Here is a 72089-nt window from a genome sequence, read left to right as displayed (position 1 = left end):
AGGAAACAGAGAATGAAGATTAACGGGTCCCTTTCAGAATGACAGGCAGTGACTAGTGGGGTACCACAAGGCACGGTGCTAGGATTGCAGCTATTTACAATATACAATGATTTGGATGAAGGGGTTCAAAGTAACATGAGCAAATTTGCAGATGACACATAGCTGGGTGGCAGTGTGAACTGTGAGGAGGATGCTATGAGAATGCAGGGTGACTTGGACAGGTTGTGGGAGTGGGCAGATGCATGGCAGATGAAGTTTAATGTGGAGAAATGTGAGGTTATCCACTTTGGTCGCAAAAACAGGAAGGCAGATTACTATACTAAATGAGTTTGGAAAAAAGTGAACTGTGATGGTCTCAAGTAAGCATAGGTACTTAGAAAGCGAATGGCAGGTTGGACTTGGAAAGCAGGTCCTCTTGTCTAGTGAGACCACAGAGATTGTGTGCAGTCCCCTAATTTGAGGAAGGAATTCTGCAGAGCTTAGAGAATGGAACAGCTGGGTATGTCTCAGGTGTTTAAAAAGGATGAGAGTGGGGTTCTCATTGAAACATATAAGGCTTTTTATGGGTTTGGACATGCTAGAGGCAGAAAGCGTGTTCCCGATGTTGGGGGAGTCCAGAACCAGGGGAGAGAGTTTAAGAATAAGGGGTAAGCTATTTAGAACGGAGACGAGGAAACACTTTTTCTCACAGAGAGTTGTGAGTCTGTGGAATTCTCTGCCTCAGAGGGCAGTGGAGGCCGGTTCTCTGGATGCTTTCAAGAGAGAGCTGGATAGAGATCTTAAAGATAGCAGAGTTTGGGGATATGGGGAAAAGGCCTATCCATGTACCTGTCTAACTGTTAAACAATGGAATTGTTCCATACACCCACCACCCTTTGTCTGAAAAAGTTACCCCTCGGATTCCTATAAATCTTCACGTTGAACCTATGTCCTCTGGTCATCGATTCCCCTACTCTGGGCAAAAGACTGCATCTAACCGATCTATTCCTCTCATGATTTTGCATACTTCTATAAGATCTCCCCTCATCCTCCTGCGCTTCATGGAATAGAGACCCAGCCTACTCAATCTCTCCCTATAACTCACACCCTCTAGTCCTGGCAACATCCTTGCAAATCTTTTCTGAACCCTTTCCAGCTTGACAATATCTTTCCTATAACATGGTGCCCAGAACTGAACACAATATTCTTATTGCTATCTCACCAACGTCTTATACAACTGCAACATGATCTCCCAACTTCCATACACAATACTCTGACTGATGAAGGCCAAAAAGCCAAAATCCTTATTGACCACTACCTACGCCTCGACCTTCAAGGTACCATGCACCTGTACTCCTAGATCCCTCTGCTCTGTAACACTACCCAGAGGCCTACCATTTATTATGTTGGTCCTGCCCTTGTTTGGCGTCCCAAAATGCAACACCTCACAACGGTCTGTATTAGATTCCATTAACCATTCCTCCGCCCACCTGGTCAATCGATCCAGATTGTATTACAATTGTTCACAACCATCTTCACAATCTGCAAAACCACTAACTTTTGTATCATCAGCAAGCTTGCTAATCTTGCCCTGTATGTTCTCATCAAAATCATTGATGTAGGTGACTAACAGTAATGGGCCCAGCACCGAACCCTGAGGCACAACACGAGTCACAGGCATTTCGTCCGGTATCTGTTATACCATTGTTATGACTCTGGAATGACCACAAGTACACGTATTTAGGGGGTTGAAGCTGAGCATAAATCAAGGCTATGTTTATTTCACGACCGACGGGAAACAAAGTGCCCTGCCCATATTATGTCATTCCCACATATACATGTTGCTACGCGGGCAAACAAAGTAGTCCTTGTGATATAACGAAGTAGTCCTTGCAATATCACAACAGCATCCAGTCCGAGAAGCAACCTTCCGCCATTACTCTCTGCTTCCTTCCATGGAGCCAATTTGCTATCCATTCAGCTATCTCACCTTCGATCCTATGCGATCACACCTTCCAGAGCAGCCTAGCATGCAGAACCTTTTTGAATGCCTTATTGAAGTCCATGTACACAACATCTACAGCTCTGCCCTCATCAGCTTTTCTGGTCACGTCTTCAAAAAAATCAATCAGATTTGTGAAACATGACCTCCCACGTACAAAACCATGCTGACTATCACTAATCAGCCCTTGCCAATCCAAATACCTCTATATCCTATCCCTCAGAATACTCTCCAGCAACTTACCAACTTCAGATGTTAAGCTCACCGGCCTATAGTTTCCAGCATTTTCCCTGCAGCCCTTCTTGAAAAGAGGTTCAACATTTGTCACCCTCCAGCCTTCCGGCACCTCTCCTGTATTTAAGGACGACTCGTAAATTGCCATGTTGCCAATCCCTGGTGTCCAAGGTCCCCCGCCCCAGCTTTGACCACAGCACACAGTCCAGCCCCCAACCCAGCCACATTCTGGATCCTGGTGTGGCTACACACTCCTCTGACCCTCTGGAACCCGCGTCACCTTTGTATCTTATGATTTAACCAGATGTGGGACCCACAGGATATCTCAACAATTCAATGTCAGATGATCAAAAATTGACTATCGTTGTTGTCATGAATCTGCAGACAAGTGACCTCGTGCTCTTGCACAATACACAATCAGAAACCAAAATCTCTCCATGAACGTCATAACAAGTTGCACAACTCTTGAAATTACGTTGTTTCATCTCCCCAAAAACCACCTGACCACAGCTTGTGCACAAACCACTACTCGATGAACAGTTGTTCTCTTGGTTGTAAATCATGGAACATCAACAGGATCTTGCTTTCTGTAAACCATTCACAATGGCCTCTCAATCCTGGGCACATTGTGTCATCTTGATTACAAGTTGTCTTCCAGCATCTACAGTATTTTCCCAATTGTCAAGTCTCAGTGTCTCCTCAATGCCACCCACTGACATCTGCCTTTATTGTTTTGATGTGAACCATGCAGTGCACTTGTGGAATGATAGCTGTTGTCATCCAGTTCAAATGTAATATATTTGTCGCTCTGTCTTGAGATCCTGTGCACAGATATTTCTTGTCAGGCTAAAACACATGTCCTCCTGTGGTACAGATTGTACCCCTGTGGTACAGATTGAACAGTTGGAAACTCATTCCCAACCTGGGCTTCCTCCCTCTTGTCCTTTGACATTTCTCATTGAACACCTTGTTCATCTTGCTCGTCTGTGGGAAAAGAGGTAGGAGATACGGAGCCGTGAGGTGACGTACATTTCTGCCACTGCTCATAGTTTGTGGCACTCATTGATGACGGGGTTTGATCTTGTGAATCTGTGCTGACCCCTTGTATTACACACAGCTGTGGAATCATATATCCTACTGGAGTTTGGCTTCAGTGGAAATCAGGAGTTTGTGGTGATTACTACCAACAATGATTTACTGGGCAACCGTCACAGCTGGAATTGTGAGGACAAGACAGTGATTAAGTGATGCAAATGACCTGGCATTGAAACCTTCTCCAAAGATGCACAGAGATATGATGATGCAGTGCTGTGCATCACAAAATCCTTTATTTATCAAGTCCAAGTTGTACAAAGTTAAAAACCGAGGGTTAGTTGTGAAATGTCTGCCACAGGCATTTCCTTTCAGTAACAATATGTAAAATTGTAAATGCTGGCAACATCCAGCAAGGTAGGCAGTATCATCAGAGAACAAAATGGAGCAATGTTTCAAACCAGTGACCTTTCATCAGAACTGGAAATAATTGAAGAGAAAGCAGGTAAAGAGCAAGAGGGAAAATAGAAGCACTGAGAGACTGTAACTCCCAGGTTTCTGTACAATAGCTTTGTGTTTTATTGCTGTGGCCATCACTACACCAGATTTAGCAGCATATCCTGAAATGTTTAAGCAGTTCATTGCTTGTTGGTTGGCAATCTGAATGGGCGTAATTTCAAGAAGCCTGCACGTTGGGAAAAATGGTTTGGCTGCTGCCTCACCCAGGCACTCCTGAAATGAATCTTTATTTGTATCTGAAGGAACTTCCAGAATGTGCACGTTGACAAAAACAATGAGGCAAACTGCTGGAGGAACTCAGCAGGCGAGGTAGCGTCTGGAGATGGATTGTACAGACTGGGTTAGGATCCTCTTTCAAACCATCAGTCTGAATTCTCATTAGTCCCCCCTACACAAGAAAGCAAGAGAGGTGGGAGTAGGACAAAGCCAGGCAAATGATAGGTGGATACCTGTGAAGGGAGGGTTGATTGGAAGATGGATGGAGTAAGAGACCATGGATAGAGGTGAAATGAGACAAAGGGGTGTCAGATAAAGAGAAGATTAGTGAAATGCTAAGCTGGAAGGAGAGGTGTAGGTGGAAGAGTGCGAGGAAAAGAGGGGGGAGGTGAAAGGGAAATGTGGGACAGGGATGAGAGCTGAGTATGTGAAGAGGAGCAAGAAGTAGTGTGAGTGGGAGGGGCGGGAACTGATGGGAGAAATAGGAGCCTGCCAGGATAGTGAGGGGACGGGGGGGGGGGGGGTGCATATCCTTTATACAAGTGCATGGACAATCCCTGTTGAATGATTGCTCAGGAGAGTATGAATGGTTGGTTACTTCTGCAGCTCTTTGTGGAAATACATTCGCTGCTCTATCCCATACTGCCACCTGCCCAGAAAAGGTGCGGATTGGCATGGATCATTGAAAGCATGGTGATGCCCAGCTCCTTCAGGTGCCTTTGGACATGCCAGTTGGACAAAACATCCCAATTTTTAGGAAGGAAATAGCTTCCACTTCGACAGTCCAAATGTGGGCTCATGAAGCCAATGGTATATTTTCCTTTATGTTCATTGAAATGTGATTACTTGATATGATGACGATATCTGTGAGAAAAATGTTGTAAATGCAAGAAATAGTATTTCACTCAAGGAAATAAAATATTTTAAACAGGGTGTTATCTATGTGAATTGATTTGGTTTGAAAAAATACTATTTATTTAAAAATTGTTCATCGGAAGAGTAAATTAATAATATTTTCCTGTGATTTAGCACCTTGTATTTTGACACAAGAAGATTTTGACAAGAATTCGTTATCCTTGAAGTGGAAAATTAAGAAAAGAATATATATAAAACATGGTGATGCCATAGAATTTAAGTGCCCTCGGGGTTTTCAAGTGGAACCTCCTGGAAAACAAGTTTGCCAGAATGGAAAAATGGAAATTCCCAAATGTATCAGTGGTAAGTTAAACTAAGTAAATCTGAATGCTTTCTCGTTTTATTTAACCTCTATCTTGATTTGAAAAACAGTTTAATCTATTGTGTAACATTTGCTAAAATACAAGACAATTACAGCAGGAGTAAGTGTGCGGTAATGTCTCAGGGAATAATTTGCTGTCTTTGAGTAACACTTGAAGGAATGGGCAAAGAAGCTACTATCCAATCTTCCATATGGTTGCATTTCCATTTCAGTGGTAGATTGTATTTGGCAGAACGTACATTGGAACTAGTGCTCATTTTCAATAGTGGTCTGACATGTGTAATAATTTTTTTAAATTATTTTCCCAAAGGCTCTTCATTTGTGTATTGATTCTGAATCCATTATAGACTTGGATAATGAAGTATGTTTAAAGATCATACTTTTAAAATCTTTTTATAATATCTCAATTGACCTGTTTCCTGCAGATGACAGCATATCGTGCATTGCTTTTGACTATTTTGACTGCCCAACCTGCGCAAGAGATGAAATCTGTATTCATTATAATATTCGAAACATATCAATGACAAGACCAGGTAAAATTATTTACCAGGAAACAAAGCTTGCAAATGATTCAGATGTACGGTATTAACACATGATAACTGAATGTCTGCTATAATTCAATTTCTATGCCTCGTTTGGAGTGACCTGGCAGACAGCAAGGCAGGACAAGCAAGACACCCACTCTTCAGAACTGAGGGCATCTCCCATCTTAACCTTCAGTTGTGAATCTATGTGTCTGTAGCCATAGGTAAAACAGATGTAAAACTTGCTCTGCCTCAATGTTATAAATCAGTGTGTCTCAGTGACTTCAGCTAATTCAGCAAGGAAATCTCTACGATCTGTGCATGCTTCCAAGTATGTAGGAATCCAGAAAAAATGACTTTCAGTTATAACATCCCAGTGAGAACATATTTCAATCACATTAATCACAAGAAGTCATCTTCCTAGGATATACAGGGAAGATCCATCAACTTCAGGCATTTGCTTGTCATGGTTTGAAATTCTGCCCAGGTTACTGAGAGCTTTGTAATTGTACAGGTATTGATTAAATTAAAGATACAGCATGGAAACGGGACCTTCTTCCCACCGAATGCATTCTGACCATCAATTAGCCATTCACACAAGTTCTATCTAATCCCACTCTCTCGTCCACTACCTACACCTTAGGAGCAATTTAGAGTACAATTAAACTACAAATCCACATGTCTGGCATGTTGGAGGAGATCTGGAGCATCCTGAAGAAACACACGCGATCACAGGGAGAATGAGCAAACCACACAAGGTCCGAGGTCAGGATCAAACTGGGTGTCTGGCACTGAGAGGCAGCAGCTCTACCACCTGCTCCACTGTGCCACCCTATTTTTTACTTTATGCAAGGGTTGTGTTCTGGAACAAATGTTACATTAGATAAAATTATGCAACTCAAAACGGTGAAATGTATCGTAGCTACTTCAACACAAAGTTTTCTATGGGCACAACAAGTGTTATTTGTTATTGGCTGGTCATATGATAAACTTCCCTTCGTCCTGGCAACCAGCTCTCAGTTTAGTTTAGTCGCATGTACCGAGGTACAATGAAAAATCTTTTTGTTGCGTGCTATCCAGCCAGTGGAAAGACTATGCATGATTACAATCAAGTCGTCCACAAAGTGCAGGTACAGGATAAGGGGAATATTAGTACTTGCAAGGTATTAATTGCAAACTTTTGGTGAAAATAAAGTTTTGTTTTTGTTGATTTTTTTTGGTTTCTCTGATTTAATCTGTAAACATTTTTTGAAACAGATCAAAGCACATTGTCGTTAGTTGCTCACCATGGAGAGAGCGATGCATCATTCTCACTGAAAAGTAACAGGGTAAGATACACAAATACTTTAAAGATCTTTGTCAAAGTATCCAACCATGCAATCATGAATGTAAGATTTGGCACGGGACCGCAGGTATACAAAATGTTTTGTAAGTTTAAGTGGAGCATTTTACATTCTCCATGATTAAGGCTGTAAATATACAGATCTGCGCAACTAACTTTAGACTTGGGCCCTCCGAGTCCACGCTGACCATTGACTACTTGTTCACACTTGTTCTATGTTATCCACACACTCAATTTTACAGAAGCCAATTAATCTACAAACATGCACATCTTTGTGATGTGGAAAGAAACTGGAGGATCCGGCGGAAACGCTTGTGGTCACATGGAGAGCAAGCAAACTTCACACACAGAGCAACCATAGTCAGAATTGAACATGGGTCATGGGCGCTGTGAGGCAGCAGCTCTGCCAGCTGTGCTGCTATGCCGCCCTTCTCTCTATTTAACATTGCAGTCTTTTGGAACATAATACATTGAGAATACCGAAAATAATTACAATGTTTTCTAATATGTCGTTTCAATGACAGTGAGTTTATTTTAGTTACAAACCATATCTCCCTCTTGTCTCGTATATGTTTAGGAGGAGTCTGTTTTCTATATATTTATATGTCTCTCATAGATCACATTCAACGTTACATTCAGTGGAAATTTCAACATTCGGTTTGGAAAGACAACTTAAATCCAGGCTAAGAGTTTAGAAGCTCGAATGGTAAGTGAGCATATTGGCTACAGCATATTTTCTGATATTTTCTTTATTGATAAAGATTAAACTGGATGCAAAGTGGGCCAAGGCAGGACATTCACAGTGACTGGAAGGGCCCTGGAGAGTGTTACATAGGAGAGGGATGTAGGAGTGCAGGTATCTAGTTCCCTGAAAGTGGAGCACTGTTGCTTTGGGTGGTCAAGAAGGCTTTTGTTATATTGACCTTCATTTGTATTGAATGGGATGTCATTTTGCAGTTGTACAAGATGTTGGTGAAGATGCACTTGGAGTATTGTGTTCAGTTATGGTCACCCTGCTACAGGAACTATGTTGTTAAGCTGGAGAGAATGCAGAGAACATTTACGAGAATGTTGCCAGGCCTTGAGGGCCTGAGATATAGGGAGAGATTGGGCAGGTTAGGACTTTATTCCTCAGAGCACTGCAGGCTGAGGGATGATCTTATAGTATAAAATCATGAGGGAAATAGTGAATAAAAGTTCATGTTAGAGGAGCAGAATTAAACCATTCGCCCATCAAACCTACTATACCATTCAATCGTGGCTGATGTATATTTCCCTCTCAACCCCATTCTCCTGCCTTCTCCTCCATAGCCCCTGACATCTAAACTAATCAAGAATCCATCAATCTCCACCTTAATACTATCCATTGACTTAATATTAATTGACAGCCTTCTGTGGCAATGAATTGCACAGATTCACCACACTCTGACTAAAGAAACTCCTTCTTATCATCTTTCTAAAGGTACATCCTTTTACTCTGAGGCTGTGGTCTCCGATCCTAGACTCTCCCATTAGTGGAAACTTCCTCTCCACATCCACTCGATCCAGGCCTTTCACTATTCGGTAAGTTTCAATGAGGTTTCCCCCTCATCCTTCTAAACTCCAGAGAGTACAGGCCTAGTGCCGTCAAACACTCATCATTTGTTAACCCAATAATTCCTGGGATCATTCTTGTAAACCTCTCATGGACCCTTTCCATTGCCAGTATAGCCTCAGATATGGTGCCCAAAATTGCTCACAATATTCCAAATGGAGTCTGACCAGCACCTTATAAAGCCTCAGCATTATACCCCTGTTGTTATATTCTGGTCCTCTTGGAATAAATGCTAGCATTGCATTTGCCTTCCTTACTACCGATTGGACTTGCAAATTAACTTTTTGGGAATCCTGCACCAGCACTCCCAAGTCCCTTTGCACCTCCATTTTCTGAATTCTCGCCACATTTAAAAAATAGTCTACGCCTTCATTCCTACCATCAAAATATGTGACTCCACACTTTGATATGCTGTATCCTATCTGCCACTTCTTTGCCCACTCTCCCAACATGTCCGTCCATCTGCAGAGCCCCTGCTTTCTCTACACAACCTGCCCCAATTTTCGTATCATCTGCACACTTGGGCACAAAGCCTTCAATTCCCTCATCTTAATAACCACTGAAGTCAGGCTATTGGGCCTAAAGTTTCCACTTTTTTGCTTTGCTCCTTGGAGCGCAGGAGGTTAATGGGTGATCATGTATAAGATCATGAAGGGATAGATAGGGTGAATAGGGTTTTTTACCCAGAGTTGGGGAATCAGAAGTTGTGGGTTTAACGCTAGAGGGAAAAGATTGAATTGGAACTTTAGGGAAAACCTTTTCACACACGGGTGGTGGGTTTATGGAATGAGCTGTCAGAAGTAGTTCGGCCAGGTGCTATAACAACATTTTAAAGACATTTAAACAGGTACATGGACAGGAGAGATATGGGGCAATAGCAAGCAAGTGGAACTAGCATAGATGGGCTTTTTGTTGACAAGGGCAATTTAGGCTGAAGGGCCTGTTTCTGTGCTGTGTGACTATTTTGCAGCCAAGACCAGCTATAGCCACCATATTCTGCTGCTGAGGAGGTAGATGTTTTAGTAAATGGGTGGAGTGTCAGTGTTCTGGAGCTACTGAGGTTTTTGGGTACACTTGGAGCTCCACTGTGCAGCCCAAATTGTTCAAGGAGGCTTGAACTAGTAACTGCAGCCTTAGTTTTTGGTTTAGAGATACTAAAAAGGCCCTTTGGCCCACCAGGTCCGCACCGACCAGCGATCCCCGCACATTGACACCATAGTACATTTACTAGGGACAATATTTACATTTACACCAAGCCAATTAACCTACAAACCAGTACATCTTTGGAGTATGAGAAGAACCTGAAGATCTCGGAGAAAACCCATGCGTGTCAAGGGGGAACATACAAACTCCGTACAGACAGCACCCGTAGTCAGGATCAAACCCGGGTATCCGGCACTGCATTAGCTGTAAGGCAGCAACTCTACCGCTGTGCCATCGCCTCCATCCTGCAAAGTGGGCCACAGCATTTATGCACCTGGTCCATGGGTTTCTGGTCAATGGCGAGCACACTCACTGTCTGACCCCCAGGATATTGATGAAGAGAGTCATTGTTGGGAATTCCAATGAGTGTGAAGGGAGATATTAATTCCCCCTCTCATTAATGATGGATGATGCTCAACTAAAGCAGGTGTGGGGAGGCTGACTGCGACTGATGCAGAAATAGTTATTGTTCAATCAGTGCAGGTGATTAAAAAAGTTATGATTGCTTTGTTTACATGATAAAGTTGCTGCCCATGTCTTTGAAAGAACTGAGGTCATGTTTTTGTTCATAGGTGTTACTTTTATGTTTACACGGTTCATTACTGTAAAAATACAAATTAAAAAAACTTAAACAAACATCCAACTGGCAGAATAACTGGATTGCCCTTTCCCCTTCCAAATACATTACAGCTGCTGAAACTCCAGTTCAACGTGTTTATTTCTTTGTTGTGTGTGGCATTTCCCACACTTGCTCATAAATACCATGATGGTCACCGAGTCCAGAAGCCTTTTCCTGTCTGTTGTCCTCCTATTGCAGCCACCCGGGATCTCTTGCCCAAACCTAGCTGTGGTCAGGACAGGGGTGGGAATGGTCCATGTTCAGTGAAGTGAAGGAGTGGGTCAAGTGAAGGATACATTGTCCTGTACTTGGCACACACTTAATGGCTATAATCTCCAATCAAACAATATCTGGTATTGTCTTTAATTCAACTAAGTATTTCCCACAATTGCACCTAAATGCCAGTGGTGATGACTGAGTGAATACACTGTGTACGCTATGCTGTCCTCCTTCTCCTCTTTCATCTTCATTAACTTCAGCTGTTGTTCCCATTCACACGAAAAGCATCCTGTCACAAATGTAAAAACATCCAAGGCTAATGACTTGGCGTTGTGTTTTGTCACAGTTGCAAACAGAGGCTCTGCCACACAACAATTCCGAAATCAAAGAATCCTGCACTTCAAATTCCCATGTGATTCAGTGAGCACCGATTGAGATAATTCACTCATTGGATATGTATTAAAAGTCAAATGTGAATTTTAAATTAAAGTACTGCAACACCACACAAATTGTAATCATTCTCTCTTTTCTCGATCATTCTCAATTTGGGTACTGAATGAGGGATAGTTATAGTTCCTCCTACAGCAATTAATTGGAAGGTATGAATTGTGATGGAATATTTTGAGCATTTCTGAAAACTGAATCTGCATATTGTGTCCTGTATCCATTACATTTCTGAATGTTTAGTTGATTTTATGGATTGCTTTATTGTTAATAATGGAAACATCATTATTCAAAGCATGAGGAAACGCTTCAATTGATCAAGATGCTTTTAAGGCCACCTTTCTCTGTTGATGTTGCAGAACCATGCAGAAGCAGGTAGTGTACATTGTGCCTTTATTTTTGATCAACAATGGATGTACAGGTTCATTTCATATCCATTGAAACTTCAGTTATAATGTGTGAATATATGGGTGACATTCACAGGAGTAGATCTAATTCCAAACTTGTTCACATTTAATAGATGCAATTTATTTCATGCTGCTGCTGCTTTGCTACATTTCAGTTCATTGTAATGAAACTTCTGAATACTTTGGTTGTACTGCAACAACTAAATAAACAAATATTGCAAAATTCAGCGATGCATGTTTTAACACACACTATAATCTCAACAAATTTGGAGCCATGTATTTTGCAATTGCTATCTTGAAGTGTATGGCTTTGAAATGTTTCTGAAGAGATGTTATGGGTATAAACATTTACTAAAATTCACGTAAGTGGTGACTATTATATACATGAACCTTCATATGAACAGGAGCATGATTAAAATCAAATAAAATTAAACCACATTTACTAGAGGTTGCTGAGGGCTATGTAAAATTGGAAGATTTTAGGAACATCACAGGAGAGGAGAGAATGTTACCATGGTGGAGAAATTTTGAGAGAGTTTAATTTAATGAGATTGAGGAACTTTGTGTCCGAAGGTTTAGGTTTATTACTATCACGTGTGCAAAGGTACAGTGGAAAGCTTTGTTTTGCGTGCAATCCGATCAGATCAGACATACTATACATACATACAATCAAGTCAAACTGAAATACAATAGATAAAGCAAAGGGGAAGATACAGAATGCAGAACATAGTTCTTTTGCAGTGCATCAGTTCGAGAGACAAAATCCAATGTCAAGAATGTGGTAGAGGTGAATCGGATTGAATGCTAGTTTATGGAAGGTCCATTCAGAACCCTGATAACAGAGGGGAAGAAACTGTTCCTGAGTCTGGTGGTGCGTGCTTTCAAGCTTCTGTACCTTCTGCCCAACAGGAACAGGGGATAAGTCTTTGATTAAGCTGGCTGTTTTTCCAAGGCAGCATGAAGTACTGATGGAATCAGTAGTGGGGAGTCTGGTCTGTCTGATGGACTATGCTAAATCTCCAATTCTCTGCAATTTCTTGCTGCCAAACCAATCTGTGATACAACCCAACTTTGTCTGTGCTTTCTATGGCGCATCTGTAGAAGTTAGTAAGAATCATTGGAGACATGCAGAATTTCCACAGTCTCAGGACATAAGGGCATTGTGGGGAATATAGACAATATACAATAACAATCTAAGCTGAGCACACAACCGGAATTAATGCGAGGCATAAAACCCAGAGAGCTGTAAATGGGAAGGTCACAGACACGAACGGATGAATGCACAGAGGGATTTGAAAACAGTAGGAGAATTTAAAAACTGATGCGTTAACAAACCAAATCTGATCATAGGTCAAATCTCGTCGTGGCGATGGGTGAATTGGATTTGATTCAAGTCATGAGGACCAGCATGGTTTTGTCTGAGTTCAGGTTTAGGAGAGCAATAGATGGAAGATCAACCAAGAGTTTGTGAAACAGTCAAAGTTTGAATTGTTTCATGAATAGGTAATGGATTTCCTCTTCACTCACCATTGACACATGCACTGCAAGGCTCCATGCTTACCCCCATGCTCTACTCCCTTTACACCCCTGATAGTGTGGCTAAACACATCTCCAATGCTGTCTATAAAATTGCCGAAGACACCACTGTTGTAGGCTGAATCATGGGTGGTGATGAGTTGGCATACAGGAGAGAGACAGAACATCTTGTTGCACGGTGCTGTAAAAGCAACCTCTTGTTCAACACCAACAAGACCAAGGAAATAATAATTGACTTCAAAAAGGGAAGTCAGGTGACCACACACCAATTTCCACCAATGGTTCAGTGGTAGACAGAGTTAGCAGCTGCAACTACCTTGGCCTTAACATCTCTGATGACCTGTCGTGGGCTCAGCACCCCGATGTTATCACACGCAAGGCGGTCCAGGGCCCCAACTTTCTCAGAGGTTTTAGGAGATTCAGTATGTCTTCCAGAGAAGTACTGTAGAATCTATCCAATCTGGTTGTATCATGGCCTTGACATATCAATTCCAATTCAAGATGCAGAGATTACATTTACACAAAATGCTGGAGTAACTCAGCAGGTCAGGAAATATCTCTGGAGAATATGGGAAAGTGATGTTTCAGGTTGGGATCTTTCTTTAGACTAATTGCACAAGGGAAGAGAGGTGGTGGGACTTAGCCCAGTCCATCACAGGCACAGCTTTCCCCTACATTGTAAGTATGAAGAGCTGCCTCAAGCAGGTGGCATCTATCATCAAGGATCCCCACCATCTGGGCAATGGCTCCTTCTCACTGCTGCCACAGGCAGGAGGTATCTAAGCCCAAAAACCACACCATAACGTTCAGGAACAGCTTTCCTACAACCATAAGTGAATACAAATGATAAATGACAAACGCAAAAAGACAAATGACAAACGCAAAAAGACAAAAAGACAAACGACAAACGCAAAAAGACAAACGACAAACGCAAAAAGACAAACGAAATACTCAAAAAGACAAACGACAAACGCAAAAAGACAACGACAAACGCAAAAAGACAAACGACAAAAAACGCAAAAAGACAAACGACAAACGCAAAAAAGACAAACGACAAACGCAAAAAGACAAACGACAAACGCAAAAAGACAAACGACAAACGCAAAAAGACAAACGACAAACGCAAAAAGACAAAGACAAACGCAAGACAAACAAACGACAGAGCAAAAAGACAAACGCACAAACGAAGACAAAGAAAAACAACAAACGCAAAAAAAAAAACGCAAAAAGAAAAACAAAAACGCAAAAGGAAAAAAGACAAACGAAAACGAAAAAAGACAAACGACAAACGCAAAAAGACAAACGACAAACGCAAAAAGACAAACGAAAAAGACAAACGACAAACGCAAAAAGACAAACGACAAACGCAAAAAGACAAACGACAAACGCAAAAAGACAAACGACAAACGCAGAAAGACAAACGCAAAAACATAAATTAGCAAGTGGGAAAAATGTTGGTTTAGTATGTTTTGTTTCCCCTATATTTGTGTTTCAACATTAAATAAAACATGATTATTGTTACAATTGAAGGGGAGGCCAGTTGTGCTCTTGGTCTTTAACTGTTGAATAGTACGCATGCATCTTGGAACAAAGGAAATTTGCTGCTTCCCTATTCAGCCTTTGAATACTTTTCTGAAAACTGTTCCCAGAAACAGTGCAAGGAATTCTCCTTGGCTGATATGGCAAAAAGAGTGATCATAAATGACTTTGAGAAGTGGGGTTTTTTCCCCCACATGAATGCCATCTCAATGTTTCTCACTGCATGGTGAACAAAGTGTACAACAAAGAGTGCAACTTTAGTTTCTCATCATGATGGCGACCAGTATACAATCCGATCAGCACTGGTAGCATTTTGGTAATCAGCATGAGAGTCGATGATAAATGTTGGCAAGATATCTCGTAGTAAATAATGAAGCTAGGTGAACTTACCCCTGGCCCACGGTTTAAATCTCGTGTTTGCATACTACCTGTCCACTCTTCCCATTAGAATTTCCTATGTCTATAATTGTAATGGGTTCAATGTATATTATGGCATTGCAATTACATTTGACTGCCAATGGAGATGCTGCAGCATTACCAGATTATCATTAAGTATGGATCATTTACATGTGGCACTCATTATTCCTACAGCGAGAACAATTTTAAATAAAGCTTTTTAAAATGAGGATGTTATTACTTGTGAATACTCTGATCTTTAATATTTCTGTCCTCTTACAATAACCAAGTTCAAGTCCTTGGGGTTGATGCACACCCGTATCTCATTCTTTCCTTTCTTCATTGTGGCGACCATGGTGGAGACCCACTCGGTGGGCTCGCTGACTGACGCCAGAACACCCATATCGACCATGTCCTTTAGCATAGCCTCCACCTTGTCTTTCATGGCGAATGACACTCTGTGCGGCGGGCGAATTACAGGCATCACGGAGGGGTCAGTTGCAAACTTGTACACTAGCGGCAGCTTCCCCAGCTTACCGTCAAAAAGGTCTGGATACTCGGATAGCGGATCCATCACAGCTTGAACCTCGTGAACTGTCCGGTCGAAAGACACCAGACCGAGATCCTGGCAGGTCTGGTTGCTCAGCAAGGTGACACAGTCGCAATCCAGAATAAAGAATGACAGGTCACAGGATGATTTCTGCAGCACACAGTGGAAAGTAGCCCTCCCCACAGGTGTTAGTTCCTCTCCCCCATAGGCACGCAAAACAGAGCGATCGGCAGTCAACAGCTCATTATTTCTTATCTTGTTGAACAGTCATGTTGACATAACATTCACTTTTGCACCCGTATCCAGCTTCGCAGAGAATGACTTGTTATTCACTGTAATGAGCACAGAAGGATCAGGGAGGCGAGAGTGGCTGTGAAGGAGAGTGTAAACACTTGACTCTCCCATGGAATATTCGATCGCAGAGTCGTGGGCAGTGTCTGCAGTAGACTGAGAGTCCATCTCACTATCAAGTTGCTGAAGGTTGTTTAGGATTTGCCTAGTAGCTGGTGGAACTTTCCCATGGGAACGGCATGCGGCGGCAAAATGATTCATTTTCTTACAGAAATTGCAGGATTTTCCGAAAGCCGGGCACTGAGACTGCACGGGGTGGGCATAGTTACAATTGGGACACTTAGGTGCCCGCGGATCCCGAGATGGACGGGCGGGCCGCGGCGTAGGGCGGGAACTGTCCTGCAAACGTCGTGGGCCCCGTAACACCAGTCAGATTGACAGCGCGGCTGTCAGATCCCCTCACCCCATCTGTAGGGGCTACCACCTCGGCGATGCGACACGCATGCATTGCCTGAGTCAGGGTCAGGTCAGGTCGTTGCAGCAAATCAGCACGTAACTTCTGGTCTAACATGCCAGTAACTAGAATGTCCCTGGTGAGCTGGTCACACATATTTTCGAAACGGCACCGCTGAGCAAGATAGCGCAGGTCAGCAATGAAACACTCGACAGGTTCTTCTGGCTGTTGCTTCCGCGAGAAAAACCTAGCCCGCTTCAATATGCGGTTGGAGGGCAGGTCGCAAATCTCGGCAAATTTACGTAAAAGACATACCGGGTCGGCGGCAGATACAGCTGGCACGGCGATCTGGCCGTTGACATCCAGGACCTCTGGATCATAAACGAAAGCCCGAGCTCTCTTCATGGCATCGGGACCTGCTAGGTTAAGCAGGAGGGACGCACGGACCGCAGCTGGGTCATTTCTGTGCGCAATATTGACGAAGTGAGTGTAGTCCATCACAAAAGTAGCCCATCGCTCCGCAATGTCCGCATCAAAGACAAGGGGAGAGGGTTTCCTGCACAAGGAGGCCATCAAACTGATAGGGAATACCGGGCAAAATATAAAACAAAACCGGTAAACGGGAGGCGCGAGTCTAACTAACTATCTGACACCATGTAAAGGAGTCTAGTCTGACACACTGTAACCTTTACTATAGTCTTTAATATAGCACATGGCACACACGTCCCAGTACTGGCTGCACCCAGCCTTCAGGCGTACCAGGACACAATGGGAGGAGGAGAAGGGAGGAGATCATAGTTATACCAATATGAGAGGGTGTGTTAATGGTGATGAGGTAGCTACATTATAGGTTGCATGCATAAACCATCCACAGGTCAGATTTAACAGATCAAACCATTCTAGCTTGGTGGAATTAGTGTTTTAAATGTTTTGGCATTCAGCTTTTTTCAGTCCATATTAACTCAAATTTTGTGGAAAGACTTCTGTTTTGTGCTAATTTTGGGAGGGTCCCTTCCATTATTAACTGGGAGGTTTTGTGAGATCTAGAATTTCTTGGTTGAGCATTGATGGGTGTATGTGTGTTTGCAGCAAAAACAGTTGTGTTACAATAGTTCCTGCAAACAAATTGTGATGTTTATTTGAGCTTCTGTGCAGTGTAAAGCTAGCTTGAGTATTTTGACTGGGAGGATATATTTCAGGTAATGGAGAAATTATCATATAAGTTGTAGAATATAGTGAAATGTTACAGAAAATCTGAAGGGAAACAAAAATTACTATTTGAACACGTTCTTCAGGTCAGATTTAATAGATCAAACCATTCTAGCTTGGTGGAATTAGTATTTTAAATGTTTTGGCATTCAGCTTTTTTCAGTCCATATTAACTCAAATTTTGTGGAAAGACTTCTGTTTTGTGCTAATTTTGGCAGGGTCCCTTCCATTATTATACTGGGGTTGACAAGGTTGGCTTTCTCGCAACTGTAGTTTTGAAAAAAAGAGCTGGCTTGGTGAATTAATGGATTGTCTCTTGTGTTGCTGAGGCAGACATGTCAAGATTATGGCTTATTCTGTCCAAAGTTTGTTTGTTTCCCAGTATTAGACCTCAACTGAAACATAATTTCAATGTTACACTGCAGCAGGGATGAGGATGGATTGTAGGTAAAATAACAAAATAAAATCAGGACTTTTGTGGAATGCAGGAAGTCCAGATGGGACTAACGGACGAGACAGTGCAGAGTTTTGTTGTTATGCCTCTTTAATAGTAAGATTAAACGAGTACTTACCAGTACGAAGTTTGATCTGTATTTTATGAGGAGTTACGATGAGGGATTACGTGAAGAACCCACCCAGTGCGCAGGCGCGGCATACTTCCAAGCAGCGGTGTGGAATCACAGGTAGACACAATATTTGAAGTGAAGATAGTAAAGATTAAGGAGACATCAGTTTACTAGTTTGATCCATAAAATGAGGGTGGGAGCGGAGGGCACGTAATCCCTCATCGTAACTCCTCATAAAATACAGATCAAACTTCGTACTGGTAAGTACTCGTTTAATCTTACTATTTTACTTCGGAGTCACGTGAGTGACTACGTGAAGATTTCAAAGGTCTGTGATTTCAAACCGTGTAACAGCTATATCACTCGCTGCCGAAGTTCTTGAGGGAGGAAGTGGTATCTAATGACCAACGAATCTGTTTGTTTTTTCAAAAATGCTCCCCCGGGCTTAAATTAAAGATTTGCAGTTTGTAAGATTTTCTCTGCAAATAGGTCTGGTTTCATCAGCGGTTTATTGTAAAATTTGCGGAATGTCGACTCCCTTGACCATCCTGCCGTATTTAGGATGTGGTCTATTGGGACATCCATGCGTTCCGCCGCTGATGTTGATGCTGCCCTGGTGGAATGGGATTTAAAAACGTTAGTATCAATTCCCGCAGCTTTCAGGACCTGCTTTAGCCACCTTGAAATGGTTTGGCTAGTTACCCGTCCAAAAGGTTTTCTGTGGCTGACCCATAAGGCTTTCTCACTCCCTCTGAGTTTTTGGGTTGTGTCTACATAGTTCTGGAGATGGGTCACAACACATAGCCTTGGTTCTGGTGGGTAGGCCCGGAATATAATCGGTGAGTTGGGCATACCTGGCCTACTTTGTTTTACTAGATCTGGAATGACAAACGTGATGCAGTCTGGGGTAGTTACCATGTTGTCCAGTCGTAGCTTGTGTAACGACTGGACCCTTTGAGCAGATACGAGAGCCATGAGCATAAGTGTTTTTAGAGTAGATTCCTCTAGACTGAGGGATCCCGCTGGTGGCCATCCTCTGAGATGTGATAATACCACACTAATATCCCATACATGGGTATACCTGGGTGTTGGGGGTTTGTTGTTATAAATACCCTTTAGGAGCTTTATCACTAGCGGATGGGACCCTATGCTCTGGTGTCCTGCTGGTTTAAGATAAGCAGACAGGGCGCTTCGTGCTGCATTCACGGCACTGTAGCTCATCTTCTGATCATGGTATAAGTGGGCCAGGAACTCCAACACGTCGGTGATTGAGGCTGTGTCATACGATGTCCCTGCGTCCAAGCAGTATTTCTCCCATTTTTTGACGTACGTCAGGTACTGCTTCTTTGTTGAATCCCGCAGGGCTGCCGACATGGTGGTGATTGTTCTTTCTGATAGCCCCAGTCCCTGGTAAGGTCTGGTTAGAACCTACAAACCAGGAGTTTAATATTTTGATGGCATGGGTGACTCATGCCCGATACTGGGTGAGTCAGCAGTTGTGGGTTACTATGGAAAACCATTGGTGACTCGACCACCATGTCGTGAAGGACTGGGAACCATGGTTGGGTAGGCCAGTCGGGTACGACCAAAATTCCAGAAGCAGAGTCAGTCTGAATTTTCCGGAGTACCCGACTGATGAGGCAGAAGGGAGGGAAAGTATAGAAGAAGAAATTTCCCCAATCCAGCGTGAAAGCATCTACCGCTGCTGCCTCTGGGTCTGGTTCCCAAGCCACATACATAGGTAACTGGTGATTCAAGCTAGATGCAAACAAATCGATATCTGGCATTCCATATTGCTTAATAATTTTCGCAAAACTTTTTGGATCTAACATCCATTCGATGTTATCATTGAATTTTCGTGACCTGGTGTCTGCCACTGTATTTAGCTTACCTGGTAGATAGGCAGCTGATAACCAAATACGTCTTTTGACACACCATAGCCAGATTGCATTGACCAATTTGTCGCATGATAATGATTTTATGCCACCCATGTGGTTAACGTAAGCCACCACCGTAGTATTGTCGATCTGTAACCTAACATGCACGTGCTGCATTTTAGATGCATATGCTTTTAGCCCATAGTAGGCGGCCAGCATTTCCAAATAGTTGATGCCCAGTGAGTGTAGTAACGATGACTCAGAATTAGTCCATCTGCCACCTGTGCTGGATATAGAGTTAGTTGCTCCCCAGCCTAAAGCACTGGCATCTGTTCTGATAACTAAGTTAGGCTTAGTGATGATAATGGGACTGAAACTGTGCCAAACATTGTCTGCCCACCACTGTAGTTCTGATATAGCTTCAGTGGGTAAATACATATTTCGGTCATAATGACCCGAACATCGATGCAGTGCATGTACCTTTGCTCTTTGTAGATTTTGATAGTGCAAAGGTCCGAATTGTGTAGCTGGAATTGCTGCTACAATAATTCCAATTACTCTGGCAACTTCTCGGATTGTTGGTCATTTATTGACTATTAAATTGTTGCATGACTGTGCTAATGCAACCATTTTATCCCTTGGCAGAGTAACAGTCATATGGATTGAATTAATAGTGAAGCCTAAATAATCCATGTTAGTTGATGGCTTCAATTTTGATTTATCTGGGTGTAGGACAAATCCCAACGTTTCAAGGAGCTGTTTAGTAGCTGAAACTGCTGCCACAGCTAATTCCTTGGTTCTTCCCAATACGAGAATATCGTCCAGATATGCCATGACTATATGTTTTTGTTCTCTTAATATTTTCATGGCTACTTTTAGAATTTTGGTAAATAATCTGGGGGCTGAGGTTAGGCCATTGGGCAATGCTTTATACTGCCATAGTTGCCCCATCCAGATAAATTTCAGGTATCTATAATGATCCTTATGTATGGGTACTAAATAGTAAGCATCTTTGATATCAATGCTTGCCATGAAGTATCCTTTTGAGATCAGTTGTCTGGCAGTGACAAATGTCTCCATTTTAAAGTGGATATACTCAACAGATTTATTTAGTGATGTTAGATCAATGATGATGCGACATCCACCATCTTTTTTGGTTTTGGTAAATATGTTTGATACAAATTCCAATGGTTCATGTCTGGTCTTTTCAATGACTCCTTTTGACATGAGCCTTTCTAGTTCAGCTTGTCCTTCCCGTTTCTCTTTCTCAGAGGGGAGAAATACCCTTTGGGGTATATGCTGAACCGGCGGTATTATGCCTGTTTTAAATTCAAATTTGTATCCACTAATACTGCTGAGTATGTATTTGTTGTTTGTGACATTACCCCAACCTTTTTTGCACAAGTGTAGTCGCCCTCCTGTTAGTAGAGCACCCTTGTTCAGCGTATGTTGACAGGAACCAGACCCACCTACCTCCAAGTTCATTCTCGTTTTTGGGGTTGTCTTCTTTTGTAGGCGCGGTTCTGTAGTACTGTTAACGGTGCTGTCGTAGGGCGGCGCATCTTCCCACGGCTCCGCTCTGGGCCCCTGTCTAAAAAAGACCTTTGGGGGTAATGTGAAGCGGTCGCCGGGCTTTCACCAGTCCTTGTTCGATATTTGCTGGTGGATGCCGAGGGGTGCTGCCAACTGGGTGTTTGAGTCCTGCTCGGTCCTAGGCCTGCCCTCATGAGGCCCACAGGTTTGGCTGCCTCTTCTAGTTCTTTTAGCCTTTTGGCTAGGTCGGCCCCAAACAGCAGTGCCTCGTTTTCTGGTGCAGGGGCTTTGCATAGCCCCGCATATTTGGGGTTGAGGGCAGGTCTGATGTTATCCCGCCTCAGGTTGTTTATCTCGTACTGAGTGTTGCACATAAGTGCTAGTACGTCCTGTTGGCAGGTGGTGAGGTCGGTGTTTTCTGTGGACCGAGCGAAGGCGGTGATAGCCGCTGTGTGGAGCTTTAAGATGCGCTGCATTTTCAGCTCTTGTCCACGGATATGTTGTCCCAGCTGGCTCCAAATTTGTCCGTTGACTGTTTTTACTCTCAGCGCCTCGCAGTTTTCAGGTGCTGTGTAGGTCTCTAGAGCCTCTAGGATTACCTTTTCCTGCAGGGCTTTGTTTGAGAGTTTGTTAATACTGGCTGCCATCCTCGGTTCCAGTATTCTGCCAGCTCGTGGAGGTGCCGCGTAGCGGCCAACAACACCCAGCAGCTCTTCGTGCTCCTGCTCCCCTGGCATGCTAGCGCAGTCGTCCGCCTGCCCATGGGTTAAGCCAGCCCAGCCCTGGCCTCCCTTGCTAACCTCGAATAAAGAGGGAGCAGAGGGGTGCGGTGACAGTTTAGAGGAGGCATAAGCCCGTCCTCCATAGGGATGCTTATCTTGCATCTCCTGATCGAGCATCTGCTCGAGGAGCTGTCTCATGCAGCTCAGGCGGCTGTCTCTCCGCTTCCTAGGGGGAGACTCATCCTGTTCCTCCGATGAGTCGGAGACCACCGGCCGGTCCGTTTTTCGAGTGGACTTCCTCCCTGTGCGCGGTATAGAAGTCGGCGGCACAGGGAGCGGCTCGGGTTCAGGTGTTGGGGAGCGCTCGAACAGCTGTCCCGCCGCCAGTGGCTGCCGCCCAGATATCGAACCCTCCTCGGGGGGAGTCGGGCAGGCAGTTCTTTTTGCGAGTCGTTTTCTGGAAGCCATACTCACGACTGCTTTCTCCTATTCAACGAAAAAACACTTACCTGAAGGTCTTGTTTTATCCTGCAGCTGGAGAGCCTGACTCCAGCTGCCGCCGCTGTTGCGCTGCTGGCGTAATGCCGCGCCTGCGCACTGGGTGGGTTCTTCACGTAGTCACTCACGTGACTCCGAAGTAAAATTGAATACCATGTCCGGCTTGAGAAGTCCTATTGGTGCTTAATCCAACTGCATTCCCAGGAAAAGCTGAAGCCTTCAGGGGAAGAGGAGGAGATTCCTTCCTCAGGGTGGTTAATTATCAGAGTGTTTCTGACTAATGAAATGATGAGATGTAAATTCTGTAGTGTGTTCTGTTCTCACCAACACAAAAGAACTACAGGTGCAAATGCATTCCAGCTTCATTAACTTCCACTCCCTTTTAATTTGCGTAATTTCATTTTCTCTCTTGCTCGTTGCTGTTAATTAGGGCACCCTCTAATCAGTACTATTTATCACAGTGGTACTCATGTTTGGTAAAGCTGCTTTGCAGAATTGCTAAATGACTAATTAATGTCTGTTAATTAAGAAAATTGCTCGTGGTAACAATGACATTGTTGCTGGCAGCAGCCTAGAGACTATAACACTTGTTGAAAGCACAAACATGGCAGGTCTGCAACAGCTGTGATACTTACTCTACAATTCTCCGAGCCTCCTGCAACTTGATGCACTGACGCTGTAACCCCCCTCCTCTGCTCTCTAACCTCTCGCAGGGACCCACAGCTTCTCAACCCTCGCCACATACACAGCCGCCTCCTCACAATCCTAACAAAATGATGGGACCTCACAATCAGGTAAAGAGCGGATGCAGTCGCTTGGGTTCTTCAATTCAAAAAGGGGCAAGAATTTCTACATTTGACTAATTAATGATTTGACTTTGCTTGTTTTTCTTTTATGTACAAAACTCCAGGTTGTCCCTGGCAGTGAAGCTTCCGTCTAGGCCTTTATTCAATTTTTAATAGATTTGGTTTTGGCTTCTGTTCAGTACACGATTACTTATTAAAATTATTTTTCTTTTCCTAGCGCTCTTCTGACCTCTCCCAAAGATGGGCTGTGGTCCGGCTGCCCTCTTGGGCCATGGCCACGGTGATCCTTGTCAGTGAATACAAGGAGACTTTCGGCACGCAAGCCATCACAGCCAAGCCCAGCCCAGTCTTGTCCTGCCATTCACACAGACACATGTGCATTTGTCCATAGGAGTCGATGGATGGTGAACAGGAAGAGGAACCCAAGTTGATTGTTTCCTTGCCCCATTCCTTGAAACCACCGCCCATCCCACAGCATTTACCTTTCAAGTCCAGATCTACTGAAGTCAATAGCACCTTGGGCTTTGCCCTGACTTGGGACAATTTGGCATTGAACCGAAGCTGAACCTTGTACCTCCTGGTTCACATGGTTCAATTCCAACCCATATAGAGCATGCATCCACTTGGTGAGGTGAAAAACCCTTGTCTGAAACTCAATGTCATAAATTAATTTAATTGACATTCTAGCATTTTTGGAATATGTGCAATTTCAGATGGCAGGACTAATTAGTTTTTATTTGGAAACTTAGTAAGGTAGTTTGGTGGCTTGATATTCAAACGTACATGATCCATGGGGATTAAGACGGTTCACTCAAGGGATAACCAGATTAGCCTTTTCATAATATGTCTTTCCTTGATTGTAAATACTTCTAAACCTACTTGGCTTAGTGCATAGTTCACTGCCCTGATACTGGGTCTGTGAGCATTTTCATTTATTTCAGTGTGTGGTTCAAAATTGGACGTGCTGGTTATGTTTTTGGTAATTTTGTTTTGTCTGTACTGTATTTGTCTGTGTCTCTCCATGTATTAAATGTACAGTACCCTGTTTGCATGATTATTATACCACGTTATCTGCAGTGTTGAGTCCCATTGAATGTTGCCATTGAGTTCTCAATCACTGAGATTCTTGGCAGTAACAAGATCACTGTCTACAAATGTTGCATTTTACTCGTGTTTTGAATTGTTTAAACACAAGTCAGATGAGAAACTATTTAAAAAACGATGATACCTCCAGCAACATGTATGTGATTCCAGTTTGTTTTGTTAAGGTTCCTATTTAATGTCTTATAAAGTGTACATACAATTTTATTCTAAAATAACAGCTTTACATATTAATAAATTTCCTCTCAACCCACATTGCATTGGGTTCGTGCTGCTCCATAAGGCATTCAGTGATACCCAAACAAAAGCAGAAGAATTATTTTAGATTGTCCTTCCCTTTCCACTTGTGCATTTAAAGAAAAAAAACAAAATTGGCAAATATTGTAAATCGTGATCCCACATAACCTTTACCTGTTATGTGGATGCCTCAAATGTTTCAATGAGTGCATGGAAGATGCTGTCATTATTTTTCAATTTCCAGCATCCACTGCATTTTTGCTTTAGTGTCATTTTTTTATGGCTTTGTTTGTTGGGAGGAAATAATTTGAGGAAATTTGTAAGATTGTTTAGTATTGACCAGTTTGTTTACAAAGTGAAAGGCGTTCTTGAAACTACGCAGAAATTGAGTTGCATTCCGTCAGTTTTTCTTTGCAACTTTTAGAGTCTCTTTCCTTTAAACTTTAACTGTAAAGTGCAGCACCACTGTGAAGAGAAACTTGGCAAGATCAGATTCCTTTTAGCTTCAAATCAGTGCATGACCCTTTAGTATTTCTCACTACACTGTAAAGTGGAATATGTTGCTTAATTACTCCAGACAGGTTGTTTTGTGAAGGAAATTATTCCATTTTAAAGCGATAAAGGCTGCTCATGGAAGTTGAGTTGTCAAGGAAGTTGAGTTACAATAGATGGTATTCAATTTTTGTTTAACTATATTTTTATATGCTGGTGTTCATTGGGATATTTGAAAATAAATTACCTTTTTTTAAAAGTGAGTTATGATTTTCATTGTCACCTCAAAGTCCTCCTTATTGTGATCCAGATCCAGTAATCAAGACATGGCCATGGTAAGTGATTTATTGCCATGCGTGAAAATACTCGGAATCTACCATTTTCAATTCCTCCTGGACCTTGCATGTAAAATAGCATGGATTATGAATTGTACTGTGCACACTGGGTGCAGAAATTCTTCATAATTGTTAAGTTACTGCATTGCACATCACCAAATCACTTGCCTTGGCTACGGTAATTTTTTTTTTTTAATGGCATGGAGTTACAGGTTTTCCACATGTATAAAAATGTTTTAATTGTGTGAAATAAAATTGTTATTTTAGCAGATTGTAGATTTAACTAATTCTATGCGATTGCAGCCTTTTATGTCACCGCGATACGCAGGAGGTCCAAGACCCCCAATCAGAATGGGAAGCCAGGTACTGTACCCATTGTGCTTCTATCACACTGCCACAATTAGCAGTCCCATCCTCCACCAATATGGCTGAGACTGAGATCATTTTAATTACGCCAGAATCACAGGAACAGATTATGATGTCCAGCCCCTCGACCTTGTTTTGATGATTGGTGGGGTTGTGGCTGACCTGAATTCCACCCCTCTCCACTCACTTGCTTCATATCTCCTTTATGACCTTGACTGGCTAAACATAATCTTTCTTGTATTCAAAGTTATTAATTGAGCTAGCCTCTTGGGAGACATTTTGTGTGAGACATTTCTGTTTCTGTCACACTGCAGACGTCTTTTGCAGGAAGGAATTTCGCTTGAATGGCCTGGCACATATTTTAAAATCTGTCTTTGTCTTAAACTTTCCCACTGGCATAAAAAAAAAGTGGTATATCTAACATACCTTCCCTTTGTATGATCCTAGGGACGTTCAAACAGCTCATCCCTTAACCCATCTTCAAGGGAAGACCAGCCTCATTTATGCCATCTCTCTTCTAACTCTAATCTTCAGTGTGCAAATAACATTCCTGTAAATCTTTCAACATTTTGTGAATTTAAAATATACCCACCTACATTTTGTTGTGAACAAAACTGACTGTCCTTATGGTTTATCACGTCCAATGTTAAGCCATCTTGTGAGTGATGTTGCACCACCTGTGGATTTTTAATCTCTTGTGTAAATATGCTCAGTTGGTTTGAATGTCAGGTCCGCGATGGTATTTGTATCCACTCATGCATGAGGTTTTCACCAGTAAACATAGAAACATAGAAAATAGGTGCAGGAGTAGGCCATTCGGCCCTTTGAGCCTGCACCGCCATTCAATATGATCATGGCTGATCATCCAACTCAGTATCCTGTACCTGCCTTCTCTCCATACCCCCTGATCCCTTTAACCACAAGGGCCACATCTAACTCCCTCTTAAATATAGCCAATGAACTGGCCTCAACTACCTTCTGCGGGAGAGAATTCCAGAGATTCACCACTCTCTGTGTAAAAAAAGTTTTCCTCATCTCAGTCCTAAAAGATTTCCCCTTTATCCTTAAACTGTGACCCCTTGTTCTGGACTTCCCCAACATCGGGAACAATCTTCCTGCATCTAGCCTGTCCAACCCCTTAAGAATTTTGTAAGTTTCTATAAGATCCCCCCTCAATCTTCTAAATTCTAGCGAGTACAAACCGAGTCTATCCAGTCTTTCTTCATATGAAAGTCCTGACATCCCAGGAATCAGTCTGGTGAACCTTCTCTGTACTCCCTCTATGGCAAGAATGTCTTTCCTCCGATTAGGAGACCAAAACTGTACGCAATACTCCAGGTGTGGTCTCACCAAGACCCTGTACAACTGCAGTAGAACCTCCCTGCTCCTATACTCAAATCCTTGTGCTATGAAGTTTAATGGCTTGACTGAGAAACTTAATGGCTATTACTGCTATTCATTGAAATGTCTGCAACACCTTGGCACGTGGGATGGTTTCAATGATGGTTCTTTGTTTTGGTCGTATAATGTATCCATCCTGTTGGGACATGGGACAGCTATTAGAACATACTTGCCTCATCAATTTATCTTGAAAGCACTATTTCATGGTAACCATCAAAATGATCATGGTCCTGAAACTGGACATGAAGCATCATTTTGGATTGCAAGTACACCTTCGATTGAAATGTGTGTGTTTGTTTCTTCTAGTTTTCAGTTTGTTGAATCTTTCCATTGTTTCCATTCCCTCCCAACTTCACATCCTTCCAATTCCAATGCATTAACCATCCTCTATTGTTCATGAGATGAACTGAGCTCAGGAGGTATGACTAGAACTGCCTCTAATCCTACTCTCTATTCCCACACTTTGAATGTGGCTGCATCAGTAGCAGGAAATTTCACTGCCCTCTTCCTCTCTCGCTCACCTACTCTTTATAGATGGTGGCATATTAAGAGCAGTTTTAATACTCATGTCACCACCAGTTCAACATTTACCATCAGGACTTTAGCATGCCAGTCTGTTACAATTTGAACTGATTAATTTCCTCTTCCTGATCTCTCTTTCCCCTCCTGGCACCATTAGCAAATACTAATAAATAAATTCATTTCTTAGTAGGTACGTTTTGCACCACATAAATTAGGTTAATCTTGACGCATTTGTTTTAATTGCTAGACTGAATCATTATCTTCTTAAAGAAAGATATACACAGTAATAGTGGGTTTTTTTCAACAAACTGAAGGATTTTTGTGTAAATATGAAGCTGCAGCTTATGCAGAGCTTCGGTACAGTCTTTACAAAGTATTCATGTTCCTAACACCCAATTGCATCATGATAGATGCTTCCATTCCCTTTTATGGGGCGCTGAACTTGCATGTTATTGTTAGAGTCGGCTCCAGACTCCAGTGCGGAGACGCCACATTCGAGGATGGATTAAATAACTTTTAGAACACACCCTTCCTTCCTAAAATGTATCTGATGTCATCGGAATTCCTGAACAGTACCCAAAGGCTACCAGGAAACTGAAGAGATTTCTGTCCATTTCTGTCCATTCAGGCAATCTTAAATCTCCAGCATTAATATCCTCATCAATATTTCTCCTGAGGATCGTTCTGAATTGTTGTAACTTGCAGTGTTATAGATTGGTGGAGTACAAGATAGAAATTTGTGTTGTAATGATGAACCAAGATAGTAATTCAGTTAGACTGGAGTGGAGTTATTGTTCAGGTTCAGTTTAAAAGAAAACATTTCTCCTTTTGGAGAAGCTGCATCAATCCATGCAATTTTCTTTTGCTGGAATGCACGAAAATGGCTTTAATTTTCCATTGACTACTGTCCATAACCAGTCAGGCCATGAATAGGTGAGAAGATACTTTACAGACACAAGAAAGAAGATGAGGTGAGCCTTCAGTAAGCCCAGGCTGCTGAACCCATTCAGAGTCTTTGTGACTCTCTATTTTATTGAACTGGACTGACCCCAAGGCCAGTGTAATGTGGATCTTGTGCAATGAGCTAATTGGGTGGATCATTTTCATGAGATATAAAATGATAATGAGAAAGTCACCCCCCCCCCCCCTTAAATTTAGGGGGAATCCTAATTGTAAGATTTCTGTCTTTTTGGTGGAGTACACTGGACCCGAATTATTGCTGTTTTTAAACCTTTGGTAAAGCGTTATTTGTGGCCAAAAATTGTTTAATTACATTTTTTAAATATTTGCTTCAGCTGTTTTGTTAAATTCTATTCACAAATTAGTTATTTTATTGAGCGTTCTCACACATTTCCTTTTTACAGCACAGATTAAAACGCGTCCTTTAACCCACTGTCTATGTAAACTTTTATGCCTCTCTATGTGAATACCATGCCTGTTAATTTTATATCCCTCTATAACGTACTTATTCATGTACCTGTTAAAAAGGGTCTTGAATGTTGTTGTTCCTGTCTCCAGCACCATCTTTGGCAGCTCATTCGAAATGTCATCTACCTCTCGTGAAAAATATACATACATCTCTCTCTCTTTCATCCTCCAGTTTTAGACACAAACACTGGCTATCTACCCTATATATGCCTCTCATAATTTTATATACCGGTATTGTGTAACTCTCAGCCACCTCCACACCATGGGAAAGAAGACCTAGCCTTTACAAACTCTCCAGATAACTCCAGCCTCAATACTGGCAATATCCTTGTGAATCATAATCACCTCCCTCTGATAGTGTGAAACCAGGACTACACCCAATACCCTGCATGTGGCCTGACCAATCTTTTGTACAGATTTAACATGATGTCCCAACTCTTATACTCAATGCATTATCCAGGAGGTGCAGGATCATTTCATTCCAAAGGGGAAGAAAGATTCTAAGGGGGGTAAGAAGCAACCGTGGCTGACAAGGGACATTAGGAATGGTATAAAACTAAAAGAAAAGGTGTATAACATGGCAAAGAGTGGCGGGAAGCCAGAGGATTGGGAAACCTTCAAAGGACATACAAAGGTAACAAAAAGGCCAATACGGGGTGAAAAAATGAAGTTCAAAGCTAAGGTAGACAAAAATGCTGGATAAACTCAGCGGGTGAGGCAGCATCTAGGTAGCGAAGGAAATAGACAACGTTTCGGGTTGGGACCCTTCATCGGCCTGATGTGGGGGGGGGGGGGGGGGAAGCGCTGGGAAGGGGAGGGGGGAAAGGAGAAAGCAGGGACTACCTGATATTGGAGAAGTCAATGTTCACACCACTGGGGTGCAAACTGCCCAAGCAAAATATGAGGTGCTGCTCCTCCAATTTACGTTGATCCTCACTCTGGCCATGGAGGAAGCCCAGGACAGAAAGGTCGATTGGGAATGGGAGGGGAAGTTGAAGTGCTGAGCCACCGGGAGATCAGGTTGGTTAATGCGAACCGAGCGGAGGTGTTGGGCGAAGCGATCGCCAAGCCTGCGCTTGGTCTCATCGATGTAAAGCAGCTGACACCTAGAGCAGTGGATGCAATAGATGAGGTTGGATGAGGTGCAGGTGAAACTCTGCCGCTCCTGGAAAGACTGGTTGGGTCCTTGAATGGAGACTTGGGGGGAGGTAAAGCGACAAGTGTAACATTTACAAAGTACAAGTACATAGGTAAGCTGGCCAAGAATATAAAGGATAGCAAAAGCTTGTTTAGGTATGTTAAGAGAAAAAGATTAGTAAAGCCAAACGTGGGTCCCTTGAAGGCAGAAGCAGGTGAAATTATTATGGGGAACAAGGCAGAAGAGTTGAACGTACTTTGGTCTGTCTTCAGGAAGACACAAACAATCTTCCAGATGTATTAGAGGACAGAGGATCTAGGGAGACAGAGGAACTGAAATAAATTTGCGTTAGGCGAGAAATAGTATTGGGTAGACTGATGGGACTGAAGGCTGATAAATCCCCAGGGCCTGATGGTCTGCATCCCAGGGTACTCAAGGAGGTGGCTGTAGAAATCATAGACGCATTAGTGATCATTTTCCAATGTTCTATAGTTTCATGATCAGTTCCTGTGGACTGGAGGATAGCTAATGTTATCCCACTTTTCAAGAAAGGAGCGAGAGAGAAAACAGGGAATTATAGACCAGTTAGCCTGACATCGGTGGTGGGGAAGATGCTGGAGTCAATTATTAAAGAGGTACTAACGGCACATTTGGATAGCAGTAAAAGGATTGGCCCAAGTCAGCATGGATTTATGAAGGGGAAATCATGCTAGACTAATCTTCTGGAATGTGAGGATTTTGAGGATGTGTCAAGTAAAATGGATGAAGAAGAGCCATTGGATGTAGTGTATCTGGACTTTCAGAAAGCTGATAAGCGAAGACGAGGCTAGGAGTTTGTAGGGTGACTTGGACAGGTTGGGCAGATCCTTGGCAGATGCGGTACAGTGTAGATAAATGTGAGGCTATCCACGTTGCGGCAAGAACAAGGAAGGCAGATTATTAAGTCAATGGTGTCAGATTAGGAAAAAGGAAAGTGTAATGGGACCCGGGTGTCTTTGTACACTAGTCACTGAAAGTAAACATGCAGGTACAGCAGGCAGTGAGGAAAGCTAATGGCATGTTGGCCGTAATAACGAGAGGAGTTGAGTATAAGAGCAAAGAGGTCCTTCTGCAGTTGTACAGGGCCCTAGTGAGACCACACCTGGGGTATTGTGTGCAGTTTTGGTCTCCTAATTTGAGGAAGAACATCCTTGCAGCTGAGGGAGGCAGCGTAGGTTCACGAGGTTAATGCCCGTGGTGGCGAGACTCACATAAGAGTAAAGATCGGAAAGACTGGGCTTGTATTCACTGGAGTTTAGAAGGATGAGGGGGGGCATCTTATTGAAACATATAAAATTATAAAAGGACTGGACAAGCTAGATGCAGGAAATAAATTCCCAATGTTGGGGGAGTCCAGAACCAGGGGCCACCGTCTAAGAATAAAGGGAAGGCCATTTAAAACTGAGATGAGAAAAAACTCCCATAAAGTTGTGAATTTGTGGAATTTCTATGCCACAGGAGGCAGTGGAGGCCAATTCACTGGATGAATTTAAAAGAGAGTTAGATACTCTTGGGGCTAGCGGAATCAAGGGGTATGGGGAGAAGGCAGGCACGGGGTACTGATTGTGGATGATCAGCCATGATCACAATGCATGGCGGTGCTGGCTCGAAGGGCCGAATGGCCTCCTGCTATTTGTTTCCATTTGGCATGCCATATGCCTGAACCACTTCCCTGTCCACCTGTGTTTTAGTTTTGAGGGAACTATTTGCTTGTACCTCTGGGTCTCTCTGTGCTACAGCACGTCTCAGGGTTATGCCTTTCATTGTGTGTGCCTGCCTGTTTCAGCTTCCAAAAATGTATCACTTTGCATTTATCAGAGTTAAATTCCATCAGCCACTTCCTTACCCACTTTACCATTTGATATATATCCTGCTGTATCATCTTGTAGAGAATTTATTTCACTGTTCACTGTACCATTAATTCTGGAGTTAACTGCAAACTTACAAATCACATCATCGCCATTATCAACCTAATAATGTGTGCAACAAATGATAGAGGAGGCAGCACTGATCCCTACAGCATGCCATTGGTTTGCATATCTCCAATCTGGAAAAACAACTTCCGTTACGATGTTCTTCCTGCTGCCATCAATCCATTATTTTATACAATTAGCTAAAAGTCTAGATCCCATGGGTTCCAACCTTACGAACCAGCCTACTCTGCGGGACCTTGCCAAAGGCCTTGCTAAAGTCCACATCAATGAAGAAAAGTTGGAGTGTTAAGGGTCTGTCCCACATGGGTGTCATTTGCGCATCACGCGGATGGAGCACGAAGATTTTGTACATCCCAAAATTGTGGGGCGCCGCGCACGACCGCACGTCACTGCCTACGTCACCACGCACAACCTGTCATGCGTTGTGACGCATAGATGATATTGCGTAAATTACGCGCAAATGACGCCCAAGTGGGACAGGCCCTTTACTTGGAACATTTGAGAAGATTGTAGATGAAGAAATAAAAAGATTTTTAATCAAAGAGAGCTTCGTAAGCATACTTTCATTAGATGTGTACTTTTTGAATGGATCTGCATCTTGCAATAAATAAATAAATAAACAAACAAACAAATAAATAAATAAATAAATAAATACATACATATCCCATTCAGTAGCTGAGGGTACAGTTGATCCCTATGCAAGGTTTAATTTTGTCTTTGCTTGATTATGGATCCCAGCTGGAATTTGGGTTAGTTTCGAAATTGCCTTGGGGAAACTCCACGAGGGAGGTACGATGTTCAGAAGTGTTTCTGCTTTTCATCGCTATCCAGTGGCCTCCCAGTGTAAAGATTGCTCTCAGCACTTTGGATTTTTGATGCTGCCAGCAGTTGAAAACGCAACTTAACACTTGCTACTTTGTTCACACACAAGATGACCACTTGAGCGAAGCATCAGTGGATCCATAATTTTGAGGCGTGGGTAGGAGGAGAAAATCAACTAGGAGAGGAGGGGACACAAAGGAAGAACACAGGAGTTGTTTTGGTGCTTCAGTATATGTCATTTCATGAAACTTTGTTTTTATAATTTCTTCATGATACTTCAAGTGTGCAAGTTAAAATGCTATATTTAGTAAGTTGAATGCAGGAAATCTGCAATGATTCATCCTTTGTAGCCACTCCTACAGTGAACCTGCGCACTTTGCCTTGCCTCGCCTCTCCTTCATTAACCATTTGGCACATGAATATCCCTTAAATGCGTTGAGTAGAGGGAGCGTTTGTGAACTTGGATGCAGTTGAGTAATTCTGCAATTGCTTTTAGCCTCCAGGTGGTGTTCCCGGTGCACAGCCATTGCTACCAAACGCACTGGATCCCACACGACAGCAAGGTGAGATATATTCCCAACTCCATTTAGGAGTCGAAATAAAATTCTGTGGTGTTCACTTCATAATGTTTGTTCTCCCTATTACAGGACATCCTGGTATGGGTGGGCCAATGCAGAGAATGAACCCTCCTCCACGAGGGATGGGCCCAATGGGACAGCAGGTAAGCAGTACAGAAACATCTATCAACTTTTAGTCTTGCACATGGTGATTATTGTTCACGGGATATTCAGTCATTTTCATTGCCCACTAGTGATCAACAAGCTCTTTGCACTCTTCCACCAGAGGGAGGGAGAGAGAGACTAGTACTCGAGGTCATAGGCTCAGAATTAAAGGACATTCTTTTAGGAAGGAGATAAGGAGAAATTAATTTGGTCAGAGGGCGGTGAATCTGTAGAATTCTTTGCCACAGAAGGCTGTGGAGGCCGTCGATGGATATTTTAAAGGCAGGGATAGATAGACTCTTGATTCGTACAGGTGCCAGACGTTATGGGGGAGAAGGTAGGAGAATGTGGTTAGGAGAGAGAGATAGATCAGCCATGATTGAATGGCGGAGTAGGCATGATGGGCTGAATGGCCTAATTCTACTCCTATTACTTATGACCTTATGACCTAAGCCCTGGTATGGCTGATTAGCTTCTTTCTGCTTTATGATGAGTGTTTTATTTTTGTTAATTTAGGTTCATGCAGATCAGTTGAAAACGGCCCCTTGTTTTCATTTAGTGAAAGTAGTATTTCCAATGGCCACTGAATACACAATGTGCCACTAAAATCTCAGTTTAATCTTAGTTATCCGGTCTGGATTTGGTCATCTTGGTTGTTCACAGTAGCCTTGATCTCGGGAGATGAGGAACGTAGGCCAGTGAAAGTTCCTGTCTCAGCCCTGGTTCTTTGGATATTATTCTCACTTCTCAGTCAGAAGGTTGGGGGTTCAAATCCAATCCTAAAAAGTGAAGCACTTCTGTTGTATTTTCAGCATATCACACCATTTCCTACCTTCATCTTCTACAGTTCAGTAGGATTTTAAAAATTGCACCTCCAAATGGCAATATTTTGAAGGTGCAACTTGTAATACACTAAACTGCTGAATTTGAAGGCATGACATGATGTGTTGTGCATAGGCATGTTCAGCCTCAATGTTGTACTCAATTGGATATTTTTTTCTCGGGTTACCCTTTAATTGCTGATTAGGTATTTTAAGGCAGTTGGGTTATGGATGGGTATGGGGAGGAAAATCACAATTGATATTTGTGCTTTTATTACTTTATGAAGGGGCTGAATGTGTAGGGCTTATGACACCTGATTACATTTGGGTAGATGCAGATGATCAAAGTAATTATCTTCTTGGGACTGTAAGACCCCTTTGGGTTTGAAATTACCAAGAAAATGACTGCAAATTGAGACTGAGAATCAGCTTGACATCAGTTGGCACTGTTTTCTTTTGGCACGTATTGGGAATGTGTGTAATAACATTAACTTTTTTTTTCTTCCCTTCCTTGCTCTTCACTGGTTTCCTTCTCGTTATGGTAGTCTGATCCTTGGTTATCGTTGCAGAACTATGGTGGTTCAATGAGACCTCCACCCAATTCAATAGGTCCCGGCATGGCGGGAATGAACATGTAAGTTTCTTGCTTGTGTTCACATAAATTGTTAAAAAGTGGAGATAAGTAGGTATAAACTTCCAATATATTGTTGATTACAAGGTATTTCCTTTGCTTGCATGACTTCAAACTTGTGAGGGTAAAGACATGTTTATCATTTTTGGTCCTTTTTACTACTTGGATATTCTTTTATACAATTTTGAAGCTTGCACCATGGATGAGTTTAGTTGATCTGAAGATTAAAGATAATTGAAGGTTTAAGGGAGACTTATAAAGACTTAGTGACACAAAATTGAACCAAGAGTTAAAATGTATTTAAATTTCAGGGGTCCCAGGGCTGGATGACCATGGCCTAATCCTTCTAATGCTAACTCAGCGAGTAATACTGCTTTTACATGCTGTTACACATGTGTCACAGTATAGTAATAAGGCGTTTTTCCCAACAGATCCATCTCTGTGTTTGCATTCCACACAGTTTATTGTGTCCTCTACCTTTAATATAACATTCTATTCCTTTATTTATCATCCTTATAAATACTATTTGTCTTAGCCGCTCCGTATGGAAGAGCATAAGAAAATAGGACTTGCCTGCTCAGGCCTCAGCTCCTCATCTGTGGTGGTTCCCCATCATCCTGATCTTACAAAAATGTATTAACTCTTTACCAATGCCCTGTGACCTGGCCTCCGCAACCTGCGGGGTAGAAAGTTCGAGAGATTCACTGCCCTCTGAGAAATTGCAACACTCGCATGGTAATGAAGCACTCATGAGTTCCTCTTGGATTTTGCAATGCTTTGATGCCTTCAAGTGGGAATAACTTCAAGTCTACACTTCTGCTGACATCAAGATCTCCATTAGATCATCTTGGAAACGTTTGGATTCTATTTGGTATCATCTCATACGGCACAACTCTTTTGCATCCATTTTCTTTGTTACGAATATCTAACAGCCAATGTAATAAAGAACCATATAAAATTGATAACATAGGAGGCCATTTGGCCCATCATGTTAGTGACGGCAGAAAGAGTAATCCCACCTTCCACCACTAGGCCTGCAGCGTGTAAATTTATCGGTTTCCACGTACACATCCAAATACAGTTTAAATGCAGTTAGGGTTTCTGCCACAACCATCCTTTCAGAATTCCAGTGCACTATCACGCTCTGGGAGAAAAATCACCACCTTGCATCATCTCCATAATTCACCAATTTCTTTAATCCTTGTCTCAGGTTTAGGATGTTCCACAGAAGGGAAATATGTTCTTCCTATTTACACTGAACTGCATAAAATCTCCCCCCCTAAGTTTCTGTTTCAAAGAAAGCAATGTTAGCTTATTCAATCTTACCTCATGTCTGCAGTTTCTCAATGTCTTTAAGTCTTTTCTGCACCCCACTCTGGCACAATTGCTTTCTTTCCAGTAACGAGGTGACCAGAGCTGTACAGAATATTTGTGCTCTGTCTGCAAAGCTAAAATTGCCAAAGAAAAAAAAAAGATGGGAATGTTTTGGTGGGTAATATAAAGGCAACCTGTACGATCTTTTATTGGAACATAAAAAATAAAACATTAACAAGGGCGTGGGTGGGCCTTTTGCAGACCCGCAAGAGAATTTATAATGCAATTAAGATTAGTTACTTTTCGTCCAGTAAGGATGACCCACAAAATCTGCCAGATTTACTCGGTCAAGAGTGTACTGTAAGTGGGGAAGTGAAGGGACTCTGTTAGACAAAAAAAAAGTCAGTCCATCAGTTACGTAAGGGTTCCGTGCCAGGGAAGTGTCCATAAGCCAATTCTCCAAGTCAGAAACACACATTTTCTATAGTAACGCACATCTTATCAGTTTGTGTAAACTTGCTGTAATTTAATTGAGTAGCCACCTTAATTATACGCATAATTAATCTAAAGAACATGTATTGTTTCCAGACACCAGAGAATATTGCTAGTATCAAAAATGATTTACAAATGTATGGAGAATTTGTAGAAAATCAGATTACTGAAAAACAGGTTAATTGTTACCCAGAGAGCCCCTGTACTGGTGCAGTTGGCAAACTTGAAAATTGATCATTCATAAGGATTGAATGGTTTACAGTTTTGAATGCGATGGTTTTGGAGATGGTGGTTGTGGACGCAAGCCAAACCATTACGCAAAGCAACGTAATGCTTTGGCTCCATTTCCACTTCACACTGCATCAGCAGGCCACCATCATAATCAAGGAGCAGTCTCACCCCAGTCACTCCTTCCTCTCCCCTCTCCCATCAGGCAAGAGATACTGAAGTTGGAAAACACATCTCCAGATTCAGGGAGAGTTTTTTCCCAGCTGTTAAAAAGCACTGGAATAGTGCTCTCGTGCTATTCCAAGTCTTGGGCCTGATGATGGCAGCATAGTAATACTGTTCTAAATTGGGATACTCTGGCTTAGAGGGGGACACAATTTAGAGCACAGAAGTCTCCACTGAGGCAGGGCTTGGATGATCCACAGAATAGAAGCACTTTCTGCTCTTCCAAGTAAATATTAAAGATTCCATAGCTCTACTTTGCTCATTCTGAGTGATGTATGTCTTTAAGAAAGCATGGGATTTTGCGGATAATTCCTGCAGTTATTTATCGAACTTTTGACATGTGTCCACTGAGTTCAGAATTATTTTTTTTATTGGGCAGAACCGTGGCAATAAGATGCTGCCTTTCAGCACCAGAGACCTGGGTAAGTCAAGTCAAGTTTATTTGTCACATACACATGCGAGATGTGCAGTGAAATGAAAGTGGCAATGCTGTGACTTTTGTGCAAAAGTGACTTTTGTGCAAAAGACAAACAACAAAACAACCAAACAAATTATAAACACAATCATAACCCACATATTCTTTTACATAATAAATAATGGAAGGAAAAAACGTTCTGTAGAGTTAGTCCCTGGTGAGATAGGCGTTTACAGTCCGAATTGCCTCTGGGAAGAAACTCCTCCTCAACCTCTCCGTTCTCACCGCATGGCAACGGAGGCGTTTGCCTGACCGTAGCAGCTGGAACAGTCCGTTGCAGGGGTGGAAGGGGTCTCCCATGATTTTGTTTGCTCTGGAGTTGCACCTCCTGTTGTATAGTTCCTGCAGGGGGGTGAGTGAAGTTCCCATAGTGCGTTCGGCCGAACGCACTACTCTCTGCAGAGCCTTCTTGTCCTTGGCAGAGCAATTCCCAAACCAGATGGTAATGTTCCCGGACAAGATGCTTTCTACCGCCGCTGCGTAGAAGCACTGGAGGATCCTCGGAGACACTCTGAATTTCCTCAATTGCCTGAGGTGGTAAAGGCGCTGCCTTGCCTTACTCACGAGTGCTGAGGCGTGTGATGCCCATGTCATATTCTCAGAGATGTGGACTCCCAGATATTTGAAACAGTTCACCCTATCCACAGGATCCCCATTTATCCTCAATGGAGTGTACGTCCTCGGATGATGTGCCCTCCTAAAGTCCATGATCAGCTCCTTCATTTTTTTGATGTTCAAGAGGAGGCTGTTATCCTGGCACCAGAGTGCTAGATCAGCCACCTCCTCCCGGTAGGCCTTCTCATCGTTGTCTGAGATCAGGCCCATCAGGCAACAGAAAAATAGCAGCGTGGTCAGATTTTCCAGGGGAGGGAGTGAAACGGCCTTGTAGCCTTTCCTGAACGGTGTGTAGCAGTGGTCCAAAGTTCTCTCCCCCCTAATCACACGTGATGTGTTGGTAGAAGTTCGGCATGACCTTCTTGAGATTTGATTTATTAAAATCTCCAGCCACCACCATAGCCGCATCCGGGTACTTGTTTTGATGTCGACATAGCACATCGTGTAGGGCCGAAAGTGCCACGTCGGTGTCCGCCTGCGGTGGAATGTAGACGGCTGTGACGATCACTGAGCCGAACTCCCGGGGAAGGTAGAATGGGCGGCATGAGATTGTCAGGTGCTCCAGGCCGGCGAGCAGGAACGGGAAAGCATCTTGATATTTCCAGGGTTGCACCAGTTGTTATTGGTCATGAAGCAGACTCCTCCACTCTTGGATTTCCCAGATGCTTCTGTTCTGTCAGCACGGTGGACAGTGAAGGACTCGGTTGGGCAGATTACCTGATCCGGAATCAGTGAGGTCAGCCATGTTTCAGTCAGGCAGAGGATGTTGCAGTCCCTTATGTCCCGCTGGAATCTGATCCTCGCCCTGAGGTCATCCAGCTTGTTTTCCAGGGACTGGACATTCGCCAGAAGAATGCTGGGCAGAGGGGGGACGAAAGGCTTGGGCTTTCCGCCTATTCCGAATCCCCCCCCTAATCATCCTGACTTGGGGCATTGTCCGAATGGAGATTCCACATTCTCCCTCTGATCACATGGGCTTATTCCAGATGCTCCAGTTTCACCCCCTCATCCCAAAGATGAGTTTGTAGGTTAATTGGCCTTTGTCAAGCCCCTAGCATGTCGAGAATGGATGAGAAAGTGGTCTAACATGGAACGAGTAGGAACGGGTGATCGATGGTCGGAATGGTTGGCGGGCTGAGGGGTTTGTTTCCACGTTGTATCTCTAGCTTAGACAAGCACGGGGCAAAGTTTCAATTCCCCAGCATGACATTTGGGAATAATGGATAGAAATATTGTCGCCATTTATTTAGTTCCTTCAGACGTTACTGAAAGGTCTGAATAAAAAAAAGTAATTAATAATTAAATAGAACATGTTTTATGTATTATTTAAAAACACTGATGGTATTGTGCTTTTTGATAACTTCTTAAACTTAATCGTTGTAATTTTTCACTTTAAGCTGAACAGCCATCTTTTTTTCCTGATGGTGTTGTCAGACAGCTAAATAAGAAACATGGCTGAATCAAATGTCATTCTTGCGGAGGTTTAGTGGGCCCCACCTCTAGCATCTATCATGTGATATCTGCCTGAAGGCACAGAAGTCTTACCCAGGCAGGAAATTATAACATAATTTGGTTATTATTATATTGTTGTTTGAGATTTTTGTACATAAATTGGCTGTTGAGTTTTTATTACATTAATTGCAAGAATACATAAAATTATTCATTACTTTTGGGGGTGTCATTTGCAAAAGCTGTTACAAAGACATGTCCCTTTGTTGATGCTGATAGGCAGGAGTGGGATTATATTAGACAAAGAAAAATCACCTTCACATTAATTGTGCCAAGAGAATTCCAATAAGCAATGCCTGGCAGGATTGTGATAGACCCTAAAGCCATCCTGTAAATAGTTTGACCATGTTTTTGATTGGCTTGCCTGTGAACACAGGACATGTGGACTTCTGAGGATTTATAAAGAGAAGTGTGCCTATGAAGCAGCAGGAAAAAAATAATCACACACACACACACACACACACACACACACACACACACACACACACACACACACACACACACACACACACACACACACACACACTTTATCCATAAAAGATTTTAAATTTCTGTTCATTGTTAAGCAAGTATGATCTGAAGTCTCTAAATAGTGTTTTTTTTTTTTTACTTTGCATATTCCGTACTCCTCTTCATCTCCTGGTACATATGGGGTATGTATTTGCATTTTTGGGAATATCTTGCATGAGGCAAATAAGTGTAAATGAAGGAAAATTATTTGTCCAAAGCAATTGATGATAGGTAAAAGGTTCACTATTGACTGATCTAAATGAGAAAGTAGAAAGAAGGTAGCTTCTCTCCACACCCAAGGCGAAGTAAAGTATGTCTTGGTAATTTTTTTTAAATGAAGTAATTTGGCTTGGCATTTGGAATCCTACATGTGTTATGTTGGTGGAGCTGCTGTCTCACAGCACCGGAGACCTGGGTTTGATCCTGACCTCGGTTGCTGTCTGTGTGGAGCTTGCACGATCTCTCTGTGACTATGTGGGTTTTCCCCGGGTGCTCGGGTTTCCTCCCACACCCCAAAGGATGTGTAGGTTTGAAGGTTAATTGGCCTCCATAAATTGCCCTTGGTGTGTTGGGAGATGATGCGAAAGAAAGTGGGATATCACACAACTAGTGTGAAATGCGTGGACTTGGTGGACGGGTAATTTCAACCAAAGAGGTGCAGGTTTGTACGTTAATTGGCCTCTGTAAATTTTCCCTAGTGTATGGGTGATTGCTGGTCGGCGTGGATTCGGTGGGATGAAGGGCCTATTTCCACGCTGCATCTCTAACCTAAACCAGAGGGGCAATTCTATGTATTTGATATTTTACTGACTTGCTGGTGTAAAATGCTGAACTTGGTAACTATTTGTCATTGGGTTCAACAGAAAAGTTGTCAAAGCAAAGGGATTTGCCTCCAGTATAAGGTGCTCCAGGTATAACACGTTCAGGTTTGCCCCCAATGAAGTTGGCTATGATAATAGAAAAACTGGAAAAAAGGTGGGAGTTGCAGCTTTGTGTTAAGTATTGATTGAATTCCATCTGTGACTCGGGCAGAATTGCCCCCCTGGTTTAGGTTAGAGATGCAGGGTGGAAACAGGCCCTTCGTCACACCGAATCCACGCCGACCAGCAATCACCCATACACTAGTTCTATCCTACTAACTATGGACAATTTACAGAGGCCAATTGACGTACAAACCTGCACTTCTTTGGTTGAAATTATCCCGCAGTTTTGTTTGTGGTCTTTGGAAGAAACCCATGTCTACTGCTTTCTAGTATTCTGTTGAGTGTTCAGTGACCCAACAATGCCTTAGCCCAGTTACTGACAGCAGCATAACCCAGACAATCAATGATTCAATCAAAGCTGATGTTTTGGAAAAAAGCTCAAATTGGAAGAGCAAATATGTAAGGAGATAGCAGATATTAGTAGTAAGCACAAGGTAGTGATTGTGGGAGATTTCAACTTTCCACACATAGACTGGGAAACACATTCTGTAAATGGGCTGGATGGGTTGGAGTTTGTAAAATGTGTGCAGGATAGTTTTTTGCAGCAATACATAGAGGTACCTACTAGAGGAGGGGCAGTGCTGGACCTCCTGTTAGGAAATGAGACGGGACAGGTGGCGGAGGTATGCGTTGGGGAGCACTTCGGGTCCAGTGATCACAATACCATTAGTTTCAATATAATTATGGAGAGGGTCAGAACTGGACCTAGGGTTGAGATTTTTGATTGGAGAAAGGCTAACTTTGATGCGATGCGAGATGATTTAAAAGGAGTGAACTGGGACATTTTGTTTTATGGGAAAGATGTAGAAGAGAAATGGAGGACATTTAAAGGGGAAATTTTAGGAGTGCAGAATCTTTATGTTCCTGTTCGGTTGAAAGGAAACAGTAAAAATTGGAAAGAGCCCTGGTTTTCAAGGTAAATTGGACATCTTGTTTGGAAAAATAGGGAGATCTACAATAATTATAGGCAGCATGAAGTAAATGAGGTGCTTGAGGAGTATAAGGAATGTAAAAAGAATCTTAAGAAAGAAATTAGAAAAGCTAAAGGAAGATTTGAGGTTGCTTTGGCAAGTAAGGTGAAAGTAAATCCAAAGGGTTTCTACAGCTATATTAATAGCAAAGGGATAACGAGGGATAAAATTGGTCCATTGGAGAGACAGGGTGGACAGCTATCTGCAGAGCCAAAAGAGATGGGGGAGATATTGAACAATTGTTTTTCTTCGGTATTCACCAAGGAGAAGGATATTGAATTATGTGAGGTAAGGGAGACTAGTAGAGTAGCTATGGATACTATGAGGTTCAAAGTAAAAGAAGTACTGACACTTTTGAAAAATATAAAAGTGGATAAGTCTCCAGGTCCTGACAGGATATTCCCTAGGACATTGAGGGAAGTTAATGTAGAAATAGCCGGGGCTATGACAGAAATATTTCAAATGTCATTAGAAACGGGAATAGTCCCCGAGGATTGGCGTACTGCGCATGTTGTTCCATTGTTTAAAAAGGGTTCTAAGAGTAAACCTAGCAATTATAGACCTGTTAGTTTGACTTCAGTGGTGGGCAAATTAATGGAAAAGATACTTAGAGATAATATATATAAGCATCTAGATAAACAGGGTCTGATTAGGAACAGTCAACATGGATTTGTGCCTGGAAGGTCATGTTTGACTAATCTTCTTGAATTTTTTGAAGAGGTTACTAGGGAAATTGACGAGGATAAAGCAGTGGATGTTGTCTATATGGACTTTAGTAAGGCCTTTGACAAGGTTCCTCATGGAAGGTTGGTTAAGAAGGTTCAACTGTTGGGTATAAATGCAGGAATAGCAAGATGGATTCAACAGTGGCTGAATGGGAGAAGCCAGAGGGTAATGGTGGATGGCTGTTTATCGGGTTGGAGGCAGGTGACTAGTGGGGTGCCTCAGGGATCTGTGTTGGGTCCTTTGTTGTTTGTCATGTACATCAATGATCTGGATGAAGGTGTGGTAAATTGGATTAGTAAGTATGCAGATGATACCAAGATAGGGGGTGTTGTGGATAATGAAGAGGATTTCCAAAGTCTACAGAGTGATTTAGGCCATTTGGAAAAATGGGCTGAAAGATGGCAGATGGAGTTTAATGCTGATAAATGTGAGGTGCTACACCTTGGCAGGACAAATCAAAATAGGACGTACATGGTAAATGGTAGGGAATTGAAGAATACAGTTGAACAGAGGGACCTGGGTATAACCGTGCATAGTTCCTTGAAGGTGGAATCTCATATAGATAGGGTGGTAAAGAAATCTTTTGGTATGCTAGCCTTTATAAATCAGAGCATTGAGTATAGAAGCTGGGATGTAATGTTAAAATTGTACAAGGCATTGGTGAGACCAAATCTGGAGTATGGTGTACAATTTTGGTCGCCAAATTATAGGAAGGATGTCAACAAAATAGAGAGAGTACAGAGGAGATTTACTAGAATGTTGCCTGGGTTTCAACAACTAAGTTACAGAGATAGGTTGAATAAGTTAGGTCTTTGTTCTCTGGAGCGCAGAAGGTTAAGGGGGGGACCTGATAGAGGTCTTTAAAATGATGAGAGGGATAGACAGAGTTGATGTGGACAAGCTTTTCCCTTTGAGAATAGGGAAGATTCAAACAAGAGGACATGACTTCAGAATTAAGGGACAGATGTTTAGGGGTAATATGAGGGGGAACTTCTTTACGCAGAGAGTGGTAGCGGTGTGGAATGAGCTCCCAGTGGAAGTGGTGGAGGCAGGTTCATTGGTATAATTTAAAAATAAATTGGATAGGCATATGGATGAGAAGGGAATGGAGGGTTATGGTATGAGTGCAGGCAGGTGGGACTAAAGGGAAAAAAAAATGTTCGGCACGGACTTGTAGGGCCGAGATGGCCTGTTTCCGTGCTGTAATTGTTATATGGTTATATGGTTATATGATGTGCGTTTTGTTCACAGGGGCCCCCTGGTGGCGGAGGTCCTCCAGGAACACCGATAATGCCAAGGCCAGCAGGTACAGCCTCCCTATCTCATTACTCCAGTGTTATAATATTAAATACGTGCTAATTTTAACTACTATCTGAGATTTATATTAAAATGTGTGCATTTTCCACATTTTAACCTAAGTATTTTTTTTTTCTCTAAGATTGGAACCCTGCCTGCTTTTGCTGCCTGTATTTGCTTGTAAGTGCTGATCACACAGTTTTATCACTGACTGGGAGAAAGCCAGCACTATGAAATTAATAATTCTCTATTAATGGGTTCCCACATGTGTTGGCCAAAATAAGTACCCCAAGCTAATTCCCTAAATTGTGTCATCAGCACTCTCAGCATGATTTAATTACCGCCTTAATTGCACAGTGCAGATGCAGTGACCTCCATAATGTTTGGGACAAATACCTGTCATTTATTTATTTGCTTCTGTATTCCACAATTTGAGATTTGTAGTAAAAAAACAATCACATGTGGTTAAAGTACACATTGTCAGATTTTAATAAAGGCCATTTTTATACCTTTTGGTTTCACCATGTAGAAATTACAGCTGTGTTTATACATAGTCCCCCCACTTCAGGGCACCATAATGTTTGGGACACAGCAATGTCATGTCAATGAAAGTAGTCATGTTTAGTATTTGTGTTGCATATCCTTTGCATGCAATGACTGCTTGAAGTCCGTGATTCGTGGACATCACCAGTTGCTGGGTGTCTTCTCTGGTGACACTCTGCCAGGCCTGGATTGCAGCCTTCTTTAGCTAATGCTTGTTTTGGGGAAAGTCCCCTTCAGTTTTTTTCTTCAGCATATAAAACACATGCTAAATAGGGTCAGATCGGGTGATTGACAGCCACTAAAGAATTGACCATTTTTTAGCTTTGAAAAACTCATTTGTTGCTTTAGCAGTATGTTTGGGATCATTGTCCTGCTGTAGAATGAACCCGCTGGCCAATACGTTTTGAGGTATTTGTTTGAACTTGAGCAGATAGGATGTGTCTATACACTTCAGAATTCATTATGCTACTACCATCAACAGTTGTATCATCAATGAAGATAAGTGAGCCAGTACCGTCAGCAGCCATACATGCCCAGGACATAACATCCCCACCACTGTGTTTCACAGATGTGGTGGTATGCTTTGGTCTTGGGCAGTTCCTCCTCTCCTTCATACTTTGCTCTTGCCACCACTCTGATACAAGTTAATCTTCGTCTCATCTATCCACATGACCTTTTTCCAGAACTATGGTTGCTCTTTTAGGTACTTCTTGGCAAAGTGTAACCTGACCATCCTATTTTTGCAGCTAGCCAGTGGTTTGCATCTTGCAGTGTAGCCTTTGTATTTCTGTTCATGAAGTCTTCTGCGGACAGTGGTCATTGACAAATCCACTCCTAAAGAGTGTTACTGATCTATCGGACAGGTGTTTGGGGGTTTTTGTTTATTATAGAGAGAATTCTTCTGTCTTCAGCTGTGGAGGTCTTCCTTGGCCTGCCAGTCCCTTTGTGATTAGTAAGCTCACCTGTGTTCTCTTTCTTCTTAATGATGGACAGTTGATTTTGGTAAGCCTAAGGTTTGGCTGATATCCTTGTTTCCTAGTCTCATAAAGGCTTCTTTGACTTTCATTGACACAACTTTTGTCCTCGTGTTGACATAGAGCAATAAAAGTTTCCAAAGGTGATGGAAAAACTGGTGGTGCTGAGAGCTCTCATACCTGCATTAAGGAGGCAATTAAACAAACCTGAGCAATTACAAACACCTGTGAAGCCATGTGCCCCAAACATTATGGTGCCATGAAATGGGGGACTATGGATAAACACAACTGTCATTTCTACATGGTGAAACCAAAATGTATAAAAATGTCCTTTATTAAAATCTGACAATGTGCATTTTAACCACATGTGATTTTTTTCTATTATCCCAAATTGTGGAGTACAGAGGCAAATAAGTAAATTATGGGTCTTGGTCCCAAACATTTTGGAGGGCACTGTAAATTAACCTTTTGATCATGCCATGTTTTCTTTAAAGCACAATGCAGTTCAGGAACAAGTTCAAGTGAGTTTATTGTCATGTGTCCCTGTATAGGACAATGAAATTCTTGCTTTGCTTAAGCACACAGAAAATAGTAGGCATTTACTACAAAACAGATAAATGTGTCCATATACCCTGATCTAAATATATACACATATGAATAAATAACTGGTAAAGTGCAAATAACAGAAAGTGGTTGTTAATAATCAGAGTTTTGTCCGAGCCAGTTTTAATAGCCTGATGGCTGAGGGGAAGTAGCTATTCCTGAACCTGGTTGTTGCAGTCTTTAGGCTCCTGTACCTTCTACCTGAAGGTAGCAGGGAGATGAGTGTGTGGCCAGGATGGTGTGGGTCTTTGATGATACTGCCAGCCTTTTTGAGGTAGCGACTGTGATAAATCCCCTCGATGGAAGGAAGGTCAGAGCCGATGATGGACTGGGCAGTGTTTACTACTTTTTGTAGTCTTTTCCTCTCCAGGGCGCTCAAATTGCCGAACCAAGCCACGATGCAACCGGTCAGCATGCTCTTGACTGTGCACCTGTAGAAGTTAGAGAGAGTCTTCCTTGACAATCCGACTCTCCGTAATCTTCTCAGAAAGTAGAGGTGCTGATGTGCTTTTTTGATAATTGCGTTAGTGTTCTCGGACCAGGAAAGATCTTCAGAGATGTGCACGCCCAGGAATTTGAAGTTCTTGACCATTTCAACCATCGACCCTTTGATATAAATGGGGCTGTGGGTCCCCTTCCTACTCCTTCCAAAGTCCACAATCAGTTCCTTGGTTTTGCTGGTGTTGAGGGCCAGGTTATTGCGCTGGCACCATATGGACAGTTGCTCGATCTCTCTTCTGTACTCTGACTCATCACCCATCAGTGATACGCCCCACATTAGTGGTGTCGTCAGCGAACTTGATGAACAAGCTGATATGATTTAATTTTCAAGTAGCATGTTTAATTTTTGTACATTAATTGTTCCGGTTTGTTACTGAAAGAGCATTTAGATTTTTTTTTTATTATAATAGGTGAGTTTTGCTCTAAATAATCAAAGGACATGTATGAATCATTTGAACCAAATTGAATACTGTAACATAGTTACTGACTTTATATGGGCTTTGTGTTTTTTCTGAGGTTAGTAAGTTGATGGAGATGGTTTAAAGTAATCACTCATTGATGCCTGCTTTCACTGGTTGGGTTCATCTCATTGAATTGGAGGTAAACAATTGTTCAGTTGAAGTGTTTCACTCATTTCAAGATGATGGATTTGAAAAGTGCGGAATTCATGTTGGATGTATGGAATGTTAATTGGAACACAGTTTGGACACTGAACAGATTGTTTCCTAAATTTAAAATAGCACGGGAAGAAGTGAAAATATCTCAAAATGTGATACCAGATTTGGGTGGGTATACCGTGGCAAAACTGAATAGTGTCTCTGTCCTGCAGAAAATAACACACAGTGATGGTCCCATTGATTCAGGGTGAGGAAATTCTTTGACAGAGTAGACATGTTTCAATTTCAGGACAAGTGGACATAGGAGGGGAGTCTTGGAAGTGACCTTGGAGGGGGACAGATGAGAGATAAAGAATAGTGATTATAATTATGAGATGATCCCTGATAAATGCAGTGGCGACTTTGAAAGCCACATTTTATGCAGGATGGTCCAGGGCTGTGGAGTCAATACCCAAAACACCTGACTCCGACTCCTTGATGTCTTGTGTATCCGACTCTGATCCCGAGGCCTAGGTATATAATTCTAAATCTGCTTTGATGACATTACACAAAATGGCACAAGAACGACATGAATCATCGGAGATGTCCTCATTCGTTAAGGAATGGGGGTTCCCCTCTTTGACTATAGATGAGGCTCTCACCAGGGTCTCTTCCATACCATGTAACTCTGCTCTCACTCCCCATCCCTCCCACTCGTAACAAGGGCAAAGTCCCTCATCTCCTCACCTTCCACCCTACCAGCCGTCACATACAACAAATAATCCTCCAACATTCTTGCCACCTCCAACGGATCCCACCACTATCCACATCTTCCCATCTCCTCCCCTTTCGGCTTTCCGCAGAGACTGTTCCCTTCGTAACTCCCTGGTCAATTCGTCCCTTCCCAACCAAACCACCCCCTCTCCTGGCACTTTCCCTTGCAACTGCAGGAAATGCCACACTTGTCGCTTTACCTCCCCCCTTGACTCCATCCAAGGACCCAAGCAGTCTTTCCAGGTGTGGCAGAGGTTCACCTGCACCTCCTTCAACCTCATCTATTGCATCTCCTGCTCTAGGTGTCAGCTGCTCTACATCGGTGAGACCAAGCATAGGCTTGGCGATCGCTTCGCCCAACACCTCCGCTCAGTTCGCAATATCTCTCGGTGGCTCAGCACTTCAACTCCCCCTTCCATTCTGAATCTGACCTTTCTGTCCTGGCCCCCCTCCATGGCCAGAGCACCTCGTATTTTGCTTGGGCAGTTTACACCCCAGCGGTATGAACATTGACTTCTCCAGTTTCAGGTAGTCCCTGCTTTCTCCTTCTTTCCCCTCCCCTTCCCAGCTCTCCCACAGTCCACTGTCTCCGCCTCTCACTTTCTTCTTACCGCCCCACTACCCCACATCAGTCTGAAGAAGGGTCTCGACCCGAAACGTCTCCTATTTCCTTTGCTCCATAAATGCTGCCTCATCTGCTGAGTTTCTCCAGCATTTTTGTCTACCTTCCAATTTCCAGCATCTGCAGTTCCTTATTAAACATGAATCATCAGGCTACCTTTTAAACCCGGTTTTGAGTCTAATGTTTGTAGCTATGCTATTGTGGCGTTTTTATTGTATAAGCTTGAAAAAAAAAAAAAACATTATTCATTATGGTGAAAGAAAAATGAATCACATAAAGGACTATGACAAAATTAAAATTCCATTGAATTAGATAAAAAAATTATAAAAGCATTTCACCAAAATTTATTAAACTAAGGCCACAGGTATTTACTAAATGGCTAAATTATGACAAATAAAAAATCTCAAGTGCAATAGAAATTAAAACTAAATGCATAGGTAGTTAAGTTTGCTACTAAGTACATACCTAAAATGTATTAATAACGTCCTAACGGGCCTGTCCCACTTCGGCAAGTGCAGGAGACTCTGCACTGGCCACATGATTGCCACATGTTCGCTGGTGGTCTCTGGTGAGTCTCCTTCATGGTCGCGAGGTGTTCCCGCATTCTGGGAACGAGTCGCGGCCTCAGTGTGATCGCCGCAAATTTTTCAACATTTTTGGTCACAGAAAAATTTTCTGTGACCAAAAATTGGTCGCCATGGAGATAATCAATAATCCTGTAGTTGTGGGTGCAGTTGTAGTGTGGTCGCCATGTAGTTATGGGTAGTCGAGGTACTCGTAGGTAGTTTTAATTCAGAGCTTCTAATTGTGATACCAACATCCATTGACTTTTAGTCAGTAAGACACTGGGATTATCAATGTCTTCTAGAATGAGTTTTAGGTCAAGCAAATGCTTAACCATCATATGTGCTGCCCCAGCGAGTTGCTTGGTCAAAAATAGCTCCCTTCCCTGCACGTCTCCGGAGGATAGCATCAATTTTAGAGGTCCTGGCTGCTGTAGCTACTTACCTCCCCTTGCCTATCAGAGTAGCTGCATGGCGTTCTTTCAATCCTTCTGTTATTGCTAGTTGCAATGTATGTACAGCACAATGCATATGTTGGATTTGACAGCTGACATGCTGTCCGCAATAATATCATCTAAAGTTTCATCATTCTGTTCTATTTCTGCTGTTCCGGTCTCAGAATCTGCATCCGAGATCTCCCTTTCAGTAGTAACTTTCATCTTAAACTTTATTATTTTTTTCTATTATGCTTGGCATATTTGAAGCATAATCAGTAACGACGCGTAGAATCTGGTCTTATTTAATTTCAAAATCTTTCAAACTTTCTTCCACTAATTTCTGGAGATAAATGCTCACGATGTGCCTTGGTGTCCTTTACTCCCAATGTCCGTGTTACTATTTTATTGTTTTCATCAACAAATCTAGCATTGATGGCAAAATAGTTAACTCTGTGACGAGTGGCGGCATCCATATTAATGAGCATGAACCGCCCCTTAAGAGTTTTTTGAAGCTTTTCCTTTTCATTCTTGGCTTCTACAAGTATAGAAAACATAGACATTGAAAATAGGTGCAGGAGTAGGCCATTCGGCCCCACGCAATACTCCAGGTGTGGTCTCACCAAGACCCGGTACAACTGCAGTAGAACCTCCTACATCGCATACATCTTATTACATTCTGTTGTACCACTTCATTTTTTGAGCTTTAAAAAAGATAGAAATAAAAGAAGTAAGGAAAGTAAGCAAGAATCGTGAAGGTGCAGGAAAGTGTTGGGAAAAGAGAACCCCTTAGGGAAGGAATTAGAGAAGGAAGCAAAGAAAAGAAATAAGACCCTAGAAAGAAAAGAAAAAAAAAAGAAGAAAGAAAAATCAATCGCTCTATTGTAACACAAAACTCCGCAAAAAAGGATATACCAACCGTGTTTTTATTAAAAATTTATTTTATACCCCCCGTTTCCAGGTCTTGGTAGCCTTTATGTTATAACTTATTATTGCACCTTATGCTTGTAATAGTTCCATAAATGCAGACCACGTCTTTTGGAAGTGATCTGCTTTGCCTGCTAGGAGGAGTCTCATCTCTTCCAAGTGTAATGTTTCGAACATGTTTGAAATCCACATTTTTGTTGTAGGTATTGGAGCATTTTTCCAAAATTTAAGTATAAGCTTTTTTCCGATTATTAGCCCATAATTAAGTAAATTCTTTTGAAACATATTTAATTCTGGGTTACCTTCCGATATTCCAAAAATGATCCATTCTACTTTGGGTAGTAGTTTTGTTTTAAATAATTTTGTGAAGATTTCAAATATTTCGTTCCAGAATTTTTGGATTTTTATACAGAAAACAAAAGAGTGCGCTATGTTAGCTTCTTGTAACTGACATTTATCACAAATGGGTGAGACATTGGGGAAAAGTTTATTTATTTTAGTTTTTGAATAATATAGTCTATGTAATGTTTTATATTGGATTAGAGTATGTCGTACGTTGATCGAGCATTTATGCACATATAATAAGTGTTTATCCCAGCTCTCTTTTGAAATTTTTATAGCTAATTCTTGTTCCCAGTCTCTTCTAATATTATCTGTTGTAGGTATTTCTATATTCAATATAATATTATATAAATATGATATTAGATTTGCTGATTCAGCCTTTATCTTCATGGCTTCATCTAATAAGTCTGGGGGCATATTATAATAGTCCTTTGTATATTTTTTCAGATAATCACGGATTTGAAGATATTTAAAATATTGATTATTTTTCAAGTTATATTTCAGTTGTAATTGTTGAAATGGTAATAATTTCCCTAATTCATACAGGTCTCCGAGCGTTTTGATTCCCGTTCTTTCCCATTGTGTAAATGATTTATCTATAATTGAGGGTTTAAACGAAGGGTTATTGGCTATTGGCATTAGCAGAGATAGATTTCTTAATTTTAAGTTCTGTTTTTATTTGTTTCCAAGTTCTAATTGTACTATGTATCATTGGATTTTTATTATAATATTTGTTATTCAAATTCGTTGGTGAGAGGAGAGTCGCTCCTGTATTACCAGGAGCGCAGTCCTCTCTCTCCATTATAATCCAGTCCACCTGCTGGGCAGAGTTGTCCAGCAGGTGAATCATATTTTTAATATTTACCGCCCAATTATAATACATGAAGTTAAGGAGCGCTAGACCACCCATCTCTTTTAATATTATTAAATATTAAAAGAGATGTCACTCTACTAAACAACGTACCTCGGTGACTGCCAATCACCCACCCCCGGACACTTATTATTTTATTTTTTTATTCAAATCGTTTGCTATGTCGCTCTTCAAGGGAGATGCTAAATGCATTTCGTTGTCTCTGTACTGTACACTGACAATGACAATTAAAATTGAATCTGAATCTGAATCTTTTGGTTTACTGAGGTGTGCTCTTTGTATTCTGTGGGATTTATAATCCCATATAAAGTTTGTGATGTCTGAGTCTAATTTTTTGAAAAAAATTTTTGGAAGATATATTGGAATTGATTGAAATAAATAAAGGATTTGTGGTAAAAAGATCATTTTTATAGCATTGATTCGACCTATTAAAGACATCGGCAGCGTTTTCCAGAATTTAATTAGATTGTTTAATTTCTTAAGTAAGGGGCTATAATTAGCATTCAACATACCGTGATAATTTCTAGTGATTTCAATTCCTAAGTATTTAAATTTTTCTGTAGCTATTTTAAAAGGGAATTTCAAAAGTTGTGTTGAGTCTTTCGGTTTTATTGACATAATTTCACTTTTGTTCCAGTTTATTCTGTATCATGAGAAAGATCCGAAATCCTCGATTAGGTTTAATATGTTTGGTATACTGATTTGGGGTTTTGTGATATACAGTAATACATCGTCTGCGTATAAGGATATTTTGTTATTTGAATGTTTTGTATTATACCCATAGATGTCAGGATGTGTTCTAACTTTTTCAGCTAAGGGTTCAATTACCAGAGCGAATAATAGCGGTGATAATGAACACCCTTGTCTATTGCCCCTTGTTAATTGGAATTTCGTAGATAATATATTATTAGTTAATATTCTAGCCGTGGGTTTGTTATATAATAATTTTATCCATGCGATGAAGCTCTCTCCCATTTGAAATTTTTGCAATACTTTAAACATATAATCCCATTCTACTTGATCAAACGCTTTTTCTGCGTCCAATGAAATGATAGATAACTCTTGTTCTTGAGATTTGTGAGAGTGCATTATGTTAAGCAGACGTCTCAGGTTATTAAATGAGTGTCTCTTAGGTATAAATCCCGTCTGATCCTTATTTATTAATTTACTGACATATTGACTTAGTCTTCTAGCTAGTATTTTCGCTAATATTTTTTGATCAGTATTTAACAATGCAATAGCTCTGTATGATCCTGGTTCTTCTATATCTTTATATTTTTTAAGTATTAGTGTGATCGTTGATTCTGCTAGTGTTTCAGGTAAGGTTTGTTTCTTTAAAAGCAAATGTATACATTTTCTGTAGACGTGGGGTCACTGTATCGTAAAAACATTTATAAAATTCATTACTGAATCCGTCTGGTCCTGGTGTTTTTCCGTTCTTAAGTGTGTTTATTGTGTCTTCTATTTCCTTAGCTGTAATTTGTGCTCCCAGTTCCTCTTGTTCTTTCAATTCTAATTTTGGGAGGTTACAATCGTTCAAAAATTCTAAAGCTTTGTTATTGTTTATTAGCGTTTTCGATGTGTATAAGTTCTTATAATATTGAGCAAATCTTTTATTGATATCCTTAGGTAGTGTTAATAATTCCCCTCTATCTGATTTAATCTTTAAAATTGCATGATCTTTTTCCCGTTTTTTCAGATTGCGGGCCAAAAGTTTATGGGGTTTATCCCCAAATTCAAAACATTCTTGTTTGGTAATTTGGAATAATCTTATAATCTTCTCTGATAGTAATTTATTTAGCTTAAATTTCAGAATTAAAATTTTATTATGTTTATCCATAGTTGGATCTTTAGCGTTATCTATATCTAATTGTCTGATTTGTTCTTCTAATTGTCTTTGTTCATTTTTATTCTTTTTGTTTTGAAAAGCTTGATACGAGATAATGACTCCTCTAATAAATGCTTTGAAGGATTCCCATAATAAAGTAGGCGAAATATCTGGTGTATCATTTATCTCAAAAAATAGATCCATTTGTTTTTTTAGATATATACTCCCTTGTGGGTCTTTCAAAATTTGCGAGTTAAACCTCCAGAACGATTTGTTCGTAGAGATTCCTTCCAGTTTTAAAACAAAAGATAGCGGGGAATGATCTGAAATCGTATTGGTGTGGTATTTAGGGTTAAGAGTATAAGGGATTAGTTTTGAATCCACTAGGAAATAGTCTATACGTGAGTATGTTTTATGCACCATTGAATAAAACGAGTATTCCCTTCCAGTCGGGTTCGCGATCCTCCAAACGTCTGCTATATTTGTATTTTTTATATATGTATTTAAGAGTTCACTAGTTTTAGATTTCATATTACCTCTTTGTTTTTGCGTCGATTTATCTAAATACGGATCTAAAGCACAGTTGAAGTCTCCTCCAATTATAACATTTTGATAGTTAGATTCTGCGATTTTATTCAGAATTTTATTAAAAAATTGAGGATTGTCAAAATTGGGCGCATATATGTTTACCAAGGTGATTGGCGTAGCATAAATCTCTCCTGTGACTATAAGGTATCTCCCTTCCTTATCTGATATAATATTCTTTGATTTGAATGGTATTCCTTTGCGAATAATAATTGCGGTGCCTCTGGATTTCGATGTGTATGAGGAGTGAAATGTTTGGCCTATCCATTTCGCCCTCAATCTCATCTGGTCTTGATGTTTAAGGTGGGTTTCTTGTAGAAAAGAAATGTCCGCGTTATATGATTTCAACTGAGCTAGTATTTTGCCCCTTTTAATTGGTTCATTAATACCCCTTATATTCCAGCTACATAATGTGATTCCTCCCATTTTCTTTTGTTTATCATCTTGCATTTTCTCTGATTTTAGTACCTTTATTTATTACGGTGCATCCGTAGCTCAGGACTCTGGATAGTTGGGGGGCGTTTATATTATTAACTTCCTTGGTATATCCCTTTTGCGATTTTCCTTGAAAAAAAAACAGATAATAGTGACATATTGTGAAAAAAAAAAAATTTGACAGATAAAATTACAGTGTCTGGAGTGTTCGACACTGTAATGCGTGTCCCACACGTCTGTGGGGTCCGACATTTATTCGACTTCCGAAATTGATGATGTACTGTTAGCTCCGCTCTTTTTATTATTCTATCCCTAAGAAGGCGGTGCCGTTTCAAATTCAGCTAAATTTAACCCATTACCTTATCTATATCTGTATATTTATATATATTTCATTAGCCAGTATCCGATCTATGTTCAGCTACTGTGAAATTTATTTATCTAACGCTTTCATCTACTATTTATTTATAGTTAGTTATATCTTTGATAAAAGTAAGCTGTTAGCTGTAAGGGTTAACCAGAAACAGGCTCCTGGAATTATGCCAGGTGCCTCCCTTCTTCACACAAACTACATATCCCTTATCATTTCAATGTTATCTACTTTAATTCTAAAATTAGTCATCTCTATATATGGACTAGTCTGTCTTATAAGCAGATTATTACATTTTACCCATTATATAGTTCAGGTTAGTTTCCATTTATATTTTTATATTAGTATTTGTTAGTTATTGTTGATTCTCTATATTTTGTAAAAGTGTTTAAAAATCTTGATTCGCCATTCGACCTTGGGGTGTTTTCCACATTCGGCTCTGATGTTCATCTTTGGTTAGCTCATCAGTCTTTCCTTCGTTCTGAACAAAGGATGTCCTTGAGTTAAATTCCAGAGCGTCCAAAGGCGATAAGATGTCTAGACAAACGCACGTGGAAAAGGTTCCATTTTAAACTTTTAGAGAGTGTTGTTTCTTCCCTTGTCTTCGGGTGTTCTCTGTGAGATAATAAAAGGCAAGAAAATGTCCATATCCTCCCGCTGGTGTGGTTAATCTTCTGTTTCTGCCTTTGCGACAATCTCTTCGGCATATTTGTAAGATGCATCCGAGTTAGTGAAGGTTTTCTCTTTTCCCTTGTAAGTAATGCGCATTCTGGCCGGATAAAAAACGCCACATCTAACATCTTTGACTCCATAGAGAATCTGTCTTGTCTGTTCAAATTTTCTTCTCTTTTGAACAATCTCAAAGGGATAATCCCGCAGGAGTTTGATAGTGTCTTGTCCGAAGGTCATCTTCACTCCATATTTGATTTTTTTCATCAGGTCCTCAAGTGCTGAAATGTCCCGAAGTTTGACAATGATCTGTCGTGGGTGGGCTGGATCTGCTTGTGCTCTTGGCTTAAATCTCGGTATTCGATGTGCCACTTCAATTTCCGGTTCCACAGGTAGATTGAGTACCTGTTTAATTAGGTTGGCAGTGAACCCACGAGCGTTGTCCCCTTCTGCCCCTTCTGTTACTCCCAGTATTCTTAGATTTTGGCGTCGTGAGCGAGCTTCAAGATCAAGGCATTTATCTGAAACTTTCGCCAGTTGACTCTTGAGGCTGTCCACTTCTAGCTTCATTCCCTGCATATCTTCAGCCATTTGTTCAACCGCTGTTTCCATATCTTTTATTTCAGTTCCATGTGAAGAAACAATTACATTCACAGCCTCAAACTTCTTCTCAGTTTCTTCTTCGCCTTTCTTAATTCTCACCACTAGCTCTTCATGCACATCCTCAATTCGTTTTTGTATAATACCAATGCAGTCAATAATTTTTTGATTACCAGCATTAATGTTTGCCATATTTTCCATTGATTTAACATTCATATTTTCCATACTTTCCAACATTTTTGAGTTTCCAGCCTCAATATCCTTTCTCAAATCTCTTACCGAGCTCTTTATGTCCTCCATTTCATTTTTCTCCTTAGTAGCCATCTCAGTCATGGATCTTGTAGCCATTCCAGAATCCACTTCAGAGGTCTGTTCTTCAATTTTCTGTATTTTCAGCAGTTTTGTGATGTTTCTCTGAGGGCTCTGAGCTGGAGACGTTTTTTTTCATTTAAACTGCTTTTCCCTCCGTTTTAAATTGCAGCGCTTACTGATGACGTCATCAGCGCGACATCCCGGGGCTCCGGTGAGTTTTTGAATCGGTCCTGACTTCCAAACACAATTTTAGCGCAAAAAATCGCGTTTCCACAGGAGCGGAGCTAAAAGTTGCGACTGCTAGCGTAGCATGGCGCAACCGGAAGTCCTGCATGCCTACTTTTAATGACTGGTGTACCATGACACCCAGGTCTCGTTGCATCCCCCCCTTTCCTAATCGGCCACCATTCAGATAATAATCTACTTTCCTGTTTTTGCCACCAAAGTGGATAACCTCACATTTATCCACATTATACTGCATCTGCCATGCATTTGCCCACTCACCCAGCCTATCCAAGTCACCTTGCAGCCTCCTAGCATCCTCCACCCAGCTAACACTGCCCCCCAGCTTCGTGTCATCTGAAAACCTGGAGATGTTGCATTCAATTCCCTCGTCCAAATCATTAATATATATCGTAAATAGCTGGGGTCCCAGCACTGAGCCTTGCGGTACCCCACTAGTCACTGCCTGTCATTGTAAAAAGGACCCGTTTACTCCTACTCTTTGTTTCCTGTCTGCCAGCCAGTTCTCTATCCACATCAAAACTGAAGCCCCAATACCGTGTGCTTTAAGTTTGTACACTAATCTCTTATGTGGAACCTTGTCGAAAGCCTTCTGAAAGTCCAGATATAACACATCCACTGGTTCTCCCTTATCCACTCTACTAGTTACATCCTCGAAAAATTCTATAAGATTTGTCAGCCATGATTTACCTTTCATAAATCCATGCTGACTTTGTCCAATGATTTCACCACTTTCCAAATGTGCTGCTATCCCATCTTTAATAGCAGTTTCCCCACTACTGACGTTAGACTAACTGGTCTGTAATTCCCTGTTTTCTCTCTCCCACCCTTTTTAAAAAGTGGGGTTACATTAGCTACCTTCCAATCCTCAGGAACTACTCCAGAATCTAAAGAGTTTTGAAAAATTATCACTAATGCATCCACTATTTCTGGGGCTACTTCCTTAAGTACTCTGGGATGCAGCCTATCTGGCCCTGGGGATTTATCGACCTTTAATCCATTCAATTTACCTCACACCACTTCCAGGCTAACCTGGATTTTACTCAGTTCCTCAATCTCATTGGACCCCTGGTCCCCTGCTATTTCAGGCAGATTATTTATGTCTTCTTTAGTGAAGACAGAACCAAAGTAGTTATTCAATTGGTCTGCCATGTCCTTGTTCCCCATGATCAATTCACCTGTTTCTGACTGCAAGGGACCTGTATTTGTTTTAACTAAGTATATGTTTTCTGATACTCTCCCTTGCCAGAGAAACTCCTAGTTTCTTAGCCATTTCCTCGTTTCTCTCGGGTGGAAATAAAGTGTGCGGTATGTTTAAAAAGTGGGATATTTTTTCAATTTACGTAGTCTCTGAAATTTATGTTGAGGTCGGAGTCGGGACTTTTTTTACCGACTCCGACTCCAGCAACACCAAATTTGCACCGACTCGACGACTCCGACTCCACAGTCCTGGGATGGTCAGCACATGGAACCTGCTGCCATGTGGGATAACTGAGATGAACAACATCACTGCATTTATAGGAAAGCTGGATTAACACGAGGAAAACCTAAATTTAAAAAACTGCAGATGCTGAAAATCTGAAACGTAAAATGCTGGAAACATTCTGTGGATCGGACAGGATCTGAAAAGATAAACAATTGATATAGTGTTGGAGGCCCTTTGTTAGAAATGGGAATGATTTGGAGAAGAAAAAAATAGGTTTAGGTTCTTCAAACTTGTGTGGGGCTTCGTTATAGCGATGCAGGCAGCCACAGATGGGTCAGAGTGGAATAGAGAATTAAAGTGGCACCAATCACCCCTATTGTCTGATGCAGCTGTCCTGCAAAGTGGTCACCCAATCTGTTAATGTCGGCGAGATCACGTGGAGAAGGCTGTGAAAATGTTGGTGTGGAGCAACAACGTGGTCTTGTTGAGTAGAGTGGCCTCATTTTGCTGGAGCAAAGTAACAAAAACTTGGAAAAACACCAAATAACTCATGATAAAGAAACTCTTGATTTTAAAGACTTTGAAAAAGATAAATAAAATAGTTGCCTGTTCAAGTATCACATCTTTGTTCTAATTGAATGGAAGCTGAATTAAACTTGTTTTTCTCATTTTCAAATACAGATTCCACAAATTCCAGTGACAACATGTACACAATGATTAATCCCGTTCCACCTGGAGGAAGCCGGTCAAATGTAAGTTTATCATGAGAGGAAAAGCACATGCAAACTTTCTCCTTGCTTTCACAGAATTGATACAAATACTGTCAAAATGAATGAAACAGGACATTCTTAACATATGGTAGTCTATAAGTGCTCGGTATTTCGACTGCGCATGCCCAGGTCAAAGGTCACTATGTATAATAATAATAATAAAGACATTTTATGGGCGCCTTTCAAAAGTCTCAAGGACACCTCACAAAAATTTAGCAGGGAGAGGAAAAACATGTAAGGGGAATGAAATAAATAGTAGAGACATGACTAGTACACAAAGTAAAGACAGAAACAGCCCAGGGAAGCAGTGGACCTTAATTTCTTCAGTTTTTTCCAGCTTTGATTCTTCAAGGTAAGAAAATACAGCTTTCAAACTATGAAATAGTTGTATTTGTTGTTCCTTTGTTAAAAGCTAAGATTATTTTGTCGTTTTTATTGCTTTATTATGCTTTGGTGAGTTTGTGCTAGTCCGTGGTCGATGTTGGGCCTGGGTCTGTTGAGTTGCTGCTGGGCCGTCCACGTCCCGTCCCGGGGCCCGGCCGTAGTTGAACTGGGGTTGGCTAAAGAATTTCATTGGCTTTCACCCCAGCTCAACTCCCGCCGGGCCTACTGACAGCCCCGGACCGATGACACCAACAGCCCCAGGCCCACAGCCAGCGCGGAGAAGAAGTGTCAACTCCAGCCAAGTCCTGCTCCCTGATGGGCCAGGGCCCGCCAGCAGCCAACCTCCCCAGTGCCAGCAAAAGCCGAGCACCAGCCATTCATACAAAGCGCTCCAGCCCCCTCCCCATGAAAGCCCGGCCAGACCCCTCCACCCACGTCCGGACACCCGGGAGGGGACGGGGATGGCCCAGCAGCAACTCAACGAACACGGGCCCGACACCGACCACGTACGAGCACGATCTCGCTCACTCACCAAAGCATAATCAAGCAATAAAAATGACAAAATAATCTTAGCTTTTAACAAAGGAACAATAAATACAGCTATTTCATAGTTTGAAAGTAGTATTTTCATACCAAGAAGAATCAAAGGTAGAAAAAACAGAAGCAATGAAGGTTCACTGCTCCACTGCTTTCCAGGGGTGTTTATGCATAGTGACCTTTGACCTGGGCATGTGCAGTTGGAATACCGAACTCGCTTATTAGGATCCATGCATACAAAAACAAGATGACTGCTGTGGATATAGATCCTATGTCACAAATGGCTATTGGACCTTCAGGTTTGTGTTTGTTCACCCAGAGTTTTGTTGTATTCCTGGATGGTCACCTTAAGTATTACCATATTTTGCTGAACTGTATAAGCCACAGTGGGCGGCACAGTGGCGCAACGGTAAAGTTGTTGCCCTGCAGCGCTTGCAGCGCCGGAGACCCGGGTTCTATCCCGACTACAGTTGGCTGTCTGTAATGAGTTTGTACATTCTCCCCATGACCTGTGTGGGTATTCTCCGAGATATTTGGTTTCCTCCCACGCTCCAAAGACATACAGGTATGTAGGTTGATTGGCTTGGTATAAGTGTAAATTGTCCCTCGTGTCTGTAGGATAGTGTCAGTGTCAGAGGATCGCTGGTCGTTGCAGACTCGGTGTGCTGAAGTTTTTCCACGTGTTTCCACGCTGTATCTCTAAACTAAACATAGAATTTGTTGACCTCTTTACAATTTGCTTTGCTTTTCTTCCAGTTCCCACTGGGGCCTGGCTCTGAAGGTCCCATGGGTGGAATGGGCGGAATTGAGCCACTTCATATGAATGGATCATTAGGTAAGTCACCTTCCTACCAGGAGCAATCATAAAAGGGCACTGAAGCCTTTTATGCAACACGGAAATAAATAAATCAACAGGGCTTCTGAATCCTTGTTGGAATGGAGGCATTGGAATAAATAAGCCATACACAGTTGGGTTTTTATGCGCGGATGAGTGAAAAATGAAACCGTTGTCAAAGAATAGAACTTTTCAGTATTTTTCTACCATGGTTATGTCGCGTCAGAAATGTTAATGGAAATATTTGCTTTTACGCTCCCTAGGATCAGGCGTTATGGACGGGATCCCTAAGGTATGAGTTTAACTTTGATACAAAGTTTAACAATTAATATAAACATTCAACAGAGATTATGTGATTCTTCGATCACAATCCAAAAGGGAGTGGAATGGAGTGGTCCATAATGTTGCCAGTTCTATACTGAACACGATTCCATTTTATGGAAATATCTACATCTCGAAGTATAAACCACGGCTAATTCCCTATTGCTACATTTTCATTTTATAGATCATGAGTACCTTTAGAGGACATGTACCAACCATCCCAACATACATTTGCTATTCAGATATAGCCACACATTTTTCTTTGTAATAGTCGTCTGATATTGTGTGTAAATAAATTAAAATCCTAGAAGGATTGATTTGATGGACTTATTTTCCCCTGAAGGCACAGTGAACTGGTGACAGTATTTTATCCATGTGCTGTCTTGAGAGGAAGCAAACTGAGTGCGTTGAGTCTACATAAATTATGTGAAGGAAAGAGATCTGGAATGGCTGAGGGAAAAGCAGTGATCAGATGAGAGAGATTTAAAAGGCGTCACAAAAAAAAGAGGAAAGAATAACAATTGCAGTTATTAGAAATAGAAAATAAAAGTTAGAGTCATTGTCATACAGCATGGAAACAGGTCCTTCAGTCCAGTTTGCCCATGCTGATCAAGGTGCCCCCTCTGCATCAGTCCCACCTGCCCAGGTCTGGCCCATATCCCTCTAAACCTTTCCTATCCATATGTCTTTTAAATGTTGTTATAGTTTCTGCCTCAACTACCTCCTCTGGCAACTCATCCACTGTGTGAAAAATTTGCCCCTCGGATCCCTATTAAATGTTTTCCCTCTTACCTTAACATATGTCCTCTGGTTCTTGATACTCCTACTCAGGGTGAAAGACTCTGTGCATCTATCCTAACTATCTCTCTCTCATGATCTTGTACACCACTATAAGATGTCTCCTCCTCCTATGCTCCAAGGAATCCAGTCCTAACCTGCCCAACCTCTCCCGATACTTCAGGCCTTCAAGTTCTGGCACCATCCTAATAAATCTTCTGTGCATTCTTTTCAGCTGAACAACATAATTCCTATAGTAGGAAGACCAAAATCAAACACAATACTCCAACTGTGGCCTCACCAGTGCCTTGTGCAGCTGTAACATAATATCCCAACTTCTATACTCAAAACCCTGACTGATGAAGGCCGAAAGCCTGCATGACCACCTTATCTACCTGTGACACAACTTTCAAGGAACCATGTACCTGCTCTCCTAGATCCCTCTGTTCTACCACACATCAGAATCCTGATTTACTGTGAAGGTCCTGCTCCGATTAGACTTCCCAAAATGCAATACCTCACATTTACCTGCATTAAACTCCATTAACCATTCGTCTGCCCACTTGCCCAGCCGACCAAGATCCTGATGTAACCATTGACCACCATCTTCGCTATCTCCAATACCACTCACTTTTGTGTCATCTGCCAACTTACTAATAATGTCTTGTAGGTTCTCATCCAAATCACTGGCTCTGGTGAGACCACATCTGGAGTATTGTGTACAGTTTTGGTCTCCTAATTTGAGGAATGACATCCTTGTGATTGAGGCAGTGCAGCGTAGGTTCACGAGAATGATCACTGGGATGGCGGGACTGTCATATGAGGAAAGATTGAAAAGACTAGGCTCGTATTCACTGGAGTTTAGAAGGTTGAGAGGGGGATCTTATAGAAACATATACAATTATAAAAGGACTGGACAAGCTAGATGCAGGAAAAATGTTCCCAATGTTGGGCAAGGCCAGAACCAGGGGTCATAGTCTTAGAATAAAGGGGAGGTCATTTAAGACTGAGGTGAGAAAAAACGTTTTCACACAGAGAGTTGTGAATTTATGGAATTCCCTGCCACAGAGGGCAGTGGAGGCCAAGTCACTGGATGGATTTAAGAGAGAGTTAGATAGAGCTTTAGGAGCTAGTGGAGTCAAAGGATATGGGGAGAAGGTAGGCACCGGTTATTGACAGGAGACGATCAGCCATGATCACAATGAATAATGGGCTGAATGGCCTCCTCCTGCACCTATTTTCTATGTCTATGTCTAATAGTTGCCATAAAGTTCTAGAGAATGTGAAAATAATTGCATATAATAGTCAATTGGAAAGAAATTTGGAGAATCTGATTTACTGGTGAATATTAGAACAAACGGTGGACAACATGGCTGCAGAGCTCCCAAGTATTCCTAGAAAAGTACTGGTGTGTTAGCCCATGTCATCTGAATCGATTGTAAGGCTCAGAGAAATGTGTAATTCCCAGAATTCTTCTGACGGCAACATTCGTGCATTGTAGAAAGTTGTGGTAATTCCTCAAACTTACATTGGAATCACTTTTGGAAGCAAATCACTGATTCTTTAAAATTCCGCTTCCGTTATTTCAATTCTACACAGGATTATTTAAATTCTTGCATTATGCCGGGTCTCCTGTGGTTAACTCCCTAGGACTTTCTTCTGCCTATATTTCTTCCTTTGAACAGCTTACCTGGACCAAAGTTCCTCTGGTCCTTGCCTTACACCCCACTACCCTCTGCCTCCAACACATAGTTTTCCAACATTTCTGCCACCTTCAACATGGTCCCATTGCCAGTCAGATTTTCCCATCCCCACCTGTTCTGCTTTATGTGGAGCCTGCTCCCTCAAACTCCTTGGTTCACTCATCCATTCCCACCCAAACCACCCCTCCCCAGGTAGTTTCCCATGCAACTGCAGGAGATGCAACACCTGTCCCTATACCGCCTCCCTCACAGCCATCCAGGGACCACAGCTGCACTTCCAGGTGAGACAGAGGTTCACACGCACCTCCTACAACCTTGTCTATTGCCTTGTCTATTGTATTTGGCGTCCTTTACATCAGTGAAACCAAGCATGCTAGGTCTGTCGAGGCCTGCTGGATCTCCCGGTTGCTAACCATTTAAACTCCCCTTTCCATTCCCATACCAACCTTTCTGCCCTGGGCCTCCTCCACTGCCGGAGTGAGGCCACACGCAAACTGGAGGAGAAGCATCTCATTCCGCTTGGGTAACATACAACCCAATGGTGTGAACATTGAATTCTCCAATTTTATGTAACTTAACGAAGAACATCCCTTTCCTCTTCTACCTAGTAACTTCCTCTGACTTCACATTCTTCTCTTTTCGCATCTCAACCTTTTGTCATATACCCATCTCTAGCCTTTGTCCACCCATCAGCCAATCTACTCCTGCCCCCCACCCCCCTGACATGTATCCACCTATCACTTGTCCTGCCCCTACCTTTCGCCCAGCTTGCTTCCCTCGACTACAATGAAACTGAAGAAGGGTGATGAGCCGAGGCATCACCTATCCATGTTCTCTAGAGATACTGCCCCACTGAATTACTCCAGCACTGTCTTTTTTTTAAACCAGCATATGTAGTTTCTCATAACAGTGTATCACTTTTCTGTTGTTCTAATCCTACCTACCTATATGTACAGATGATGTCCAAGTAATTAAAGTATATCCACTTTCTAACATCAGAAGAGATTGGTATTTTGGACTTTGGTTTAGCAGTGGATATAATACCAGCTCCTGGGGTCCTAACTGGTGGATTATAAACAACTGATGTGATCAATGGCAGATTCTTAAATGTATCAATGTACACATGATGAAATTGAAACCTGGTCTTCAGGGACTCTATTGAAGGCAAAATGAGCAATAAACCTTATCAAGACAAACATTTGGAATTAACTCAATGTGATCATCTCTGAGAATTAAAATTGCCACTTAGCAGCTCTGTGATGTGGTGTTCGCTTGCTTTGACTCTCTTTGGGAGAGAAACTCCATCTTTTAATGAATGAAATTATGTACCTTCCAGAATTCTCCCAACAACATGAGCAGCATTACCAATCCTCCAGGCACTCCAAGGGATGATGGTGAATTAGGAGGCAATTTTCTTCACTCCTTCCAAAATGATAACGTGAGTATGTGAGCATACTAGATACAGTGCCCTCCATAATGTTTGGGACAAAGACCTATCATTTATTTATTTGCCGCTGTGCTCCACAATTTGAGATGTAGTAGAAAAAAAAATCACGCATTTAAAGTGCACATTGTCAGATTTTAATAAAGGGCATTTTTATACATTTTGGTTTCACCATGTAGAAATTACAGCTGTGTTTATACATAGTCCCCTCATTTCAGAGCACCATAATGTTTGGGACACATGGCTTCACAGGTGTTTGTAATTGCTCAGGTGTGTTTAATTGCCTCCTTAATGCAGGTACAAGAGAGCTCTCAGCACCTAGTCTTTCCTCCAGTCTTTCCATCACCTTTGGAAACTTTTATTGCTGTTTATCAACATGAGGACCAAAGTTGTGCCAATGAAAGTCAAAGAAGTCATTATGAGACTGAGAAACAGGAATAAAACTGTTAGAGACATCAGCCAAACCTTAAGCTTACCAAAATCAACTGTTTGGAACATCATTAAGAAGAAAGACAGCACTGTTGAGCTTACTAATCACAAAGGGACTGGCAGGCCAAGGAAGACCTCCACAGCTGATGACAAAATAATTCTCTCTATAATAAAAAAAAAAACCCCAAAACACCTGTCCGACAGATCAGAAACACTATTCAGGAGTCAGGTGTGGATTTGTCAATAACCACTGTCCGCAGAAGACTTCATGAACAGAAATACAGAGGCTACACTGCAATATGCAAACCACTGGTTAGCTGTAAAAATAGGATGGCAGGTTACAGTTTGCCAAGAAGTACTTAAAATAGCAACTACAGTTCTGGAAAAAGACGAGACGAAGATGAACTTAAATCAGAGTGATGGCAAGTGCAAAGTATTGAGGAGAGAAGGAACTGTCAAAGATTCAAAGCATACCATCTCATGTGTGAAACACGGTGGCATTGATGTATGGCCTGGGCATGTATGGCTGCTGAAGGTTCTGGCTCACTTATTACCATTGATGATACAACTGCTGATGGGAGTAGCACAATGAAATCTGAAGTGTATAGACACATCCTATCTGCTCAAGTTCAAACTCATTGGCCAGCGGTTCATTCTACAGCAAGACAATTATCCCAAACATACGGCTAACGTTTTTCAAAGCTAAAAAAATAGTCAATTCTTGAGTGGCCAAGCCAATCACCCAATCTGAATCCAATTAAGCATGCCTTGTATATGCTGAAGAGAAAACTGAAGGGAACTAGCCTCCAAAACAAGCATTAGCTAAAGATGGCTACAATACAGGCCTGGCAGAGCATCACCAGAGAAGACACCTAGCAACTGGTGATGTCCATGAATCGCAGACTTCAAGCAGTCATTGCATACAAAGGATATGCAACAAAATACTGAGGTCAGTCTGAAGAAGGGTTTCGGCCCGAAACGGTGCCTATTTCCTTCGCTTCATAGATGCTGCTGCACCCTCTGAGTTTCTCCAGCACTTTTGCCTATCTTCGATTTTCCATCATCTGCAGTTCCTTCTTAAACAAAATACTAAACATGCCTACTTTCATTTACATGACATTTGCTGTGCCCCAAACATTATGGTGCCCTGAAATGGGGGGGGGGCTTGATTTGTATAAAAAATGGGCTTTATTAAAATCTGACAATGTGCACTTTAACCGCAAGTCTTTGTTTTCTATTACTAATCTCAAATTGAGGCAAATAAATAAATGATGGGTCTTTGTCCGAAATATTGTGGAGGGCACTGTACACGTACATTCTAACACAAATAACTATGATAGATTTTGCTTGATAATTATTTATTATTATTTATTTCATTTCATCTTAGAGCTACTATCACTCAGGCTTCTATTTCTAGTGTGGTTATTGAGATATTTTCTTTAAAATGCAATTAATTTTCAGGTTAAAAAGCAGAGCAGGTACATGATAGCAGCTTTTTCGGCTTTGCACTTGTGCGTCATACACATTCAGCAGATCCTGTAGCACAAAGGCAATATTTTTGTGCATGAGCCTGCTGTCTGACAACACTCTCCAAGTAATCTTTTATCCCCCAACTGTCATAATTTTATTTTCAAAATTTTGATAATTTGCTATTAAATGAAATTATAACTTTTTTCAGAAAAAAATTGCTAGTAAAGTTTATTTCCTTTCTTGATTTCACCAGCAAATTTTCATTTTTTTTTAGGAGGGGAAATCAACTATGATTTATAGTAACTCTACAATGCATGCCATGTTAACTTGTATACAACTGATCCATGTAAAAAGTCACTTAATACTGTGTGATTTTGATAAGGCAAATCAGGTTGGGAATTTGTTAGTTATCGGTAGAAATTAGTAAACTGCAAAAAATAGCAAATAAGAGTTTAGAACTTGATTAAGATATTTGTTTTGCAAATTAGTGATCTGGATTAGGTTACAAACTAGACTAAGTGGGACCCAATGGGTCCCATGTTCACACGGGAAGGCTGGTCCCTCGACGCAATATTCCACTTCTCCACCAATTCCAATATTCCAATATTGCCAGTGGCCAGCTTTCTGGAGTGCTGGTATGGGTTCTTGGGGTGGCAGCTCAGTCCTTCAAGCCTGATCTGCTGGCAGCTCACTCACGGCTGGTGGGCTGGCAATTGACTCTTGACTATTCCTTGAAATTCCATTTCAAGCAGGGTGCAAGGCCACCAAATTCAAATCCATGTTCCTACCATTTCAAGCAGGGTGCAAGGCCACCAAATTCAAGTGCAGTTTCTTACCACTATGAGCAGGGTGCAAGGCCACCAAATTCAAGTGCAGTTTCCAACCACTTCAAGCAGGATGCCAGGCCGCCAAATTCAAATGCAGCTTCATACCATTTCATGCAGGATGAAACCGCCATAAAACCAACCAAAACACCAAACCCACAGTTCAGTAGACATTCAGTGTGTTCAGTTGACTCACAGCTCAGATAGAGTCATGGCCTCTCCTTCCCCCATCATGCAGAGTCTGAGCCACACCCACACTTCCTGGTGTTATAACCCCTCCCCCTCCCACCAGAAAAGGTGTGGCTTTCAGGGCGTGATTGGCAGGAGAGAGATTCTCAACATTTTTTAAACACTAATAACACTTTTATTTTTCATTGATGGGAAGAATTCTCTGCACCTGCTCAGCGGAGGGGGGGGGGGGACTGAGTAAGATGGCCAAAAATCACAGCCGTAAGAGCGTTTTATCTAAAATCAATATACATGTCAAACAGGAAGAAAGTGCATTTGCAGTAGTGCCTTTTAACTTCAAGACAAAGCACCCAAGCCGCCATTTGCAGTAAGTAGTGCCTTTCAACTTCAAGCCAAAGCACCCAAGCCACCATTTGCAGTAATGATTGCCTTTCAAACTCAAGTCAAAGCAGCCAATCTGCCATTTGCAGTAAGTGGTGCCTTTCAACTTCAAGCCAAAGCACCCAAGCCACCATGTGCAGTAAGTAGTGCCTTTCAACTTCATGCAAAACAACCAAACCACCATTTCGTGCACACAACTTCCTGGCGTTATAATCCCTCCCCCTCCCTCCCGCAGGTGAGGCAGAGAGAATGGTGATTTTTTTTGCAGTAAGTAGCGCCTTTCAACTTCAAGCAAAGCACACAATCCACTATTTGCAGTAAGTAGTGCCTTTCAACCTCAAGCCAAAGCACCCAAGCCACTATTTGCAGTAACTAGTTCCTTGCAACTTAATGCCACCATTTGCAGTAAGTAGTCCCTTTCAACTTCAAGCCAAAGCACCCAACCCACTATTTGCAGTAAGTAATGCCTTTCAACTTCATGCCACCATTTGCAGTAAGTGGTCCCTTTCAACTTCAAGCCAAAGCACCCAAGCCACCATGTGCAGTAAGTAGTGCCTTTCAACTTCAAGCCAAAGCACCCAAGCCACCATTTGCAGTAAGTAGTGCCTTTCAACTTCAAGCTAAAACACCCAAGCCACCATTTGCAGTAAGTAGTGCCTTTCAACTTCAAGCCAAAGCACCCAAACAACCATTCGCAGGCAGTGCCTTTTTACTTCAAACAAACCATATTTTCATTTTCAAACCACATTAAGGGTACTCACAGTTGTGTAGACATTTGTTCAGTGTTATTCAGAGCTCAGAGAGGCGTGACCCTTGGCTTCATCCATCTTGCAGAGAGTGAGTGAGGCACACCACTTCCTGGTTTTATAGTCCCTCTCCCTCCAGCAGGTGCAGCAGAGAGAATGGTGATTTAAAAAAAAACATTAATATCTCTCTGATTTGTCAACAATGGGGAAAAACCCTCCGCACCCGTAAGGCTAAGGGGGGCTTGGAGCGAGGTGGCCAAAAATGACGGCCGTAGGTGGCGGCTTTCTGTCGGAAATCGCAGCACAGTGGGCCAAAAGCGGTCACGATCAGAGATTTAGTAATATATAGATATATTAAGCCAGTTGATTAGTTCAAACCATTGAGCAGAAGTTTGGTCATGAGAGTGGGGTAAATTGGAGGGAAAGAAGGAAAGAGAGTGGAAGGGAGGTAATGAAAGGTGGAAGGTGTTCTGTGTGTTCATTTGTAGGGATCCATAACTCAGTTGTGTGTTTTCTCAATGATAACAAAACAAAATGTAATGATTTACTCCCTCCACACTAGTGGAGATTGAATTGCAGTGTTATATTGGGGTCAATTTCAGCAAACTATATTTGTAAGTTTGCCATGTTTAGCTGAACCTAGATGCTGCGAGATGTATGGTTCCAACCCGTGTAATCCTTGTCACTTTCTTTCAGTATTCCCCCAGCATGACGATGAGCGTGTGATTTTTCCCCTTCCCCCTTCTCCAGGATCAGAATGATGAGACAGCTGCCCTTTGGAAGATTAAAGAACGTATGCAAGAAGCAGTTCAACGTGTTGACGAGGAACTGGGGGCAAAACCCCAATTTTGAGTTTCACACAAGAAAAAAGCTGAACTTCTTTAATTCCATAAACATGAAGGACAACAAAAAAGAATCAAGACATAAAACCCTTCTCCTGGAAGGACTGTACGTTACACATCGCATCTTTTTGAAGCAAAGACAAAAATGTAAACGCCTCTAGCACCCGAACAGACCTCTTCTGCTTCATCCCCTGTTCACCCATGTATCTTTGTGCTGAACTGAATATGGCGCTAGTCTAGGTATAAGATCCGATGTTGTCCATATTGTAGCCATTTTAACTGGGACGTTTACACAATGTGGTTTACTTTCGAAGGCCTATTATTTGGTGGCACAGATTATTTTTTTTCTTGCTTCTGTGAGACTTCCCCGCCAGGTGCAAGGTGTTAATCAGTTGTTGTTCCATACCTGTGTAACTGAACGATGATATGCCCAGTGGGTTCCAGTTTGAGAGGAGCGTACATCTTTTCCCCCCAAATCTCATTATTCTCTAACCTCCCGAAACCCAACCCAACCCCCACCCCTGCGCCCACACGTATGTGCATACCTCAAATCTGGATTGCTTCATTCCTCTCTTACTTTATTGATCCAGAGGAAAACTCCACACGTGAGAAAGAGACAACTACAGACGTGATTGAAAAAGAGGAAAATAAACAGTTTTAATGGCACTGCAATGGTGCTGGGATCTCTGTACAATTACACACTACCTGTAGATGGCCTTTTGTTTAAACCCACTTCTATACAATGTGTATCAAGTTATGTAAAATATTATCTTGCCTGGACAACCCTTGTGCTGATTCTTGATAACATTGTAGCTGTTCTGTGTTTCTTACCTTGTAGTCTGGTTATAAAAAAGAAAAACATCTACAATGTAGTTTTGTGTTCAATATTTGTTGCTAATGTTTTATTGAGGGATGTTTTTTCTGCAACCCTTTACAGAGTTTTCAGGAACGTCAACTGTGTTATTGTGCTGACTGCAGGTTATGGGATGTTAACATACGTTGTTTTTGTTTGGGGTGAGGGGTGGTGGGGGTTGGGGGCAATAGCAGGATATTTCTAAATGAATTGCCTTTTTAGATGTGTTTCAAATCAATCTAACTGTGTTTAGCTGTAGAGTTGCTGAACGAGTATGTAAATCTCCTATTTGCAGTCAGATCGGAACTTACTGATGAAATTTTGGTGTTTTATAGTAGATTTCAGTTTCCAGGAAATCGTGCATTTTAAACTGAGAAAAAGACAAGTCTGGCAAATGTAATTTTACAAATTCGCTAAATTATTGTCTTCATTGGGATGGTTTTGAATGAAACGGTTCTTTTCTCCAATGCTGTAATAAAAATAAACGC

The 72089-nt window shown here is 41.7% G+C and overlaps 1 protein-coding gene and 1 pseudogene across 2 annotated transcripts in view; both read left to right on the top strand.

The window, feature by feature from the left end:
* Positions 1 to 11794, top strand: part of LOC129694195 (complement factor H-related protein 1-like) — a 34328-nt gene extending 22534 nt beyond the window's left edge. For both annotated transcript variants that reach the window (XM_055630910.1, XM_055630909.1), the window contains 5 exons: positions 5012 to 5200; positions 5645 to 5752; positions 7001 to 7071; positions 7702 to 7791; positions 11067 to 11794. In XM_055630910.1, the coding sequence (XP_055486885.1) occupies positions 5012 to 5200; positions 5645 to 5752; positions 7001 to 7071; positions 7702 to 7761 (428 nt within the window). In that variant the 3' untranslated portion in view covers positions 7762 to 7791; positions 11067 to 11794. The remainder of the gene's footprint in view (positions 1 to 5011; positions 5201 to 5644; positions 5753 to 7000; positions 7072 to 7701; positions 7792 to 11066) is intronic.
* A 14195-nt stretch (positions 11795 to 25989) lies between these two features.
* Positions 25990 to 70873, top strand: LOC129694196 (single-stranded DNA-binding protein 3-like; annotated as a pseudogene).
* Positions 70874 to 72089: the final 1216 nt, after the last annotated feature.

The sequence above is a fragment of the Leucoraja erinacea genome, unplaced genomic scaffold (assembly GCF_028641065.1).
Source record: "Leucoraja erinacea ecotype New England unplaced genomic scaffold, Leri_hhj_1 Leri_576S, whole genome shotgun sequence".
Classification (NCBI taxonomy): Eukaryota; Metazoa; Chordata; class Chondrichthyes; order Rajiformes; family Rajidae; genus Leucoraja; species Leucoraja erinaceus.
The sequence above is the reverse complement of the archived record's forward strand: the minus strand, read 5'-3'. Positions and strand labels throughout refer to the sequence as shown.